Here is a 72,089-nt window from a genome sequence, read left to right on the forward strand (position 1 = left end):
TTAAAACATTGAAATTAAGAGAGTATGAATGCATTAGGAAGCTGGTAAATAAGGTACATAGCTATTACACACTACTTTGACAAGATTATCAAAAGAAAAACAACCAATAATTTTATCATTTAATGATATAAGAGTATAAAGTATACCAATATTAATAAAAAATAAAAATAAAAAATGGGAGTGGTAAAATTGAGATCTGAGAGATGGCTTGAGATACCTTTTTCACATTAGTTACCATAAGGCCACATGCACAAAACACGTTTTTCATGTGAGAGATGAGTAATTTTCTGTTGAAATGCACAATATTTTGTCATTGGATAGTCCCAGAATACCCATAAGGAAAAGGAATGTTGTTTCCTCCTTCTGAAAAGAAGCACTATGCAAAGAAAGCACAGGAAAACAGAAACATAAATTATGATAACTTAGTAAAGGAAAACGGGAATTATACAACAGCAGTTTTCAATCAGCATGAAACCAGAATTCTATTCCTGTTCACTCTATTCCTTTGGACTTAATTTTAAAAGTCTTGGTTGTGAAACACGTTTTAAGCACTATATTGAGATTTTTTTTTTTTTTCAGATGTGCAGTACTGAAGAATTCCCAGAATTCCCAGTATAACATTGGGAATAAAAGCAGAGAAAGATAAGTACAAGAATTTTCTAAGGAAATAATGACACACTATACAAAAATTTAGCTCTGCAGTAGCCTGAAGATCAGCTGTACAGTACAGTAGGTATTACTGTACATACAGCAGCATGAGACAGGCAGCCATTCATTAGATGTGTGGCATATTCAGTCTTCACTCCAAAAAGGGATGTTCTTTAGGTCCTACATGTGGTTATTGTTAACTTTAAAATGGATGAACTTTCATGTGAGATGGTATATCAGCATTAAAATGAGAAACCTCTCCCTGTTTTGTAGGATGGAGAAAATATTTCTTGCTGAGAAAAGTAGACTCTCTTGTTCAGGAGCAACAATCACTATTGAACAGGAGCTAAACATAGTGGAGGTTGTTATTTCCTGATGGCTGGGTGTCTCAAATGTATTCATAGAATGACTATTTTACTATTGCTTAAATTACCCAGGAGGTTGTGTGAGAAAGTATAATGTCAGATATTTAACAAAAGAATGTTAACGAATGCCAAGAAATTATTTGTGTTCATTGGTCTCACAAATCAAGTGCAAGACTTCTCACATTGTTTAAGTGCCACAGTACCCCCAAAACAAGTATCCTGCCTCAACTGGATAACTCAGGCTGAATATAGCAGGTGTCTAGGTTCCTTTTTCATTGAGCTAGACAATCAACAAAGTGTATGTGATGAGTGAGATACAACCTAAAGAGAAAAAAAAAGACATACCATACAAAAATAATTATTAATTTCTTCTTTTATCTGAAATTTTGCTGATTCTGGACTGTAAATTAAGGCATCACTATTCATTTAATTTTCAGAATCTGAGGGTTTTGCTGTTGTTTCTTTCCTGACTGTAATATCTAACTGAAGAGTGATCATTCTTTAGAGAATGATAGAGACAGGTTTCCCTCAAAATAAGAAACATAAATTCCCAGTTTTTGATTGAGTTTACAGTTCTTATACTTTCCAAAGGTGGTAAGCATATTAGCCAAGGCAGGGTTGCCTTTGTTGTACAAATAATATAGATAAAATAAGATCACACACTTTCACAAGACTTAAATAAATATAAGGTAGCGACTGTGTTTACACTGAAAATCTTACTACCTTTTTTCTACTGAAACAGCCATTGCAGACTCGAGAAAACAAGAAGCATGAGGCCAGTCAGAGAGCAAATATTGAAGCAGCCATTCAGGGAGAAGACTAGACAGGTCTGTTGTTACTATTTTTGGTCCAAGGACAGTCTAATAGGTAAGCATCGCATTGCAGAATTCATCTTTCAAAATTCTGTGTGTTTGCTTGTACAAGTATCTGCTAGTTTAGGGACATATGAGAAGCTGAAGATGACTATCATATAACTGTATAGGTGACCTGATTCTCAGATACATAAGACTTTGGGCAGTCACATACTGGTTTAGAGACTATTCAGAAGGTTGTGTTGTATGCATTAAGCAAATAATTGCCAGACAGTAGTAGATATTTTTTTAAATATATTTCAGCTATAAAGCTTAGCAGATATATTCATATCATCAAGTCCCCCAAATAAGAATAGAATAATGTCAGATGATAAAAGTCTACTTCTGAAAACTCCAAAGGAGACTTGCAATATTTTGCACCTACTCATATACCTACCTGAAGTCAGGTAACAAGTACAGTCACAGTGCAACATCAGAAGAGACCAAGAATTTCTCATACAAACTAAAGGAGGTCAATAGCTTCTCTTTCTGGAATACAGTCACTCTGCTTGAAGTGACCAAGAAGCAGTATGGGCTATTAAAGTAATTCTGTGTTAGTTTTTGCCTAGACTGGTTTCCTACGGAAAAACAATCCTGCTTTGTTAAAGGCTTTGTCTATCTATCACTTCTCCCTTAGTAACATTTGAGCCTAGTTCAAGAGAAATAAAGTATGCAGAGATAGTAACACCTTACTAGAAGCCAAAAAAGGATCTTACCTGGGAATTACATCCTTTGCTTGGTCCTCCAGGCACCAGGATGCTACATGCTCTGCTTGTTTCCCACAGTGGGCAGGAAGAAGCAACCAGACACTAATCAGCTAATGCATGTTTGCTTGCCACTCATAGTATGTATTTCCAAACAAACCATGGCTGACTTCACAGCTAGTAGGATTTCTAAATTGTTAAAGAAAAAGAAAAGAACTGGGAATATTGCATTGAGGGTGCTTTCAGTAGATATGCAATTTTAAGTTTTGTTATGTCAGCAATGGATTATATGATGACAGGGAGAAACCAAGTGTATGCTGCCTTACTGCAGACAAAAAGCCAGAGTGTCTGTTCTACTGGTTTAGAAGTACGTAACTATTTTCATTGTTGCGATAGATGCTCTATATGCACACCCTTGCCTAAAGCATGATCACAAAACATTCATCAGTAGCAGCTTTGTACAGTGACCTGCCTGGCAGTCTCAGCCTTGATTATGCAAGAGAGGGGTCCTTCTACCAATTACCCCTCTGCAAAGAATCCCCCAAAAGCCTGGTTCAGAGACAGTCCCAAAGGAAGGATGTGTCAGTGTAAAGCCACATCACACTTCAGAGAGTGTGTGTACTGTTGTGGCTCACAGGGCAGTCCTGTAGAGTTTCAAAATTATGCCAGACACCTCTTCAGCTCTAGGGCACCACAGAATCAGAAGGCCTTAAAGTTGCCTCTTTCTGCTATCTTCTGATTTGGCTGCAAAATTTTTGCTATGCATGGTACAAAATCTCAGCCTCTGTACTAAGTTTTATCTGTTTATTTGCAAGTTGGAGTCGGGACCCTGATCTAAATTATTCAAATACAATAGTGATACTAAAGGTTTTTAAAAATGTTGGGTGCTGACTTGTTTCTTTTAGAATTAGCACAAAAACATCCTACAGCTGCATGCAGACAGGGTTAGAGTACCTTGGAAGGAAATATAATGTCCAGTGGATCTCACCTTTGAACAAAAGGAAGGGAAATCATGCTGTTCAGAGCCCCTCCTTTCCCAATACCAGAAAGGACAGGAGAGACCAAGCCTAGCAAATAGACAGATGGGTATCAGGGTAACATAAGGCCTGGAATATGCAAGTATTGTTCAGGCTGTCCCAGAGGATTTACAATGACACATTTTTTGACATTGAGGAAGTTATAGTGAGCTCAGTGAGTTATTTTTAATCTTCATTGCATACATCCCTCTGTTCTGCCTATGTTGTATTCATATTGTAATTTGAACCAGATCATCCCTTTTGTTAAGAAAGAGGTGGAAAACCCCACAAAACAAAAAAACAAAACACCTTCCAAAAAAAGAAATCGCCCCCAAAATAAAACCAAAAACCAAACACCCCAAACCAACCCAACCCAAACCAGCCAATCAACCAACTGACCAAACGATGAGAGGATTTTGCTCACATTGAATATGTTGCCTTGCAATATAAGTTTATGTGTGGATATTGGTATGAGGAGAAGCAAACTAGTAAGGTCAAAATAATCACAACATGGCTGAGAGGCTGAATTTTTTTAAGTATCTTCCTACAGACTTCAATTAAGACTTAAGTCTTTTTCTGTAGAGGGACTTCTTCCAAGGGCATAGAATCATAGAATCATAGAACAGTTAGGGTTGGAAAGGACCTTAAGATCATCTTGTTCCAACCCCCCTGTCATGGGCAGGGACACCTCACACTAAACCATGCCACCCAAGGCTCTGTCCAACCTGGCCTTGAACACTGCCAGGGACAGAGCATTTATGACTTCTTTGAGCAACCTGTTCCAGTGCCTCACCACTCTCAGTGTAAAGAACTTCTCCCTTTTATCTAACTTTCCCCTGTTTAAGTTTAAACCCATTACTCTTTGTCCTATCTCTACAGTCCCTGATGAGCTGTCCCTCTCTAGCCTGCTTGCATGTAGTGATAGGAGAAGGGGGATGGTTTTAAACTGAAAGAAGGTAGATTTAGATTAGATGTTAGGAAGGAATTCTTCCCTGTGAGGATGGTGAGGCCCTGGCACAGGTTGCCCAGAGAAGCTGTGGCTGCCCCATCCCTGGCAGTGTTCAAGGCCAGGTTGGATGGGGCTTTGAGCAACCTGGTCAAGTGGAAGGTATTCCTGCCAATGGCAGAGGTGTTAGAACCAGATGACCTTTGAGCTCCCTTCTAACCCAGGCCAGTCTATAACTCTGTGATTCTAAGAAAATGCATCACTGGGTACTGAAGAAAAATGGAAGCTTATACAAACCATATGAACACCTGAGCAAGACAAATAACTTTTCTATGAGCTGAATTTTAATCAGAATAAATAAAGCTTTCATAAGTTATTCTCTGGTCTAATAATAATAAAAATAATAATAATAATAATAAAAAAAAACCACCAAAAAACACAAGCCAAAAGCCCTTACAGTTTGTTATAAGTTTTAAGATTTATAGAATAGTTTTTGGTGAAATCCGGACCAGAAAAATAGTTAAAAATTGCAGCCCAAATGTTATGCAGTATCCTTAGATTTCCAACCTGAAAGAAATGTTAGAAATATTAATGTAACACTTCAGGCTCTGCTTCCAAGTCCAAAATCTTTTCATTAATGAAATATTTATGAGATGCTTCAAATATTTTTTTCATTAAAATATTTCTTCATTTAACTCCAAGTGTATTTAAAACATATTTCTGGTCTGAGATAAAAGGGCCAATGCTCTTTTCTATTGTGCCATATTAATTTCCCAACTTTATCACTGTAAATTTGTGCCAATATCTTCAGAGACTCTAGTACTTTTTATACAAAATAGGTAAATAATATGTTTTTCTAAAACAACAGAAAAGATATTTTTTATTTACAATCTATCTTATTTATGTATATTCCTAAGATTTTGTGTGCATTAAGATAGCAACAATGTATTGAATAAAAAACATCTGTACAAAACCTAATTCAATTCTTATAGAAAGGTTTCTTAATTTGTGTCTTAAATTAGATATATAATCAATTAAATTCTGATTGCATTAACAAAGATGTAAATCCAAAGCAACTCCATTGAAGTCAGTGGAAATAAACTAAGGTAATGGTTATTAGGCAATCTGAGGTTCAAGCTATTAATACTGCTTAAACTTTTGTGCCCTTCACATACATCAAGGTAGCATGAGGCCTGTTCTGTTTCTTCTTCTTTCCTCCTCTCCTTTTTCTCACTGTGCAGAGGGCAGCAAAATCTCTGCTCCTTTCAGATGTCATTCCATATTAAGGGCCAGGTCATGCCATCAATTTTTAAACACAGCTACCCACTGAGATCAATGCAGAGTGCTACTTAAAACTTGACAGTAGGGTATGACCCTATAATATCAAGAAATATCTCTTTACTTGATTAAAAGTCTGATTCTAGTCACAACAGCATTCTAACTAGCATTAAACACTGCATTTGTAGCATTCCACTGCTGATGTGTTGTATTCTACTGTGTTTCCAAATGTGACCATTGCTTATACTGTTTCAGCTATCCAAACTTCATTCTAGTTCCCATTTTGCATAAATAAACAACTTCAGCAACACTGGATAACGAACTACTGAGTGTGTAGGGCCAGACCAATAAATGCATCATGCACACATGCATCCTTGTGCTGAAGAAAGTTTTATTTGTCTCTGTAGGGCCAACAAGATAGAGGGTAACTTACTTCCTGTCCTTTAATCAAATCTACAGGCTCTTATCATAAAAAGATTGATGTGCATCTTCAGCCCCGTGGTAAATATTGCAATTAGTGCCAATAGGAGCTTTCAGAATTTGGAGCATGAAGAAAATGCACAAAGTCTTTGCAGAACTGATCACACCATTTGTTTTCAAAGTTTCACCTTCTTCTTTGCAGCTGTCATACATCAGAGACACTGATAGTTTATTGGTGTTAATAATCTACTTCATATTCCAGCACAAGTGATATCAGGTAAGGTGAATGTTAGAGAGATAGCACACAAAACCTGTGTAAAATACTATAGCTAAAACTGGAGCTAGACTATTACAGGTAAGCTAGGCAAATCAGGCATGTCAGCAACTGTGTTCATTTTACAAATTCATTTTGGTTTTAGTAAGCTAGTCAAAAGCATTAATGTACCTAATACCCCTTCCATTCCTCTGCCTTGTCTTCCTGTATTTCTGCATACACATCATACTGTATACAGGTAAAAATGCTTTGATTCATTTCCCTGACACAGGCATGTCATTGCTTTTCCTTGAAAGAACAGATGAAAAACATTTGCTCAGATATTGCTTTAATTTGGAGAAAAAGAGCAAGGGAATATACCTCAGGCATGCACTGAAAGCTTCTAACTCCATAGTTAGAAGTATCCTTATAAGTGTGAAATTTTTAAAAAAGGCTTTTAAACCAGCTTTTCCAAGGGGTCTAAAGATTGCATTAAGTGCAAGATGTGATTTTCAAAAGGGCAGAAAGAGATGACATGTGACTTCTGAGTTGCTTTCAAAGTAAGGTTGAGTTATTAAATGCTTAAATCACCTCTAAAATGTGATTTGGGCTGTTAAATCAGGCAATAGCTTTTGAAAAATTTACTTGCCATTAATGGAAGTGTAAGGTTCTAATGAAAGAGGATATTTTTTGCCACCATTTCATGACTTCCAACATTTTTTGACAGAAGAACACTTGGTCAGGGAACTATAATTTTTAGGGAATTAATAATACTTTTTAAATATTTTTCTAGCAAAATTAAGCTTTGGGGCCTTCTTTCACCAAAGAATGAGTGAAATCCCCCAAATTTAGGAACTCCCTAGAATTAATAAGTGCAAATCCTATCCTGTGAAATATGGGATTAGGAATTTGGGGACTGAATTTTTGTTTAAAATGTGAAGGTTTTTAAAATATCTTCATTTTAATGCACAGGAAAGTTTAACAATCAGTATAAGTGGGATATGCATTCCATAAAAACTAAATCCCTCCTGTAGGTAACCCCCAAAACTGGTTTCCTATTGCTTTTAAAAATGGAAGTAATTCTTTTTTGGTAGAAAATAATTATTTCTGTATCAGATCTAAAATCTTTCTGTTCCAAGAAGCACAAAATTGTTGTAAAAACCCCTTCCTCTTGTGATGACAGGATAACAAGAAAATATAACCGTTCCAGTGACCTTAAGTATCTTCCATTAAGCCAAGTTAAAACTGCTTCTTTATCATATCCCCTTTGACCTATGACGGTGATTCTTCACAGTAAACTTACTTACAATATGAAAATGGGTGGAGTTTCTTCAGCATATACATGACAGTAAAGAATTATGCCATGGATGACGGTATTTCTGAAGCCAGGTTTTGTCTGAGGACAAAAATATTTATTGTCATAGACAAAGACCAGGTCTGCCCTGATTTTCCTGGTTACAAAAGAAATGTTTTTACAAAGTACCACAAATGTTGCTATCTTTAATGTGACATATATTGAGGCATATACACAGAAATAGTTGGATCATTCAGTCAGCCTCTGCTGCATATGATGTTCCATTTACAACCCAGAAAATGACAAACCTGCCAACAGAATGATATATATAACAGCATAGAAGAAGCTTGTGGACAACATTATACCAGCTGGCTTTCTGTACAACAGAGAGTGTATCACCTTTGCTTTCTACTTTGTGGCAGAACTCCAGTTTGTAAAATATAAAAGAGATTATATCTATCTTCCCTACTGCCTGCGACACTACTAAATACTTCCATCAGTTACTTTTAATGCATTGTAAGTTACTTAAATTACATATCAAGGTCAGAAATCCATGGTACCACCTAGTATGCAACGCAATTGCATAGTTTGGCTTTTTAAAGATACAAATGCTTCAGGACCCAGACAGCTGTAATTTACTGTGACATGGAATTAGATGAGGTGCAATCTAACACCATGCAATTACAAACTTGTGATCCAGCACTGTGGCTTCTGAGGCCACATAATATGCAGCAAGGGGACTGTCTGCAGAATTAAGCCTAAAGCAGATCATTTGCATAGTAAAGGCACTTCAAAGGAAGACCAGTACCTTAGAATCATAGAATATCTCAAGATGGAAAAGATCCATAATGATCATCGAGTCCAACTCCCTGCTCCTCACAGTACTAACACTAAAATGTATGACTAAGAACACCACACAGATGATCCTTGAACTCTGACATGCATGGTGCCATGACGACCAAGGACCACAGGCTTGTCATTCTTTCACTGTGTTGTTATTTGTGATATTGAACATCACCCATCTATTTGTAAATGTGTTCATCTATGGTGTTGTTAGCAAAAGTGTGTGATTTCAGCTGAATTCTGTGTTGACCATAATTCCATATTTAATTTTTCCTTTATTCCCCTAGCATCAGAACTGGTATACACTGGCAGTAACAGTCAAAAGTTTGTAAGTGTAAACATAGAAATGCTGAGACGAAAAGAAACAATGAGGACTTCCTTTCCCACTTTTAAAGGCAGATACTACAGAAAAGCCTGACACCTGGAGCATCAGTAGTTACAAGCAGTCCAAAGGTGGCTGAACCATTGTAGTACAATGTAGATACCAAGCCTTTGTTTTAGTAGAAAAGATTAAATGTATCCTGTTAGCAGGCTTTTTAACAGTAAGATTTATGCTGAATAAACACTGACAGCTACATTTTGTGTAAAATTGTAATCTTGTGAAATTACATCATCAGGGTAGATATTTGGATCACTGTGTGGCTGTTTGGTTTAGCTGGGATCTTCACTGACATTATTTCAGTTAGAGGGAATGTTTTAACATTGCTGATGATGGTAATAAGTGGGCCAGCAGACATGATTTAATGATTAATAGAATCCTAGTTTTCCGTAGAAGCAGGTAACTTTGATTACTCTCGTTTTTGCTTACAACAAGGATAGCATAGCACAGAAAAAAACAAACTTTCCCATGCTGAGAAGCGCAGGTATTTTGAAAGCTGATATTTCTTTCTTTTATAAAAAGCACAGCTTTGAATTCCTGCCTTATTAAAGTGCTGACAAAAGATTCCACTTTTATAGAAAGAAAAATAGGGTACTCATGTTCTTGGTTCTCTCTGAACTTCGTGAAGAAGAATCTTACAAAGATGCTACCAGAGCTCTTTTTTCTTATCATTGCTTTTTCCTAGGATGTGAATTAAATAATTATCTCAGCTTCTGGTCCATATAATAATGTCACCTCTGTTACTTTTATTCTCTCTGGCTGTAATGTGTTTGGCAAACATCTGAAATGTGCACAGCAGCTGGAGAAACTTGCAATGTTAAGAAATTATATCTGTACTTTTAAACTTGCTGCTGCTGTACTTAAAATTATTCAAATGATGGCACAGACAAAAGAAAACTGTTTTCAGAAAGATTGTCTTATGTGTGAATCAGACTTGATGGGAGCAAGTTTTCTGAAAATGCCTTTAGCTATCAACGCTATCACACAATCCGTCTTTAGAACTAATGAGAAACTAATGTTACCAAGATAAATAGCATTTTTGTCTGTCTGCATCTTAGTCTGCAGTTGAGTGAATGTACGTGGTGGTGTCCTGGGTTCAGCAGTAGCAGTCATGTTTTTTCCTTTGTGTTAACTGGTGCAGTGCTGTGTTTTGACTTCTAGTTTGAGAACAGTGTTGGTGAAGCCGATGTTTTCGGTTGTTGCTAAGTGATGTTTACCCTGACCAAGGACTCTGTGAGGCTCATGCTCTGCCAGGGAGGAGGGGAAGCTGTGAGGAAGCAGAGATGGGGCGCCTGACCCGGGCTAGCCGGGGAGGTATTCCATACCACAGCACGTCATGCCTGGGGTGGGGGGGTAACTGGGAGTTACCCGGAAGGACAGGGGCTTCCGGGTGGAACTCGTTTTCTTGGCCGGTGGTATCGTATTCTCTTCCCTTGTTATTTTCCCTTATCATTGTTTTAGCTGATAGTAGCGGTGGTGATTTGTTGCTGGACTGTTCTTGTCTCAACCCGTAGGAGTTGCACTCTCTCGATCCTCCTCCCCGTTCCTCCGGGAGCGGGGAAGGGGAGAGCCCCGGTGCGGGGGGGGGGGGGGAGACGGAGACGGACACGGACCTCGATTGTTGTCAGCTCGGCACCACTCACTGGGAGTGAATGAACAAGTTACCTGACTGGGTTTAAACCACGACAGTTCTTTTTGGCGCCCAACATGGGGCACGAGGGGTTGAGATAAGAACAGATCTGACTGGATTGATAGTCACTCGTCACAATGCTGATTCATTGGCTCTCAAGGTTTTTCCTCTTGATCTCACAGTTTCAGTATATCATATCTTACGTCCATCCGGTATTTGCTGTATTAGTGTTTTTCAAGTGTGGGGCTTGGGCTAAGGTTTTTGTCCCATTGTACTTTATGGTAATGAATTGTAATACAATAGAATCATTGATCATGAAACTGATCTGGCTTATGTTCCCAGTGTGGTCACCACCTTTATACTTTGGGAGGTATATGATGGAGGTGCTTAGCAATTACACATCTTTTTTCTCCTTCTCAGGTGCTCAACCTGTGACGGAGACATCCTTTTACCCTCCTAGTCGTCCCCCCAGACCATTTACATTTGAGAGTTTTGAATTTTTTGAATGGCCTTTTAATGCTGTTGAGACTTGTTTGCTGATGGTGATGGGAATCACCATGCTAACACGCATACAGAGTGTGTTTTGCCCACTACTGATTTCAAGAGTTAAGCAGATTCAGGTTTGGGTCTTGTCTGGGGTCAAACGACGATGTAGGAGGACCGAAAGATTTTCCCTGAGGCTGGACAGCCATGAGTGGCAGGGTGTGTGGGATAGTATGGGCAAGTATCTAGGTCAGTGGGCCCCTCCAGTACTTTGGAATTTCACTACCGAACAACTGCAAAATCCAGAAGAATTAGTAAAACACTTAAATGAGGTGTGTGGTCATTCTGGCCATACCAGAGATGGACAAATCACGGCAACGTGCTGGGGCTTGGCCTATGCTTACAGGGCCTTGTTCAACACTATCCAGCACCTTCAAAAGGAAAAGAGTGTCGGCGGATTTGAGGGCAAAGTGACAGTCGCTACTCAAACTTTGGCTGCAATGAACTGCGCAGCTACCCCAGTGGCAAGTACAGAAGCTGCTCGAACTTCAACTGCAACAGATAGCGAGGTTACCCCAGCTCCAAGCACAGTAGCTACACCACCCCCAGCAACAAGTACAGTCGCTACTCAAACCACAGTGATAATCACTGCAGCCAAATCAGAGGACCAATTCGTACCAATATCAGTTGCCCCTGTACGCAAGAGAACAAGCAAAAAGGAGGCAAAAAGGGTGAAGCGAGATGAAGAACCAATGAATTCACCACCCGGTCCAGAATCTGATCAGGAGTCATCATCACATGACGAAGATGAAGAAGAAGAGGTAACTTCTCGACCTCGGACCTCAACCGAGCTGCGGAATATGCGAAAAGATTTTACCCGTCAACCAGGGGAGCACATCATCACCTGGTTACTCCGATGCTGGGACAATGGGGCCGATAGTCTCGAACTAGAAGGTACAGAAGCCAAGCAGCTGGGATCACTTGCTAGAGAAGGGGGAATTGACAAAGCAATTGCAAGAGAGAAAAAGTCCCTCAGCCTTTGGAGGAGGCTCTTGGCAGCTGTGAAAGAAAGGTTTCCGTACAAGGACGATGTTACGAGTCGTTCGGCCAAGTGGACTACTATAGACAAAGGCATCCAGTCTCTGAGGGAATCGGCCATCGTAGAGATGATCTATCACATCAAGCCGAATAACGGGGATACACCTATAGATCCAGATGAAGTTGAATGTACACGACCCATGTGGCGAAAACTTACACGGAATGCACCGTCATCATATGCCCATTCATTGGCAACAGTGACCTGGAATGACATAGTACCACTAACAGTGGATGAAATGGTTCATAAACTCCGAGAGTTCGAAGACAACCTCACCCCTTCCATCATCTCAGCTGTGAAAAAACTGTCCCAGGACCTCGAAAAATTGAGGGACGATGTATCTGATTTATCCAGCTCCTCACATGTACCAACACACGTCTCAGCTATTAACAAAAGACGTCCTATTGTTCAAGAGAGGAGATACAGAAGGTATACGCCACGGGGTACCCTATGGTTTTACCTGCTGGATCACGGAGAAGACATGACAAAGTGGGATGGAAAACCTACTTCAGCTTTGGAGGAACGGGTGAGTGAACTGAAGAGGGGAGCAAGGGCCAAGACTGATCGTCCCATGAGAGCTACGGCTTCAGTCTCTGGTGAGCAGTTTCCCAAATGGAGTGGAAGAGCTGATTTTACTCCAGCTCCTGTGATAATGAAGAATAATCCCTTTCAACACGACTTAAGTGTCCAATGATGTGATGACCATTAGAGGGGCCCTGCCTCCAGCCAGGTGGAGGTAGGGGACAATCGGATTTACTGGACTGTGTGGATCAGATGGCCTGGCACATCAGTCCCACAGAAGTATAAGGCTCTAGTAGATACCGGTGCACAGTGTACCCTGATGCCATCAAGCTGTCAAGGGGTGGAACCCATCTATATTTCTGGAGTAACAGGACGATCCCAAAAGTTGACTGTGCTGGAGGCTGAAATCAGCCTGACTGGGAGGGAATGGCAAAAGCACCCTATTGTGACTGGTCCAGAGGCTCCATGCATTCTCGGCATAGGCTACCTCAAGAGAGGGTACTTCAAAGACCCAAAAGGGTACCGGTGGGCTTTTGGTATTGCTGCTTTGGAGACTGAGGAAATCGAGCAGCTGTCCACCTTGCCTGGTCTCTCAGAAGATCCCTCTGCTGTGGGGTTGCTGAAAGTTGAAGAACAACAAGTGCCAATTGCGACCGCAACAGTGCACCGGCGGCAATATCGCACCAACCGAGACTCCCTGATTCCCATCCATCAGTTGATCCGTAGACTGGAGAGTCAGGGGGTGATCAGCAGGACCCGCTCACCCTTCAATAGCCCCATATGGCCAGTGCGAAAGTCTAATGGAGAATGGAGACTAACAGTAGACTGTCATGGCCTGAATGAAGTCACACCCCCATTGAGTGCTGCCGTACCGGACATGCAAGAACTTCAGTATGAACTAGAGTCAAAGGCAGCCAAGTGGTATGCCACGATTGATATTGCCAATGCATTTTTCTCAATTCCTTTGGCAGCCGAGTGCAGGCCACAGTTTGCTTTTACTTGGAGGGGTGTCCAGTTCACTTGGAACCGACTGCCCCAGGGGTGGAAACACAGCCCTACCATTTGCCATGGACTGATCCAGACTGCACTGGAACAGGGGCAAGCTCCAGAACACCTGCAATACATTGATGACATTATTGTGTGGGGCGATACAGCGGAAGAAGTCTTTGAGAAAGGGAGGAAAATAATCCAAATCCTGCTGAAAGCCGGTTTTGCCATAAAACGGAGTAAGGTCAAGGGACCTGCACAGGAGATTCAATTTTTGGGAATAAAATGGCAAGATGGACGTAGACAGATCCCCACAGATGTGATCAACAAGATAACAGCAGTGTCTCCACCAACTAATAAGAAAGAAACTCAAGCTTTCTTGGGTGTAGTGGGGTTCTGGAGAATGCACATCCCAAATTACAGTTCGATTGTAAGCCCTCTCTATCATGTGACCCGGAAGAAGAATGATTTTAAATGGGGCCCTGAGCAGCAACAAGCCTTTGAGCAAATTAAACGCGAGATAGTTCATGCAGTAGCCCTTGGACCAGTCCGGACCGGACCAGATGTAAAAAATGTGCTGTACACTGCAGCTGGGGAGAACGGTCCTACCTGGAGCCTCTGGCAGAAAGCTCCAGGGGAGACTCGAGGTCGACCCCTCGGCTTTTGGAGTCGGGGATATAAAGGATCTGAGGCCAGCTATACCCCAACTGAGAAAGAGATACTGGCAGCCTATGAAGGGGTTCGAGCTGCTTCGGAAGTGATTGGCACTGAAGCACAGCTCCTCCTGGCACCCCAGCTGCCCGTGTTGGGCTGGATGTTCAAAGGCAGGGTCTCCTCTACACATCATGCAACTGATGCTACATGGAGTAAATGGGCTGCACTAATTACACAACGAACTCGAATAGGAAATCCCAGTCGTCCAGGCATTCTAGAAGTCATCATGGACTGGCCAGAGGGCAAAGATTTCGGACTGTCACCAGAGGAGGAGGTGATGCGCGCTGAAGAGGCCCCACCATATAATAAACTGTCAGAAAGTGAAAAGCAGTATGCCTTGTTTACTGATGGCTCTTGCCGTATTGTAGGAAAGCATCGGAGATGGAAGGCAGCTGTATGGAGTCCTGGACGACAAGTTGCAGAAACTGCTGAAGGAGAGGGTGAATCGAGTCAGTTTGCCGAGGTGAAAGCCATCCAGCTGGCCCTGGACATTGCTGAACGAGAAAAGTGGCCAGTACTTTATCTCTATACTGTCTCATGGATGGCGGCAAATGCCTTGTGGGGGTGGTTGAAGCAATGGAAGCAGAGCAACTGGCAACGCAGAGGTAAACCCATCTGGGCTGCTGCACTGTGGAAAGATATTGCTGCCCGGGTGCAGAACCTGGTGGTGAAGGTACGTCATGTAGATGCCCATGTACCCAAGAGTCGGGCCACTGAGGAACACCAGAACAACCAACAAGTGGATAAAGCGGCTAAGATTGAAGTGGCTCAGATGGACTTAGATTGGCAACATAAAGGTGAATTATTTTTGGCCCGGTGGGCCCATGACACTTCAGGCCATCAGGGCAGAGATGCAACATATGGATGGCCCTGTGATCGAGGGGTGGACTTAACAATGGACACTATTGCCCAGGTTATTCATGAGTGTGAAACATGTGCTGCAATTAAACAAGCCAAGCGGTTAAAGCCTCTTTGGTATGGAGGACGATGGTTGAAGTATAAATATGGGGAGGCCTGGCAGATTGACTATATCACACTGCCACCAACCCGCCAAGGCAAGCGCCATGTGCTTACCATGGTGGAATCAACCACCGGGTGGCTGGAAACATACGCTGTGCCCCATGCCACTGCCCGGAACACCATCCTGGGCCTTGAGAAACTGATTTTGTGGCGACACGGCACCCCAGAGAGAACTGAGTCAGACAATGGGACTCATTTCCGGAATAACCTTATAGATATTTGGGCCAAAGAGCATGGCATTGAGTGGGTATATCACATCCCCTACCATGCACCAGCCTCTGGGAAAATCAAATGGTACAATGGGCTGTTATAAACTACACTGAGAGCAATGGGTGGGGGAACTTTCAAGCATTGGGATACACACTTACCAAAGGCCACCTGGTTGGTCAACACCAGAGGATCTGCTAACAGGGCCGGCCCAGCCCAGTCAGAACTTTTACATATTGTAGAGGGGGACAAAGTTCCCGTGGTGCATATGAAGAATTTGCTGGGGAAGACAGTCTGGGTTATTCCTGCTTCAGGTAAAGGCAAACCCACTCGTGGGATTGCTTTTGCTCAGGGACCTGGATATACTTGGTGGGTAATGCGGGAAGATGGGGAAGTCCGATGTATACCTCAAGGGGATTTGATTTTAGGGGAAAACAGCCAGTGAACTCAATTGTATGCTGTTGCCTGCTGTGTAATGCTTTTATAGCCCATCAACTAGATGTCTCCAGGTCACCAGTGACTGGCCCTGACTTCCCTCCAGCCATCATCCCAACAGGGAATGAACTTTGAACATCATGGACCGAATGGACTCGGCAGCATTATAGGGATTGGTCCATGCACTAAGAAAATGATCTTTTCCTCTTGGTCTGTATGTATATGGATGTATATATGTGGGAGAGCGATGATGTATTGAAAATGTGGGATCTGAGCACGACGTGAATGGTATGGAATAAGGGGTGGATAATGTCCTGGGTTCAGCAGTAGCAGTCATGTTTTTCCTTTGTGTTAACTGGTGCAGTGCTGTGTTTTGACTTCTAGCTTGAGAACAGTGTTGGTGAAGCCGATCCTCCTCCGGGGAAGGGGAGAGCCCCGGTGCGGGGGGGGGGGGGAGACGGACACGGACCTCAATTGTTGTCAGCTCGGCACCACTCACTGGGAGTGAGTGAACAAGTTACCTGACTGGGTTTAAACCACGACAGGTGGCTATCATGAACACCATTGCAAGCAATGGGCAAAAGAAACTCAATTCAGTAGAAATAATTTTAATGTATAAAAATGTGGCATTAGTGTGTACCTTTGAGGAGCCAGAAGCTTCACAGGCTTCAGAAGAACACCTACACACACACACACACACATGCAAAACCTCTTTGAAATTACTGAGCCTACTCATATGAGTAATTACTCAAAGGTGAGTAAAGGACCATATCAGTGCCCTTTGGGACCAGCTTTCATAAAAAGCCTACTAAGCATTTCAGTACATTAACATGTACGAAAAGCCTTGAATATGAGCTTACTACGATTGCCTGGAGGTTTTTAGACATACACATGCTGCATAGCTAGACATTCCCCTCTCCTTCTTGCTGCTTCTTATCTTCTACTCCTTTTTCCTGCCATATGCCACTAACGTAATCAGAGGCCATTAGGGCAACTCACTCCCAGGCTCAGATATTGGAAAGTATAGTAAATGATCAAAGCTCAGGGTCAGTGTGAGCACCTGGTTTGCTTTGATCACCATCATTAGTTATGACAAGCAAGAATCCCTCTTGTCATCTCAGAAAAGTGTTCACGCTGGTGGTGTATTTATTTTGATCTCACACCGAGTATAAAAGTAGACTTGTGATTAAAACCTGCAGCATTCTGCTGAAAAGCCAAACTACCTCAAAGTGTTGGGGATGGAGTGCCTGTACCTTAAAAATGAAAAATACAGTACGATGCGTTTAGTCCACAATGTCCTTGTCAAAAAAAACTATCCAGAACTAATATGTGTAGCTGTCTGCAGGAAGGATAAAATATAAGAGCTTTAAAAAGAAACAGACAGCTCACAGTCTGTTTTTCAATCCTCTTGTTCTGTTAGCTCATAGCTCTTTTTTTGTGGTTAGAAACATCTTCTCATATTCTTTTATAGCTCCTTTTCGTAATTCTAAAAATAAAATAATCCTCCATTACAGACTGATTTTTCAAATAATTAATTTTTCCGGAGGTTTCACCTGTGATACACTGGCTCACTCCCTGCAGACTAAGTATTTAATTTTCTTCCAGACATATTTTGAATTCCTGGTTATCCTTTGTCCTTTCCAAGTAAGTGTCTACATTAGTTTAGATTCCAAGCTTTTTTGTTTCAATGTAGTCTCCTATCAATTATTTCCATACGTTAATTATTACCATATGAGAAAAGTAGAAATCATTGAGCAGTTTTATTTCTTCTGTCTTCTGTTTTTAATTTACTCTTTCTTCTTCTATCAGAAGGGATGGGGAATAAGTGCCTTATAGTTCTTGACATTTCACTTGCTCATTTGAATTTTCTTTCTTTGATTATAATTTATTTTCTTCTCTCTAATGTTTTATGTTCCAAATTCAATTGTATGTAATTGCATGAAAATAACAAATGGCATGGAAATCAGGAAAAGTAGATAATAATAAGAAAAATCGCAACAAGCGTAAGTGGTAAATTATCCATAAACAGTAAAAACCCCAGACTGTTCCAGTCTAGTGATTTTTTATCAGTTGTCTGATTTTCTGTGGAATACTTACATAATTTTAGGAACCTACTAAACAGAAGTTCTGAATCACACTTTACAAGAATCTTCCTCCCTATCCCTCTCTCCCTCCTCCCTTCTCTCTTTGCTTTTACACATGCACATACATATGTATGTATATGAATTTGTAGTAGCAGAAAAATACTAGACTCCAGCTTTAAACATTTTAAAAATTGCTGCTTTTGGTATTTAGGCATATTGTCTTTGTATTCCAGACTACAGTTTCAAACTGTTTAGATGGGGACTGTCCACTAATGTGTTATTTTCATTCAGAGTTTATCACACCTAAAAAAAAAAGATGTTTAATGGCACTTCCTGCTGACCACAGACTTAAATACCCACAGAACTGTTGACTAGCTATGAAAGTCAGTGTTTGAAATTTACACTCCTAAGCATTCTCTTGTTACCTCCACACAATATTAAACAAAACCGTCTTGGTGTGAGTTAGCATATCCTGCTCTGCTAGGATTGTTGAAAAAAATGATGCTTCCTCTTTGTATTCTTTTTCCATACAATAATTAAAAAAAGATTTGCATTTCTTCCAGTGATAACCAGTTACCCTTTTCTTTTTACAATCATCTCCCTTCTTGCTAATTCCCCTAAATCCTTCAAGAAACATGTTCAGTTTTGAAAGCAGTAGTTCGGCTTTTGTTTATCCACTGGCTCCTTAAAAAAAAAAAAAAGAGATGGAGAACTATCTGAGTCAGCAAAAAAAAAAAGCAAAAGAACCTTATTTTCCACCCAGGAGTAGCTTACATATAAACTTAGTTAGCTAACACACATTTGTTATAACAAAAGAGTGTCATGTTAAGTACATCAAAGATTGTATATTTTGGATTTGTAAGAGATAATTTGAACAATGCTATTTTTTTCTGATTTAGCTATTCATGTGTTGCAGTATGAATCATGGTGGAAAGTACCAGGCAGGAAATAGATTTGAATTGAGGACCATTTATAATAACTTAGAGATTAGTGGCCTTTATAGATTATTTTAACCAGTAAGAGGGCTAGAGATACTTATTTCTGAATAAATTCCAGCTTTCTTTTGTGTAATAAGTACTTTCATCTAGAATATATGACCCTCTTTAGTTGCTCAGAATTTTTTTCCTGACATAGTTTTTAAACTTTTCTGGGATGTTCTTTCATAGTTCTTATTTGTATAAGAAGTACGATGTAGACACTGAACAAACACATGGTAAGACCACCCTAGGTGAACACAGCTTAAAAGGAAAAGACATATTAAGTATCAATGGGGAAATAAACGTGACTTTCTCACAGCCACCCTGCAATGCAGAGGTAGAGCTGAAAACGGAATCTGCCTCAGCTGTCCCCTATTGAAACGCTCAAATGACTGAGCATTTACTGATTCCACCTGAGTGAGCTGTGCTGTAGGCATTGCCAAAGTTGGTCGTGTATTTGGGAACACTGTAGGTGGTCTGAATTTGTTAAAATTGTTTCCCAATGCCTGTCTAGATTTTTAATAAGCGTGCAGAGTATAAACTGGTGTTCCTTGTTCTTATAAAAGAACCATGCATTTGCCAAACTGCTCTGAAAAAAACCCTGCAGATAAAATGCCTGTTTTCTACAAACTGATCTGGTGCCACCTTAAGTTATACTTCTTTTTTTTCATTCTGTGCTGGTTGAGATCTCATTTAGTTGCAACAACATGAGCCTAATGCTGCGGACATATGGATGTTTAGAGCAGCATGTTATTGACAAATTCTCTAGACTGATGATTTATTATGTATATCAATGGACAACACTTGTTCTGTCTATGAAGCCTGTTTTCTCAAATCTGCTCATCTGGGAGAGACATGCTGTGCACAAATGGATACACGGTTTGTTTTATCCAACAGAGCCTTCTACATAGCCATGTATTTCATTCTGATTTATGTCTGGTTTAGCCCCTTTAGTCTGTTCTTTGACCTACAGGTATGCCATTCCAAACCAAATTGCACTTAAATACGTAAGCGGCCCTCAAGGAGAAGGGGAATACTACGGAGAAGAGCTTTCCCTTAAACAGTATGTTTGTTGAGAGACTGAAAATGTTGCTTGAAAATGATATGTTGAGCCCTGCTGGTGGCATTTTTAATGCAGATAAACAATGGTGACTTCAGAGGGGATGAATATGTAAATGCACATCAGGGGGCTCACCTGAACTTGTTTGCAAACTGGGTCACAAGAGTTTGCAAAACTGTACACTGCTGGCATGCTGAATAGTGTTTTTGAAGAAGACTGATATTTATAATCATCCCCAAAATTTCAGGTTCACCAGATGCTATATGTCTTCAGTTCCCAGAAAACAAAATGCACTGTTGTTGCCTGGAAAGAATTAGCTAATATTGTGATAGCTGCTGAAACAGATGTACTATGCAGGTGTTCTAGCTAAAAGTGAAGTACTTTATTCGCTTTTTATAACATATGTATTTTTGGAACTGGCAAAGTTATCTCTTTTCTTCCACAGCTATAGCTTTCTATTTTTCAATGGAAAATAGGGAGATTCTTGAAGGACACGAATAAGACGCAGATAGTCCTTAGGGATACTTCTTGTGTATTCATCTGAAATTATATGCTGGCAAGTACAAGACATACTGCATAAGGAGTGAAGTTACCCTTACTGCAATCATGATTTAATATCCTGAACATACTACCTTGACAGCTGCCATTATAAATAATTAAATAACATAATATAATTACATATTTCTCAGGTTGCACTGCACAACACAGCTTACAGCACAATCTTTTAGGTAAGCCAAGTCTATAGCATACTCTTGGCTGGATTTCCTATGTGTGGTCTTGCCCAATCTGATCTCCATGTGATTCTTCATGCGCAAAGCAGGGTTTGTTGAGATAAGAACTCTCACTTCAACTAGAATCTATTTACTTTGGAATTGGGACATGAGACAAATTCACTAGTGCATTGCAAAGATTCCAGCCTCCTATAGGATTCACCCTGGGATGAATCCTGCAACCAAGACAGTGAAAATGAATGTTGCTGTAAATAAAAAAGTTCCAAATATTTCTTCCCAGAAATATATGTGCAAGTACAGGAAATAGTGAGGTCACATCATACCTTGTAACTGCAAATCAGAAAAGTTATTAAAATCTTAACATTCAGGATTTCTTTACTCTGATTATAATTCTAGTAATGTAAAAAACTAGGGATTTTTTAAATATTTGTTTTTATAGGGTACCTTTAGTTGCATAGCTGTTACTTTCCGATTTTTGTAGAATTTTTTTCATTGTTAATATGTTTTCTGCTCTGTCTGTAACATTAGTAATCTATGGAATGAGAACAAGTGACTCATCAAAATACAAAATATTCAGTTCAAAGTGTTTTAGCAGCAAAAATGCCAGTATTTAAAAAAATTTCAGCTATCTCTATTCTTGTTTCTGCAATAATAAATTATGTGGAAAAAAATTCTACTGGCTGTTCAAATTTCCCACTTTGCAACTGAAACAGTTGTCCACTCAGTTGGATAAAGGAGGCTTGAATTTAGTTATAAATCCAGTCATCAATGTCCAGTCTGTGATTTATCACAGGCACTGGCAGGATTTCTGCTCCATAGCTTTGGAAAGTAAGATATCCAAGATTATCATCAGTTCTGCATATCTAAACTAGTCTTTACATTGGGATTCACCATGTTCTAAAACAGGAATTGAACTTCAGTGGATCCTTTCACCCTAAATTGTCTGTATGCAGAACTAATCACTTGGTCTATCTGATTGACTTTTAGATTGCTCAAAATAAATGAAATGTGCCCAGCTTTAAAAGCTGTCTCTAGGACTCTGTAAGAGAACAGGATGAAGATCTGATTACAGGACCAGGACCCAGGGATTATCATGACAATAACATTCTGCTATTTTTGTGACAACTATTCTATGAAAATTATGAAGTGGCAGAAATAGAGGTCATTCTGTCAGCTTCTAAAAATGTGAAAGCTGAAGTCCCTACTTGTCATTCTTTTTAGCTGTCGTTTTAGGACCAGATCACTTTACAGTGCATTTCTCTTTTTATGAGAAGGTGTCAGCTACAAAAGGTGGTCTTAGATAGATACCAGTGCTTGTACTTTAGAGGACATGGGAGACATGCATATAAATGAACACACATATATATGTGTATATATATATATATATGCTTATATATGAAATTAATATACAGATGGAAGATACGAGTTACAACATAGTATAAGGTTTTCACCTGTATTTCAATATATAGATTTCTGTAATGAGTTTATAACTTCTGATGAGTTCATGGTTTGAGTTAAACCCTTAATTTCCACAAAGGCAGGAGACAAGAAATACACAACAACTGAATACTGAATGAGTTGTTCACCAACAATTAAATGTCAATATCTTGCTCAAATCTAATATGCCTTCCACCTACAGAAACAAAGAACTATTTTACAAAATCATTTTTCAATTTTTAACTTGGTTATATCTGCACAACTCCAAGATAAAAGTTTTATCATACATTAGAAGTTTCGATTCAAACTGAGACACACTTTAAAACATTTAATGATAAATACAATATTGATTGCCTTTTTCTTTTTTTCAGAGAATAAGACTACTGTTTTTCATTAATTTTTTCACAATTTCATGGTAAATTAATTTTTATCTTAGTAAATTCAAATAATTCTGAGCAGTTTTATGAAAAAAAAGTTTTTATTCATTTTAACATTCTGACCCTATTTGATATTTCGTCCTTCCAGATTTCACCTGAAAATTTGGGATGACTGAAAATTAACCCTGTGAAAGTTGATCAGTGCTTTCTAGTTGGTTTTGTATTAATAGAATGTCCTACTCCCTAAGAAAATATTTATAAAGACACAGTGATTTGCATGCATTGATTTTTTTTTTTTTTGAGAGGCATGGCTAATGTGTATAATTTTTGCATTTAAAGGCATAACATTTTGAAAAGGACTAATTATATCCTGCATTATCTCTTGATGACAGAGTATCAACAATCTATTTTAAGTGACAAGCAGTTTGCAGAAGAAGATTTGCCACTTCTAAATGTCAGTTAAAAACAAAATCAATGTCTTTTAGGTTTTGGATTTCAGGAAGATATGAAGGATTGGTGCTAAAAAGCTGAAAGAATAACTATGTATTTGAAGCTATGTAAAAACAATGTTCAGGTACAGTGAGCTCTAGTAAAACCTCAGTAAATGTAACTTCAAAATATCACTGTAGCACACCCTTTTTGAGGCAGTGAACAGACCCTGCTGATCAATGGAGTATTGGATATCGAATTTTTAATGATCTGTTCTGATTATCCACTCAGCAGCTGTAATGTTGGTAGAGACCTTGATATCTCAGCACATTGCTGTTTTCCTATGTTAGAAATCTTCTGTCCCATAATAAGTTGTCTAACATTATATCAACTACTTTCACTTACCAACCAAATCAGTAGTCAAACCTTCCCAACAATAAATACATGTTTTATGTGCCTTAATGTTTGTGTATTTATCTCAGACTAAAAAACAAACACTGGAAATCATGTAGTTTTATTAGTAATAAAAGCATAAGAACTCCATGCTGATGTAGTGGACACCTTGCATCATTTATGATGGTTATAGATGCTAATATTTGGACAACTGAATTGCTCTCTTGTCTTAGAAAAACTTAACTTCCAGAAATAAATTTTAATATACCAAAGCTTTAACAAATTAATTCTGAATCTTTTTAATACTTGATGACTTATTTATCTCTGATTATAATGCATGCAGTAGGTATCTGATTCCTAATATTTCTAAAGCACTGTAAAACTATGACAGAAGGATCCATTTTTGCAATAGAGGCACATGTGTACTTTTAGGTTGAATAATTAATTCATAGAATCATAGAATGGTTTGTGTCGGAAGGGACCTTAAAGGTCATCCAGTTCCAACACGCTTGCCATAGGCAGGGGCACCTTCCACTAGCCCAGCCTGCTCAAAGCCAGGGGTGGGGTTTCCCTTCCTGTCTTCAATAATGCAGCAATTTTATCTAGACAAGCAAGGTCTTTAATCTGGCATATTTGGCAACTGTTATGATGCAGACCAACCCTAGACTCTCTTCAGTATAACAGAACAAGCATAGCAAAGAAAAAAAAAAAAAGAATCCTCACACACTCACTTTCAAGTATCCTTTAAGAATAAGGTATGCCAGAAAACACAGTGATCAATAATGCAATTAGAACCGGAGGAATAATGCTACCTATTTCAGAGGAATTAGTACTTTTGTTCCACATTTATGAGAAGTTAAAATATCCCCTGTTCTGAACCTTGAAATATGATGATAAATAATAGAGTATCCAGTGATAAAGTTGAACAACTTCACTCACTTCAGGTAAGGTAACTGGTTGCAGATATATAAATATATATAGGTTTTGGCTTCATAATCTTCTAGTACTGAAACAAGATTCAAACTAAAATTATAAGCAATAACTTTAACTAAGAGTGAATATGAATTTGCTATTTGATCTGTTAATTTAACTTGTATTTCCAATATAGACTCTTTTTGTCTGTACTATTCATTGTTGCTTAATTAAGATTTGTCTCTAAGATGCCAGGAATGATGAACTATTTCCTAAAGGTTACCGCCTTCGTTCACTGACTAGAGATAGAAGGGAGTCTACATGATGAACTTAAACTAGACATGTAATTTTTTATAAAACTAATTGTAGAGGCAAGACACCTCCAATAAATAATTAGATCATCAGGGTTTTTTTTCCCATTTGTACTTAAAACGTTATGAACAATTGTAAATATAATTAATTTTTCTCATAATAAAAGTTTATGTAGCTACATAGTATATATTTAGATGTGATATTACAGTATTCATTTTGCTCCTTAACACATACAGTAGGAAATGCTGTCGTCATTATTTTAGGATACAGAATTTTATACATAAATGGTAAGTACAGGTACTCAGCTGCTGTTTAGGGCAAGTTTTTGATCATATGAACATACCCATACAAAACTATGGGCCAAATCTTTATGCCTATGCTATTTAAGAGTCATAGATATTTAGCAATAATCATCTGCTGTAAATTTTCTTAGTTGTTAAGTGGATTCAGGCACCTACACTCCACTCCTGTAGCCAACTCCTTGATACTTTAGGTACTTACTATATTTTGAGAAAGTTAAACAGATCTTCCTTTGTGAATTAGACTGATAGAAGTTGCTTGAATTCAGAATACAAATTGCTGAATGGCATTAACCAAGTTCAAAATGAAGAAAAAATTTCAAAAATTACTAAGTAAGAGATTTCATTTGTAACAGGTTCAGAAAGGGCCAAAGTATTATTTACATGATGAGAAGAAAGCAATGTCACATCTAATACACAGCAACTATAATGCTTCTCAGTGTCTTACCAGAGCTGGAGGTCAGTCATTAGTGGTATATCACAGGGCTCAATACTAGGTCCAATTCCTTTTCACATCTTCATCAATGGTTTAGACAAGGGATAAAGTGTATCCTCTGAAAGTGTACCCTCAGGAAGTGTACCCTCAGAAGGTCTGTAGATGTCACAAATGGATAGTAGTTGCTGATAGACCAGAGGGCTGTGTTGCCATACAGTGAAAACTGGGCAGGCTGGAGAAATGGACTGAAAATTGTCTCGTGGAGCTCAACAAGTGAAAATGCTAACTCCTGCCCCTGGGGAGGGATAATCCAAGCCAGAAGCGGAAAACACCTTGGAAATCAGCTTAGCAGAGAAGGACCTTGGTGTTCTGGCAGGCACAAGCGGAAAATGTAGCCAGAAATGTAGCCTCACAGCAAAGAAGGCCTACAGCATCCCAGATGACATTAGGAAAAGCATTGCCAACAGGTTAAAAAGGTGATTTTTCCTCTCTGCTCATCCGTTGCGGGACACATCTGAAGGGCAGGGTCCAGCTTTGAGCTCCCCCCTTATAAGAGAGTCAGGGGCATAATGGAAACAGTCCAGCAAAGGGCCACAAAAAACATTTAAGGGGTTAGACAATCTTTCATATGAGGAAAAGCTATGAGAACAGGGATAGTTCAGCATGAAAGAGAAAAGTCTCAGGAGTATCTGGTCAATATGTATAAAGTCCTGATAGGAGTAAATGATGGCATCCACTGGCAGGACTAATGGTGATGCATTCAAATTAAAACCCAGCAAATTCCAAATGTACATAAGAAAACTTTTTTTTTACTGTGAAGGTGATCAAATGCAAGAAAAGGTTTCCCACAGAGGCTGTGAAGGCAACCTACTGCAGGCAGCCCTGCTTGAGCAGGGAGTTAGACTGAATGGCTTCAAGATGTACCTTCCCACCTTAGCCATTCAGAGAAATAGGGCTTTATAGCTTCTTGAAAAAAAATTCTGCTATGGCACAAACACACCATTAACCAGGACTGCTTTATAATCTGAAAGTCATTGACTTCCATATTTGGATCTTTAAAAATGTATTTTGATCATTCCTTTTAAAGTAATATAAATTACTATAGGATTTCTAAGTATGATTTTCAAACCTGAAATTTAAAAACATTCATAACAAATGATAAAATTAAAAAAACCTACATAAGGTATTTAAAAGACAAAATACAGATAATTCTTAACACTCAAAAAAACAACTTGCCTATAAAAATTCCTTTTTTTGATTTTTTTTTTTTTATCATCTCAATGCCAAAATTCAACTTTGTTTTACAATGGCAGATTTCCAAAGCATATTTTCCTGAGTTATTTTCCTGTCTTTGATTTCTAAAGTAGAATTATTTTCTGGGTGGTGTGGTGAAGGAAATAAAACTAAAAACTATATTTAAAAGCTTATTCCATGATATGTCAATTTTCCAGAAGAATTGATAAGATTGAAAGGTTTATAGAACATCTGAACATCTAAGTTGTATAGTTATGGAATTGAATTGTATTAATAAGATTCATAGCAGTCAGTTTTTCTCTATACTGTTCAAAATGTTCTTCCTCGTTTTTCTACCCTAGAAAAAAACAGAAATAGAAAAGAAAATTCTGATTCTTTTGAGATGAGAGAAAAAACATCCTAAGGGGGGAGGATTTCACCTAGAGGTTATCACTTTCAGTTTGATTAGCTCTTCAGCCACTCCATGAAATGTGCTTAGAAGTGAGAAGCTTTCAGAGTACTTTCACCTAGCATAGAACCACTGCAACTCAGGAAGTTATATGAGAAATATGCTTAGTATATTCCCTGAGAAATGATGAAAAATTTCTGTAGCATTTAAAAATAATAAAAAAAAACAACCTGTAAGGTCAGTAGGAGGTTAGGACACATGAGCTGTAAGCAAACACTGGTAAAAAAGGTTTTGTCTGACAACATAGAAAATATTCCACATTGAAACTGCAGTGTTTTCCTTATGGATGAAGCACTTTGACTTTTTTTAAAAAAACACTTATTTACATAAAAGTATTCCTGTTGCATTGTGTTAGGCTTGAAATGTGACATATGTGTGTGTACATATACACACCTGGTTATTTGGCTCTCATTTAATATATCAGAATTCTAATTGAAATTCAGTAAAAATTCTTTGTATCAATCTTCCTTACTGTTTTTACATGGTGCTGTGCCCTTGCTCAAAAAACTCACTTAAAAAGGCTTAATCTGATGTTTCACACTTACTATAGAAAAGTTAATTCATCCCTTCTCAAAGATCTCTCAGAAACTGCACAGTGTGAACAGAAGAGTATTTATAATGGTCTATCTTCTGGGATATTTGCTACAGGCATTTTCATATGAATATTATTTATATTTTAACTAAATATATCTTATAGAAAAATATATTTTATATACTTGTATATAGAATTTTCTATAATTATATTATATAAAATATATATTTTATAACAAAATAGGTATTTAGTTATAAATAGGTATTGGTTTTCCAATGTCTTCTTAGAGCATTAACTGAAGGAACTTTTCAAGTTCTGCATTCTGAATTGAAGACATTGATTTTTCCTTTATAATAATGAAGAAATGAAATTTTTCTTTTTCATGATCCAGGGAGACAACTTGAACAATTTTAAAGGCAATCTGGGGTTGTTCTTTAGCAATTTTGATATATTTTTGTTAAGCTGGTGAATTTTAGCAATGGGGAAAATTAATATGCAATAAAGAAAAATTATATTTTTGTCATGGTTATCTTTAAAGACAGCAACAAAGCAACTGTGTTTCTATCTAACAAGTTAAAATTATAAAAAGACAAAGGGTCTTGATTTATGTACTGAGAAGCTTAAAGAGTAGAAGTTTGATCATCGGGGTTGATGTATAATACTGTAGTGTTTTTTTAAAGCTTGGATGCTTTTCTGTTTATTCTGTTGTTTCATTTGTATATTTGGCAGTTTCACAGCAATGGTAAAGATTATTAATAATCAGGGAAAATGTCTGAAGGCATAAAACATATTCTTATCACTGCTCACAAGTCAGTACAGTTCTATTTCAGTTTCTTCCAGCTGTAAACTGAGGGTAATTATGAAGGCCCTTAATAAAAATATAGAAACTTCAGATGATGAACAGTCTACCATGTTGTTAAGAAAAGTGTTCCAAAGTTTATATCCTTTACTGTGAACAGCTGTCACCCTATTTACAGTCTAAATTTGTTTCTTCTTCCAGGATTAGGACTTGTCTTTGCCTTCAACGTATTTACTTTAATGAATTGTCTTCTAAGGATATTCTTGCTGGCCACAAAGTTACTTTTAAACCTTGTCTTTTATAAAATCACTGGCCTGAGATAAAGTGAAAATAAACCAAAAAATGACATCATATTTAATTGCAGTAACAGTTTCCTAAATCTAGATCTTGGTAAAAGGTAATAAAACACTTACTAAAATTAATAAAAATATTTTTAAAATGCTTAATACAGAGTCACTGAGTATCCATTATGCATAGGATACATTGATTTTCTGCTGCCACATTTTATAAAAAAAAAAAGCCCACCCAATTTTTTGCGTGTAATGTTTGTATCTTCTGCATCTCACCTCCACCCTCAAACTATTAAAAAATGTAGTATGAAGTGCTCGCTTTCTACTTTCCCAAGAAAACATAAAGCCATGAAATTAGAATGTAACTGGCCTAAGGTGAGGGTCTTGCAAACAGATCTGAATTATGTCATCAAGACTCCACAGGCAGAGAAGACTTAGCAAAATGACAGCAGGAAGATATTGTGGGCTTTAATAAGACAGACAGGTTTTCAGGAACTGTGTCCCAAAGCAGGAGGTGATAACATGCATATCAAAAGTGAAAATTATGATCTCAGAAGAGGTAGAAGGTGCTTACATAGAAGAAAACAAGAGATAGGTAGATCTAAAAATATCAGATAAATTTTATGTATTGTCACTGCTGTTTTTTAAAATATACACAAACACAAGTATAACACATTACATAACAGGGCAGATCAGAATACTTTGTAAAGCAACATAACTCTGCTTAATTACATTTTATTTTGGAGTTGTAATTGCAAGTAAAGGAATGTTGACCTCAAACTTGGCAGGTCACAGCTAATACTGTTGCACATTTTTTGACCATATTTGAAGCAAATTGGGTAAGGACTCTGGAGGTATTCATAAGTGTTCAAAAATTTTAAACGCATTTTGGCACTTTGCAAGGAAAAAGATAAAGAAATCATACTTAATTTATTTACTCTGTGCCTCTAGTTGAGAACTAGGGTAAAGGGGAAAAGTTTAGATCGTTCTTCTCTGCTTTTAAAGTGTAAGATTTAAAATGGAATGTCTTGTTACCTCTAAAATATATTATGTAGGGCATTCAAGGACTGATAAGTCTAAACAGTCTGAACAGTCTAAACTGTTAATAATTTTATATAACCACTTTACCACCAAACAATTACTCCTGCTTATAGAGGACTTGTTTTATAACTTTGGTTGGGTGAACAGAGAGGTGAAAGCAGAGTTAGAAACATAAGGAATGGATCCTATAGCTGGTATTTGTAAACAAATACCCTGTAAATTAAAATAATAATAATAAAAAAAAATGCAGGCATAAAAAAATCTAGTCCCAGCTTTTGTAGGATTATGCTGTAATTGGGACAGATATGAAAACCATTTTTAATTTTGCACTGTGAGTCTCAAACCAAAATACAGTCACTTGCTCCAATTTAACCCTTCTGTATTCATTAACGCTTTTTTTATCTATGCTGTAGCTGTGTTGAAAAGATTTGCTGAGGAAAAGGAGACTTTACAAGTTAATCAGATCAGCCATTTGGACATTTAAGCTATTAAAATGATAAAGAATGTTTCTATGAATTATCTAAATCTGTTGAATCTGTAAATAGCTGAAAACTGAGAAAATGTGTTTTCCACTGTGATTTCTGGTATACCTAATTGCACTTAGAAAAATAGTAAGACATGAGAGTAGAAACTTCCTGTTTTTAAAACTTTAGGGAGTGAAAACAAGGGAGATTGAAAGTTTATTTCCCTCAAATTCTTTATTAACTGCTCCTTGGGCCATGATCCTGCAAGCACTAGAATTTTCTGACAGCAAGCCCAGACTATACTTTCATAATTCCTCCTTTCATGGAAAACTAAAGCTAGGTTATGCTGGAGACAAACTTCTACTCTTAAGTAATAGGAGTACTCAGAAAATGCTGTTAATATTTAATTTCTTTCTGTTTCCCACATTAAGTCTCTTTTCTGCTATTTCCTTACATGAAGAGTGGAAAACAAATTTAACTACTCATATTAAAGTTCCTTTTTTACCTTGAGTTTCTCCCTTTAGTCCTGTTTTCTGTATTGATTGCTAAGGAAATAAGAACTTAACAGAAACCCTGCTTCAGATCATTCTCACCAGGTTTAAGAACCACATATAATGAAAACAAGGTAAATAGGAAAGTGATACAGACAAAAGATCCACTTCTAATTTCCAGTGAATGAAAAAGTATGGTTGTCTGAACTGCAGAAACTTCTATAGTTAATGAACACGTCTCACAATTTGTCAGAAATTTATAAGTAACAGCAAAATAATTTTCCAGTGTGATGTAACTAGATTGCACCTACTTTGTTTAACTGACTACTTGAAGAAAAAGTGCTATTGAATAAATGCTGAATATCAGGTTATTTTGATTTCTTGAAGAAAAGGAAGGAGACAGATTTGTTTTGTTCTCTAGTACATTAAAATCTCCTATTTTGCATTAGTATTATTCCATGAGGTTTCAGAGTCTTTTCTTCAGAGTATCTTTTTTAGGTAGAAATATACACATTACAAAAAGAGAAAGCAAATAAAAGTTAGAAATAGTAGTTGATAAAAAATTCTAAGAAAGGTGTAAGGACTAATATCACAAGGCAGAAGAAGTAGTAACTCTACACATGAAGCCACCGTCAAAAGACACTGCTGTTTTTGAATTTAGAAAGCTGATCTGAGATACACGGAACAAGTGTGAGTGAAGAAAAACTTCATTCTGTCCCTGTATTTGCAACATTTGGTCCTCATAACCAGGAATGCCTATTAAACAAAACAAAAACAAACAAACAAACTAAAAAATCAAATAAATACAACAAATATCACACAACTTCAGCTCAGCAGTGTGTGGCATTTGAAGAAACAGCAGGATTAACAATATTCTTTATCCTTCTAGCTCTTAAACCATAACAAATTTTATCAGAGGATTTAGAGATTCCCTTTGTGTAAAAATATCTTGAATAAGGAGAAGTTCTGCAGCCACTGGCAACTAATTAAGGGATGTAAAAGCTCTGGAAGGAAATGTAATCTATATCAAAAATAAAACAAATTGGTGCCCATCCTTTTGCCCTGAGGGCAAGGGCCAGCACATGGCGTGTGCCCTCAGCATAGCACACTCTCAAACAATTCTAATGCCTCTTAATTCTAGGTTTCTCATCTGAATACTCCACACATTGTCATAAATGGAGCTGTGAGTCAACATTAGCTTTCAAAAGTATTTTAAATTACATATGATCACTAAGCCATTGATTTTCTGATGATGGAATAGATTCATTGAGGTACATGTACTGTGTAGTAACTAATATTAATATTTTGAATCAAATAAATCAGTTCACAGATAGAATCTTTTGTTCTGAGTTTTTATCTGCAATTTCCCTAAAAACAACAGGAGTTCATTAAAGTGGATGATTAGTATCTTCTATTACATTGAGTATGTGCATATTACCTTACAGAGACCATGAACTACTTGTATATTAACACACAAACATACAATCATGAAAAATGCAGATTTAGAGTTGTCCTGGGTTCAGCAGTAGCAGTCATGTTTCTTCTTCGTGGTAGCTGGTGCAGTGCTGTGTTTCGACTTCCAGCCTGGGAACAGTGCTGGTGAAGCCGATGTTTTTGGTTGTTGCTAAGTGATGTTTACCCTGACCAAGGACTTTGTGAGGCTCATGCTCTGCCGGGGAGGAGGGGAAGCCGCGAGGAAGCAGAGACAGGGCGTCTGACTAGGCTAGCCAAGGAGGTATTCCATACCACAGCACGTCATGGCCGGGGCAGGGAGGGGGTAACTGGGAGTTACCCAGAAAGACATGGGCTTCCGGGTGGGACTCGTTTCTTGGCCGGTGGTATCGTATTCTCTTCCCTTGTTATTTTCTCTTATCATTGTTGTAGTTGGTGGTAGCGGTGGTGATTTGTGCTGTACATTGGTTGCTGGACTGTTCTTGTCTCAACCCGTAGGAGTTGCACTCTTTCGATACTCCTCCCTGTTCCTCCAGGAGTGGGGAAGGGGAGAGCCCTGGGGAAGGGAAGGGGGGGGGCCTCGATTGCTCTCAGCCCGGCACCAGTGAACAAGCTGCTAGTGTTTAAACCACGACAAGAGGATGCATCTGTTTTGCAGAATAGAAAAAGAGACTATTTTTCCTTCCACAAGTTCATCCTTGCAAAATGATGGTTTATTTCATTAGGTTATAGCTTCATGGGAATAAAGCTGGAAAAAGAATCCTACAAATGCTTTTTGCAACTTAATCTCTCAGGATTAGGTGTTCATAGAGTAGGATTTGAAGATTTGCTCTTGGTTAAGCTCACTACATTCTCATTTAAATCTTTTCTGTTGTCATCATTAATTTCAAAGGAAATCAAGAGGGACTAATCTCAAGGACTTTAAGAAAAACTCCAAATCTTGACATCAGTATTTGATTTTTATTCAAGTTCCTGCTTGCTTGACTTTTGCTGCCTTAATAAATATCCTGGCAAGTTCCTACCTATGGAGGCAGGAAGAGTGTTTCGTTTAGTTTTTGCTGAAGACCTTGAATTTAAAACCTGAAGGTAGCTTGAAAGCAGTTTCATCAACATTTGCAACTATCTCAGGTCAGAAAAGAGTTAGCTTCACCTAACACATTTATTTAGTACTAAGAAAAAACAACACCACCACTTCTCTTTTGGATATGACTATTAAAGCAATAAATCATGAAACAGAGCTATCTTAACCAAATAAAATTCTATTTGCAAAAAAAAAAACAAAACAACAGCAAGACCCCTTACAAAAAGCTTCTTTGAAGCTTAAGTCAAACTTGGAACTACTTGCCAAAACGAAACCCATCCTAACACTACCTGAAATAAATGGATCTTTCTTTAGCCTTCAACTCTTGTGGAAGTTTCTCTTGGTCCCTGTTTTGAAACCTCATGTTCTAAGTCTCCCTGGTATGCCAAAGCAGTGTGATCTGTATGCCACAGCTTGTTTCCCTAATTGCTCTGTCAATAGCCTCCTGACACTTTTACTCATGTTCTACCTTAGGACATGCAGCTGTCTCTTTCACTGGCCCCATACAACAGCCAGTGCACACTTTGCATGAGGGAGAAAACCTTTCTTCTAAACTTGTGTAGTAATTTCCTCTAACATTCTGAGCAGTCCTTTGATCCTATGACATACAATTACTTGCCTTTCCTACACAATGGTTTCTTACCTGTTGGAGCTCATCCAATGTGCTATGACTTTCGCAGATGTGAGGGTAAATCTTTCACACTGTTAACATTAACTCCTGCCGCAAGACTTTTCTATCTTAGTATCCTTTGGAATGCTAATTAGGATGTCACCATTTTGATTTCAGATATTAAACCAGAAACAATTAATAAGACTTTTCAGTCACATAAAAGTGTATCTTTTTTCTGTATCATTTGAGTTTATCAATAATCCAGGTCAATAGCAAATATTATTTCTTGACAGATTTTGTCCAATCTGACCCACAATATAATTCAGTGCTGCTAATTTTGAGGATTCTAAGCATTTTAATCCAGATGGAGGGCAAATGACTTGCTTAAGCTTCAACAAATACACAGAAAATACAGAATATATAAAATAAGACACAAAGCTTTTGCTTTGCACTGGCACTTTAGCAAAGTCTTTCAAGTTCATCACCTTAACATGATACTACAACCTATGCAGGGATTTAGGTATTCCCAGGGCAAGAGTATATCTAAGCTCTCAGTGAACCTATGGGGAAATTTGCCTTGCTCCACTGAAATATCTCCACTGCACAGTAAGCTTACTGCAACTTAGGGCTCAGATATGCATATTCCAGCCATGTGCCTCAAGTTAAACTTTGTAAAATGCAAACAAAACAATGTGTATATCTTTGGAAAAAGAAGATCCATTACTGGACACCAGTTATTAGCATTTGAAAGCCTTATAAAGGACTTCATTTTTAAACATGTCTCAGATTTTATTTTTCAAGATAAATTAAGTCATTAAAAAAAAAAAAAAAGCCTGAAAGGTAATGCAGTGGACTGAAAAGAAAACAACTATCATGTGACTTTTCACCACATGTAGCAGTTCTGGAGAAAAGAATAAGCAGTTGTTTAAAGAAATATTCTTTCTTACATCAGTCAGCGAGATTTACTCCACATTTAGCATAAGATTTTAGGTTTGTTATATCAGCAGAGAACAACTTTTTAATCAACTGAATATTCAGTTATGATCTCTTAAGCCTTAACTGCAGGTGAACTGCTGGAGATGAGGCAGGGACTGATGTTTAGCATGTGTGTCAAAATCTCAGAAATTCTGAAATTCTTTTTTCTGCCATTTATATGCTGTGTGAATGGTGATGCATTGCCTTAATTTTCTGTATCTCAATTCCCCACACATGCAGTGCATGACAAATGCTGGATGGACGTATTCAATATCATTATAATGTCCACCCATTTGCATCTGACAGGTTTTTAACATGCAGCATTATGAGAGCTAAATAGTGTACTCCTGACTAGAGCCAGGTGGGGATGAGTTGAGAAGAAAGAATTAGAACATTTTGTTCCAAAGTTTTTTCCTTCTGAATTTTATCTTTAACTCAATAGTAAAAGAAAAACTTGCAACTTTCATAACTACAAAGAAAGTTAGAATTTTTCCTTTTTGAAACTGGAATATGTCTGTTTCTGGTAAAAAAAAAAAAAAAAAGAAAAGGTTAACTTCTCTTATAAGCTCTGTAGAAAAGACAGTAGTAATTGTGTATGAATCTAATTTTCCTTGAAGTGCTACTTCAGCACCTCTCTCTGCCAGATGGATGCTCACCACCTTAAGTTTAGTTAATTAATATGTTTACATTATTCTTGATATTTAAGCATACCTGAACCTGTGTATTCCGGTATTACAGATAAAATAAAAAAAAGGAAGGGGGTTGGGTTTTGCACACTTGTGCAAAGTTTGCTGTTTCTGTTTCAAGCCTGAAGCTAGGCTGATGCAGTCCTTTGTTCTATACATCAGTTGCTCTAAAGAAAAGAGAGCTAGCTGTCCCTACAAATTTCTTCTCTCTAAACAGTGTGCAGATGGGAAAGAAAGTGAGTCATGTTAGTGCTCAATGCTACATGAGAGTAAATCCTAATTAAAACTACCCTGAACTTGTGAACATTTAAATCACTTAAATGTGTGTGGAGTTTCATTGATGTTGATGGTATTATTCCTCTGCTGAATTTAAGCATTGCTTAAAGGATTTCCTTGGTTGAGGCCTGTGAGCAGAAGCTGACCTTGTATGTTTTAAAGTGTACATAGACATATGCAAGAAGTGTGCAATATAAACCAGTGCACATAATACAGGCTTGCAATGGTACAGAAAAACACAGTTGCATCTACTCTGTCTTTTGAACGTATCTTTCAATTGTCTCCTTTGATGTTTTGAGAATTGTAACGTTTTCAGAGAAATTACTTCTCACTGTACTGCAAATTCCATAGTTGGAAGTTTAATATGCATCAATCTTTGGCAAAAACTGTCAAGACTAAGATATATTTAACTTAGACACTTTAAATTGTCCTCTTAATTGCTAGTGTTTCTGAAAGATTCGATCATGTTTCTTTGGTGCCATTTAATAAAATTAAACAAATCAATCAGTAGCTTTCTCCTTTTTTATATTAGCTTTTTGAATCAAAGACTGCTTGTGTCTGCTCTATTGTGGCCAGGGAAAATGGTTAGAGTGTATATATCTTTCAGAATATATAACCTAAGATCATAAACTGTCTATCTAGAAAGTGCAGAAATATTTTATTAACAACCTTTCTGGGCACAGTCTGGAAATTAAATGTTCCCCACATGAATGGGAATATAGCTGTTGTGAATCACTAAAACATAAACATACTGATGATGTTTTAGTTCATACGCACGTTTTATGGCCCTTGCTAAGGGCATAACTCTGAGCTTTGTGGTTGCCAAGCAAGAAACAGTGGCAAAGGGATTTGAAAAATGTAGCTTCAATTTTAAGATGAGAGAAAAGAAGTAAATATTTTCCACATCTCCTTCAATAGAAAAGACATTGGGCTACTTTTTTTTTTTTGTTAGAGAGTTTTTCTTTTCACTACAGATCTTTTCAGTGTTCTATTTTACAGCTAAACTCTCTGAGACCTGACGTGGGATTTAGTAAGCTTTAGATAACATAATCTCCATCTAATGGGAATTTCTGAAGTCAGTCACTAAGTGTATGAATTATTACAAGAGAAGAAAATCAAATTTAATATCAAAGAGCTAAGTTCAAGCAGAGGACAATATTCATTTTCCATCGACAGAATTGTTTAATAAGAATCTATCAGCAGTACAGGAAACACTAGGAACTCCAGCAATAAGTGAATCATGATGGCTTATTTCCTTTTAATTCTATGATCCCAGGTGGAACAAGGTGTGATTGGAGAATGGTTTAATTGTTCATAGACATCTGTCTTTGGATTCAATTGAAAAATAATATCCTGGGCATAAAATGACCTACAGAATTTTTGACATTTTTATATCTTTCACAACCAAGCCATTGTCAGAAAGTCAGGTAGTGGAGCCCCAAAAATACTTATGGATATATTTAAAGTAGAAAAGAATAAAACCCTGGTAATATATCAATATACACAGCTGGAAAGCAGATGTTCAATTGAGTGCACTCAGTTCTTAGAGAAAGCTATTAAAGCTGTTACTTATCCAAATGAGAAATTTCTATAATTTATTGTTCTCGCATTTTTTATTTCCCCCTTTTCCTTCATTTTAAGCAGACTATAGTACTTTTTTTTTTTTATACATATATTGTTGGGGTCAATTACCCAAAAGGTCTGACTTAGCACAGTATACTACATGACTGCTAAAGAATGCCCAAGGCTACTGTCAATCAAATTAGCCAGTGACTTATGAGTTGTTTACTGTACTGTGAAATGAAGTGATAAATGTGTGTCAACCAGCAAAATGTGACATTTAGGATTGGATATACCCACTGAAATAGGTTTTGCGTCAGCTTTATTCATTTCTTACCAGACTGCACATATTTTAAATAGAGTTCTGATTATCAAAGGAGACATACAATATTAAGCTTTATAAGGTATTGGTAATCATGCAGCTCAAGCCTTGAAAGGTCTTGGGTGGTCCAGTAACTGACGTGGCACGGCACTGAGCAGTCACATTTTTAATTGGCCTGAAAAAGAGGGACAAAAATAATACTTTTTTTTCTTGAGTGTTATCTTTAATATAATTTAAATAATCTTATTAAATAATATTAATATTATTATTAATACTATAACAATAAATAATATTAAATTAACAACATTAAGTAATATTAAAAATCATTTTGACAGAGAACCTCTGTTTCAAATCATTCATGAAATGGTGATCTAGCACTAGGAAAGGATTGGGGTTGTTTTTCCCCTTTTGGGTGTTGTTTTGTTTACTTGTTTTTGTTTGTTTTTTAATTAAGTTTGAAATGAACATCAGAGTGAGATATCATCACTTGATGTAATACATTAAGAATAAGCTTACATTGCATGATTTCCTAGACGATCACTTACTAAAGCACTCCTCTGAGGTCACGGCAAATTGAAACTCTAGCCTTTTGGAGCTGTGAAAGCTTAATTAGTAGTTTGTGAAAGAAAATCAGAACACTGGAAGTCCAAACCAAATAAAAGCATTTATAATTCCTCCAGAGGGAGATGACTTGCCATTCCCACAAAATGTTTCATTAAAAATTAGATTTAAATGCTACAAAATTCCTCTTCCCATGACACAGAAGAGAGATCACCTCCTGGCCTGCTCATAATAGCTAATCACTTCTGTAAAAAGTATGTTAGAAATGCAAAGAGAGATAAGCTATTGATAACTTTTGCCTTTTCTCAGTATTTAATTTCTTGCTATAGCTCCAGAGAAAGCTTTTCCTGAAGACAATAATACTTTGACAATACCTGGTTTCAGAGTTTTGTTGTCCATGATGAATGACCATGGTTTAATTCTGCCATATTATTTTCTCTTTAGAAATAGTTATGATACTCTTTTACACACATTTACTATTTGAAAAACAAAAATAAATACACCAAATACTTAAAACATTTAAATATTAAGACAGTATCAAATAAGGCGTTTTGATTTATAAACACAACTCCTAGGCAACTATCACACAGCACTAAGTATGCAAATAGAAGAATGGAAATCAATAGTACTCTTGGGCCGAAATCAGCTCTTACGTATATGGTTGCTCATTGGATACTTGGTCATCAAATTCAATAGGAGTATTAAATTAGCCCTTTTTAATTACACTGAGGGTATTGTAATTTTATATATGGAAGCAGTGCTGTACTATATACAACCTTTTTATTCATGAATAAGCTGAGCAGTATAGTCAAATCCTACCCATCTGTCTTTCAGGAAAAATATTTTTGTCCAACCTTTTGAAGGCTAATTGTTAGGTTGACACAGCAGATACGTTCAAATTAATATCTTCTTTAAAAGAATTAATTCCATTATTAAATGGCGGCAATGTGATATGGTAAGTTTTTTGGGTTTTGGTGTTTTTTTTTTTTTCTTATCTGAAAGAAAACAGATGTGCAAGAGGTAGATGAGATACCTGGGGAGTTGATTCAGGTTTCATTTTTTGTTTCTCATCCATATTTAATGCCAATTCTTTCCATAGTCCAATTTCATTGTTTTAAAATCAGCAAAGATGTTTTTAGAAGGACACTTATAGTGACTGCCACAACTGTGGCACTGATCCATTTTTTATGTTTTGTTTTTCCTTAGATCTTATTCAGTGCAGAACATCTTGATATAAGACCTCTTGTTCTAAACGCATGTGCACTAGCTGAGTTTGCAAATACCTTGCATTTGTGAAAGTAAAACCAAGTGAGCTTAGAGATGGTCAGGATTGAAATCATCAACACATAATTTTCCTCATTGCTTTGTACATGTTTTAATTTAATTTTTCAGTCCTACCCTTTTGCACGTAATATGACATCTGGTCCTCATAGGATGATGCCTGAGTAAGGAAATCTCTTGGGGACCCAGCTGAGTCTTTAAGAGCAGATTCCCCAGCTCTGAAGATTTTGGGGCCCTCATCATGGTGCAAGTGAAAGCAGGAAAGTCTTCTGTACACCTAACATATTCGCTAAGCTGACATGGAAATGTAAGAGCAACTATGTTGTCTTTTCCAAGGTTTTCCTTTCTTCGCACCTCAAGGGAAATCTTGAATGAGCAACAGCAGCCAGCTTCCAGCTTCTTTTCAGACCTGTCCAACATTTCAAAGAAGCCAAACACAGCAGGAGGAATCTGTTCCAATACATTTAGCTTTCTTGAGTAGAAACAATAAAAATAAATAATGGTCATCATGGAATATTATGTACCAAAATGATTTATTCACACTAAGAAGAAATTTTTTAGGATCTTTTACAACGCTTGCTTTAAAAAATATTGCTTAACTTTGTCCTTTTCAAAGATACACTGTGTATGAATCTGTATGTGTAAGGGACAGTATTTTCAATCTTTTCCAGGTGGATCTAGGCATGCATGCTTTCTCAGGCCTCTAATAGTCTGTAACCTTTCCTTTTCCCAATGCCAAAGCTTAGTTTTTCTAGGCCACTTAAACTGGAAAAATAAAATCCTCTACTGGGCTGCTTCTGCTGGGCCAAAGCATTATACTTACAATATAGTTCTGCATTTTTTCATTCCTGCACCTTGTAAAAGATGTGAAAAACATGTTTACATCACTGTCTTTACATCATTTCACAAATGCTGTTTTGACTTTTCTCATTTCCCCTTCAGGCTTGTAAGTCTGAAAATCTCCTTCAACTTATCCATCAGTACTTTTTTAACTGGTTTACTTTTGCTTTTAGGTACAGTGTGTGTCTTTCTGCCAAATGAGTATGCAGTGTGTTGTCAGGAGTTTGGCCAAAGAAGTTGCTCATTGACCCTGATTTAAAAGAAATGGCATCGCAGCATCTGAGAGGTGTGGTTGTCATGCCAGTAAAAGGAAGAAAACCTGAAGCATTGATTTCAGTTTTTCAGGATGTTTTCCTAGGAAGAAGGTTTGAGGGTTTCTTCTTATAGCAAACTCTGATATTTTCTGTGTATGAATTAAAAACAGATTAGGAAATTGCATAGCAAATAATCACAGAATCAGACAATGCAAGTATGTCTGTGCATTGCAAGTGTTTGGAGACAGGCACAATAGTGTACTTAGAGGATTTAATCCATTGGGAGATGTTTAACCCCATCACTCACATCTTGTTCAAGCAGAAAATCAGAGACCTGGCCAAGGAGTGCAATGGCCCAGAATGCAGAATTTATTTATAAATAAAGGAAAGCTGAGAAAGGAGGGGCTAGTAGCGCTCCTGGCTTTCCCTTGCTGGGAAAAAAGGTCAGCATGCAGCCAGCACAAACAGCTCCACCTGGCAAACAGAAGCATTCCTTGGTCACACTATTTAGAGAAAGTCACTGAAATCAACAGTTAAACTCTTGTTGCTCGCAGCATGGCAGAATTTTTCCTAGCGTGTTTGAAACTAGAAAACAGAAGTGACTCCCTGCAGCAACAGTATGTGAGCAGGTAGGGCTGACAACAAAAGCAGCAGAGTAACATTCCCATCACAAGATGGGACACAAGAAAGCATCCATTTTTCCTGTTTCATGACCACTCATATGGCTGAGCTGTGCTGCTGTGCTTCATATTTTGACATATTTTGACAGTTTAAAAAATATACATAAGTTAAACATCCTGACATGCTAAAGCCAGGCTTTATCAGCTTGGTTCGCTGCTTGATTTTCAGCATGTTCTTCACACCAAGTGCAGACAGCAAAGTGGAGATCCAGCACTCAGGGGAACATTTGCTGTGAAATTACCTTGCTGTTGTGTCTGCACTCTCAACAAACATTTCAGTTAGCAGTTTTCAAATGTAATCAGATATTATTCTTCCTTTGGGTTTTCAGTGTGAATTTTGTTACCTCTTAAAAAATCCACTTTCTGTCCAGTGTGCATGCAAACTTCAGGCACAGCCTTTTCTTTAGCCATGACTCCTGTGGAGTTCTTGCATTGTTAACTCATACCTTCTGTGACACAAAATAGTAAAAAATGTTTAATTGCTCTCTACACCTGGGGTCAGGAACATGTGTTATTTCCAAGTCACTTTTGTTTTATTCATTATTTGCTGGCAATATTTTCCCACTTGCATAACATTTTATACTGAAATCCTGATGCCAATGGCATACTTCCCCTCACTCCACTACAATGCATCTTAACATCTACCTGGTTAGGGTCTGCTGTAGATAGCAATGCTCTCATCTGACCACTTTCCTCCAGGTAAACTGGAGGGAGGAATCTTACTGCTCCAGTAAGTGATCATAGCAGATCCCTCTGGAATACTTCTACTAAATTAGTCTACCTTATTGCACTAGAACTCACTGCTCCTTCACAAACATGTGCTGCTGCTTGTTCTTTCCTACTCTGTTTATGTTTTGCCAATGTTATATTCATAATAAGTCACTTTCAAACATACAATCACAGTCATACATTTTCAGAATGTCAAACAGCAAGAAGCTAAATATTACCAAGAAAGCATTATTAGCCTACTCATTTTCACAGTAAGTATAAACACAAATGTAAGCCTGACCTTTTCATGGTAAGTTTCATAGCACTACAGAATAATATAATGGTTTGGATTGAAAGAGACCTTAAAGATAATCTAGTTCCAACCCTCCTGCTATGGGCAGGGCCACCTTCCACTAGACCAGGTTACTCAAAGCCCTGTCCAAGCTGGCCTTGAGCAGTGCCAGGGATGGGGCATCCACAGCTTCTCCAGGCAATCTGTGCCAGTGCCTCACCACCCTCACAGTAAAGACTTCTTTTTCTAATATTTAATCTAAATCTCCCCTCTGTCATTTTAAAGCCATGACCCTTTGTCCTACCACTACATGCCCTTGTAAAAAGTCCCTCTCCATATTTCTTGTAGGCTGTGTTTAGACACTGGAAGGCTGTTATAAAGTCTTCCTTGAGCTTTCTCTTCTCCACGATGAACACCCCCAGTTCTCTCAGCCTATCTTAATAGGAGGGGTGCTCCAGCCTGTTAATCATCTTTGTGGTCCTCCTCTGGACTCTCTCCAATAGGACAATGTTCTTATACTGGGGACCCCAGACCTGAACAGTACTGGAGATGCAGTCTCCCTTGACCTGCTGGCTGTGCTATTTTTGATGTAGCCCAGCATATAGTTGGCTTTCTGGGCTGCAAGCATACGTTTACAGGTCACTCCCAAGTCCTTCTTCTAGGGGCTGTTCTCAATACATTCTCTGACAAGCCTGTAGTTGTGCTTGGGATTGCCCCAGCCCAGGTGCAGGACCTTGCACTTGGCCTTGACCTTCATGAGGTTTGCACCAGCCCAGCTCTCTCCTAGTACTGTAATCAGTTAAGGTGAACAAAAATCTATGTAAGTGTTTGCATATAAAGGGGGGTAGTGAAAAAGGATAATGAGTTGTGTAGCTATCATGTAGCCTATGCATAGTAATGTTTGTGTAAATGACAGCCATATGGCACATTATTGTTCCTCCTTTGTGGCAGACAGGTTGCAGGGATATGAGGAGAAGGAGAGTAAGAGACAGCAAAAGCATACACAGAAATTTCCTGGTAAACTGCAATAAATTTAGCAAAAGCTAAAAATAAAGGCCATGACTGGAATGTTTAAACTGCTGTTTGCAGCCATAGTTACTATGTTTGCAGATGCAATTATAAAGAATACATGGAAGGAAAAAAAAAAGCCACTTAAATATTTACACTTTTCTAAGCACTGTGATGAGGATGTTCTCTCTGAATATGCTAAACAGCAAGCCAACAAAGTGATACAAATATGAAAAAAAATGGTGAACATTTAATGTATTCTCTGAAACTGTTGTAATGATGGAGATGTGGTAAAGTTTTTTCTATTTAAGCAAAATTGTTTGTAAACTACTGGAAATGTTAGTCAGGTATATACACTGAACCATGTGCTAATTAGTATATTCTCTTCTTTAGCTAATTTGTTTTGGTGTTGGTTTTTTTTTTCCTCTATTAGCACTTACAAAGAAGTTAGCGAAATGTTTCTGTCTGTTCTGCAAAGTGACTCCCCTGCTGTGGCTAATAGTTTGTGTTCAAATTCGTCTTCACCCAGAAGTCAGGCATCAAGTTTAAGGCAGTCATCAAGCTCTCATTTATATCCACAAATTTCTACCTGCTAGCAGTTTAGGGTACAATTTGTCTGTTCAAATATACATTTCTTAAGATGAAATGAGTTGCATACTACATTTATGCAAAAGTGCTGGTTAGATTTCTATTGACTACATAGAAAGATGATGTCACCTATCTCTAATTTAGATACCTCCACTGTAAATAGATCACATTAAGTGAGATTTATCTAATTACCAGATAGATAGTTAGATAAAATCAATTACATCTGGTGTATTATCCAGGTAGATGAATGAAACTGGTAAAAAGGCTTCAAATTTTCCTATATTAATCAATTATCTATGTTCAGATTTCTGAGCTCTTATTTCTGCTGCTCTTCTGGAAGGTGCACAAACAAAATACTACAGTCATCTAAAATCAAGACTATGTGCCTTGTATTCTTTCCAGAAACACTTACACAGAACAAGTGTTAACGCCATCTCTGGCTGCATGAGTCCACCTGCAGATTTATTATTTTTTTCTTCTTAGTGGAGCATTTAATGAAATGAGACTTCTGAAAAGACCTGTACATATTTGTGGGGTTTTGGTTGTTTTTTTTTTCTTGTGCTAAAACATAATCAGCAGTGAAAAGTTTCTTGCTGTGAAGTCTACACAGTAATATTTACTGCATGAAGAATGTATACAATGAGCAGTACACCCTCAAAATGTTTAAGATAAAACATAAATTGTTAGCTAATATGATAGGGAATTTTCTATTGACCCATATTACTTTCCTTTCAAAGATCATTACCCAGTACAGCAGTCTTTTTAACTAAAGCATTAGTAGTCATTTGTTTGCTAAATAAGTTTAGAGATCTACTTGGACATAATTTAAATACCATTTAAAACTCCATTAGGTATGTTTATTGCCAAAATTTAAATAGTATTCTCTTAGTTCATCTTCAGTGCTTTAAAAAAAACAGCAAATGCACAAATGTCTGGCAAAGCTAATTAACCCTCTATTTGTAAGTCTTCTAAGGTAAAAGTTTAACACCAGCATGAACCTTTGACCAGTGACATTACACACTAGCAAATCTCCACTGAAATGGGCACACAAAAAAAAAAGAATTAAGAGAAATAAGTAGAATGAGCAATTTTGTGTTCAGTTGATGTTTGCAGACCCAAAAAGCATCAAGAAATCACAGGAACTTTTAAGACATCTCTCACACCTAAGAAAGTGATGAAATTAATCAGGCAAAATGTCATCATCAACAGAAAAATAAAGATTTTATATCATACTTAGCCTTATCAAATAATAGGAGTTTCAGAACTTTTTATAGTAAAGAGTTGTTTCAGACAAATGTTTAAATCAATTGTTTTATAAAACAGTTCACAGCTTAGGATGACAGCACACACAAGAACTGTTCAAAACTTTGTCGGAAGCCAGAGAAATCTTGATTCATTTGAGGAATAGAAATGGGTTTGGGATTGGGGTTGATTGCTTGTTTGGTTTTTTTTGTTTGTTTGGTTGGTTGATTTGGTTTGGTTTGGGTTTGGTTTTGGTTTTTAAATTAAGAGAACACATCAGCACCAAAAATTGGAGTTTGGGAAACTGAAAACAAATAAACAGCCCCCTCAAAACCTAAACAACCAGTCTATCCTATTTCTCTACTTGCCTTAAAGTTGATAACACAAGTCAGAAATGATCCAAGCTTTGTGGTTTCAGTCCCTTTCAGACAAGGTTTATAATTCATGACAATTTACACGTTGAAGTACAAGAAAAGATACAAATAAGATGGGTTGCTAAATACATGAATAAACACCATATAAAAAGTAAAATAAGCAGCAGTGTGCAATCATTTTGGAGTGTCTTCCAATAAAATATCATTGCCCACAATAGCCTGCTAGAAAATTACCATATAAAGTGACTTTTCTAGGAAAAAGTCTTGAAGTGTTTTTCCTGCTTTTCAAACAGCTCATTATTTGTCAAATTTACTGCATTTCTGTATATTACAAGAATACAATTATTCTTTAATCTAAGCACTGATAAATGTATTATTCTATGTCCTATAGTTGCTGTCAAGATAAGCTGATTTACTGAACATTCAAGAACATTCAAGAACATAAGAACTGATTTACTGAACATTCAAGAATATTTTGTGTAATGTTTGCCATAGGAAAGAATTACTTTAAAAAGCATTTTTCCTTTGACAATTTTAAGAACCAGCTTCTGTTTCCAAAACACTATTTTTCTATCTGGAATAAAAGTAAAAGTATATTTCTAAGTGTTAAAAGTTTATTTCTGGAAAACATTAAGAAATAAGGAGCTCTGTCAATTAGATCACAAATTCTCCTAGCTCTCTATCTAAAAATGAGGAACAATGTAGTTTCTAGAAAAATCTGTATTCCCCATGAGGTTTGAATTTCTAGTTCACCCAGCTATAAAACCAGTCAAAAGTAGGAAAAGGTGGCTATTTTTCCTATAAAATAATTTGATTATTTCAAGCGCAGTCATGTTCTCTGAATAAAAATGTTTACAGAAAGATTCTGCTGCTCTAAGCAATTTTTACTGTCTTTCACTCTTTCCACATATATATATGTACACATATGTATGTAGCTAAGGTACTGTGAGGCAAAACCAAATTCTTGTTTTCAGGAAATATCAGTGTATCTTTTTCTTTGTTTGTCCCCCCATTATCAGTAGCTGTTATAAATTCTGTTTAAGGTCTATATTATATGTTATGAAGTGTATATTCTGCATACGTGGGTATGTGATTAGATTCTACATAGAGAACATACTCTGAAACTAGGGACAGTTGAAGAATGAGGTGAGAATCTGCTAACCAAAGCCAGTAAAATCAGATAATTTGCAGAATAGCTCCTGGTAATGTGTAAAGAAAGATAAGATTCCTCTCCATTCTACCCTATTTGCATACTTTGTCATTAACAGCAATTTCAATAGACTTGACCTTCCCTTTGCTTTTATAAGGAATTCCACAGATAATGTTACCAAAGAAAAATACACTTTTGTTCAAAAAGACAACAGATAGCATGCATATCTATGAATGTCTAGCACATATGGCTACTTGAAGAATTTTAAAAATAAATGTCTTGCCAGAAAGAGGATAGTGGTGGCTGAATTAACCACTGGGAAATGCTCCTGCTCCATGTAGCTTCTTTTGCCTGGACAGTTACAGCTGCAGCAGGAAGATCACCTTCTGTCTAGGTCAGCTCCAAAATCTCCTCACCTCAGCACAAAACATAAATCAGATATTGAACTGAGCAGACCTTTTGGACTCTATTCTGGTCATTTATAGTTACACAAGGCTGAATTATACCATGTGCCCTTTATGTTGCCCATGGGATGATTTCTCTGCCAAAAACTCTACTTTTCAGACCAATAAAACGTATGGCAGTATAGCAGGCTGGACTGAAAAGAAGGGTTTCATTATTATTTTATTTTATTAAACAATTTATCAAGGCATACCAAGATATTTATTCTTCTACCTAAGGATACACAGTCTACTTGACTTAAAATGTTTGTCTAGAGATGCTATATATAGATTAATATATACCAATGTGATTTCACATAATTTCCTAGAAATCAGAAGCTCAGAGTCAGCAGTCACAATATGAGAGAGAGCATACACATATTCTTGAAGAAATACAGTCAACATGTATATGCATACTGAAAAATAACTGAAAATGTTTCTGAAAATGACTCAACATAAATGAAAAAACTTTGATTTCTCAGATACAGACATTTGCAACTCCCTGTAAAACTGGTTAAAAATTCCTGACCTATGAGAAGAAAAGTAGAAGCAGGATATTGTTCTTAGTTGACTTCTTGCCACAAAATTTTAAAGATAACATTTGTGTAATATTGTGATGTGCTGAGGTATTATGTTAATATAGGCCAGATGTATTGAATTAATTGATAAATAGATAGGACATGTTTGACCAAGTAATATTAATACACTCTGAACGTAAAATAAGGAATAAATGTGAGACTAAAACCAGATCCAAGAGAATCTGATAAAAAGAGGGGGTTAGAACTGGATGATCTTAAGGTCCTTTACAACCCTAACCATTCTGTGATTCTATGAACTTTAAGGAGGTTTACTCTACCAGATACCTATTAAGCGAATTGTGTTAAATACGAAGTACCATATATGTATTATGTAAAAAGGTAGAAAAAATGCTTGGCATTTTTGACAATAGAAATAATATCGGGGCACTGGTATCAGGCATACTAGATTGTGGTATTCCTGTAATCCCCAAATGGTAAACATTAACTTCGACAGTAGCTCAAATGAGTCCATGATAAGTCTCTGTCACCTGGAGAAGGCTTAAAAAAAAAGCAAACTATAATTATCTAGAACTATGAGAATTTTATTATATTTATCTGGACCTGTTACCTCATATAACCAAAGCAACAAATCCCTTGCATACTGTTGATTAAGTTATCAGGAAAAAGTTATCAGGAGGGTTTTATTCAGTTTGCTGGTTTTGGGGGGCGATTGTTTTTTTTTTCCCCAGCAGGCTGAATATTATATCATTCAAAACATGCAGCTTTTCATTAATTAATGTACTCATGGTCCCTTTGCCTTTCTTCCTGCCTGTCTCCCTGCCTGTTTTCATCAGAGGGAACCTCCCATGTTTCAGTTTGTGCCCATTGCCTCTTGTCCTGTCACTGGGCACCTCTAAGAAGAGCCTGGCCCTGTCATCTTTGCACCCTCTCTTCAGGTATTTCTGTACATTGCTAAGATCCTCCTGAGCTTTCTCTTCTCCAGGCTAAACGGTCCCAGCTGTCTTATCCTTTCCTCACAGAAGAAATGCTCTAATCATAATAGCAGCCTTTAGCTGGACTCCCTCCAGTACTTCCATGTCTCTTTTATACTGGGGACCCCAGAACTGGAAACACTCTTCCAAGTGTGGCTATACGAGTGCTGAGTAGGTACTATTGTTAAGTGCTGTTGCAGATCACTGATTACACATACTCAAGGCTTTCTGTTTTTCTCTGCCCCCTCAACAAATTTGCTGGGAGAGAACTTGGGAGGGGAAGGAGCCAGAACAGCTGATCCAAATTGTCCAGTGCTCTACTCTGTATCTCATGGCATCATGCCCAGCAGTAAAAACTGAGGCAAGGAGTGGGGGATGTCTTCTAAATTAGCAATTACTAGAGACTAGCAATTGGTCTAGGGCATTGGTCTGCTTGTGGAAGATGGTGATTGTTGTTCCAACACTTCTGGGGTTTTTTAATCTGCTTCACTTATTAAAATGTCTTTATCTCAACAACCCACGCAGTTTCTTAGTTTTGCTCTTCTTTTTCTCTCACTTGTATCTTCAGGGGTGGGAAGCAAGCCAGCGGCTGTGTGGGTGATTACCTGCTGGCCAGGGTCAACCCACTTCAAATGCCTAAAACAGAATAAGAAGAAAAGTTTCATATTTTCAAAATAGATCATCTCAGTATCAGACATTGAGTAATCTGCTTTACCATGACTTCATTGTACAACCCATATGAAAGTGATAATTCTAACATGTGTGCAGACTTGCATCTGATCTATGCATCTGCAGAATACTTTAAGATCTATGAAACAGGTCACTTAAATACCTAAGGACGTATTCCTTGTGTGTTATACTCTTTCAGTGAGTTCTTCATCCTGCATTGGCAGGAGCCTTTAGTGCTACAGTGCCATGTCTAGAATGGCAATTAATATTAATTTTTTATTACTGTAATTAGTGCTTTCTTTTGGGGCAACAGCTTCAAAATGAATGGTTTGCCAGGCAAAGAGTTAAATTAATCTTGTATTCTGTCCTCCCTGTTTAAATTAGACCAAAATTAGTCAAGTAGGGCACTTCAGAAAGGGATACTAAAGGGCCTCTAATGTTTATTGCTCCCATTGAAATGAACTGAATTAAAGCATCCTAATGTTTATCGCTCCCTCAGAAATAAACACAATTAAAAGAGACAGCACACCTCATGGTATTATCATGCCTTGTCAATACGTTACCTAACACTAAAGGGACTGACTCAGTTTGAACAGAGGCACATATTTCCTACTGAAATTAATAAAAAAATTTTTTACTTTACTTTCTGAAACCCAATTTAACCATTTTTCATACATATGCATGCTTTTTAGTTTAAGAATCTAACACACACTCTGTTATATTATTGTTCCTAATGAGAACGAATTAAAACTCAGCAGAGACATGACTCAAAACCTTTTGCTTCCTCTCAGCTGTCAGTCTGACTTTCTGTAACACTGTGATCAACTGTGCCCTAAGTGGGAGTTGACACTGCCTCAACTTTCTGCAAATGCAGGTAAAATTTAATGTGAACTGCCTGAAATTCAGTGCTGATGTAACCTGGTGCTCCACAATTACACACAACCGGCATCTTCAGTTTTGTATAGCTGCAATTTCACTTCTTTAATAGCATGGACTTTGATAAGAATTGCACTATGTGCCTTTTTTTTTTTTTTATGGTTTTGGTGGGATTTTTTTCTTTTCTCTGCTCTCTTGGTATCACAGCTAACTTCTTGCACAATGCAAACTTCATTTCTGAAAGAAATCCTGTCATTGGTCTTTAACAGTAAGCTAATGGACTGTGAAATCTCAAATTTTCAAGACTGATTTTGTTACAAGAAGTGTTCCTTGTATTTTTATTTTTTTTTGTGGACATTAAAGATCTCTTCCTTTAGAAGACCGTAATACTCAGAAGAGGAATTCTATCACAAATCATATCTAACAATGAGATTTTTTTCCTTTTCTTTTGATAACAACATTTTGGGAGAACTGCTGCCTCAGGTAGAATTTACTATTCCTCTGTGAATCAATAAAACTTTCTGCAATAGGCTAGAGAATGTGCCTGCTGTGAACTTACAAATATTAGATGAAAGAATTCATATGTTACACATCATCTATAAGCTGACAGTATAACCTACTGTTATCTGCTTCATGATTTCTTCCATTATTTGACATATTTGCTCTTTTTGCTATTCTTGTCTGGGCTTTTAAGCATCTTCTGTATGTATGATACGTGTGTGTATGTGTATATATATATATACACACACATACCCATACATTCACATATATGCACTCATATGCATACATATTCATACACATACATACATATAAATGCACATAATACCTATGTAAGCATATATATAATGAAAAACTGTAAGAAAGACTGCGAATGAGGAAGACCATTCTCCTAATTTTAAAGACATACAGACTATAGTTATTTATAACACTGTGATACTGAACACAGAAAACTTCAGTAGCATTTCACTTTGTAGCTCTTCAGTATGATTCCTGTAGGAAACATTAAGACAATATTCTACAAAAAATGCACAGAAATTGCTGTTCAGCTGATTAATATCTACATGTGCAATTGTCAGTCTTGGGAAATGGATTGCTTGCATTTTTTTTTAACTTGTCAAAGTAACATCATTCTCTTTCCAGTGTTCCTTTTTCCTGATGTAATATTGAGACAGTCTATTTAAATTAGAGTAATTTTTAAACTGAATACTATGTATGCCACCACAGCTTTCCAAAATACTTTTCACTCAGACTAAATTTCTTTTTTTCTTTTACATAATATCTCTGTACAAAATATATCTGAAAGATATCAAATAAAACATGACAACATTTGAAAATAAAGCTCAAACTTTCATAATTTAAATAATAAAAATCATGTTTATCATCCGCCCCACTGCAGCTGGCTGCACCATAACCAGGAAGTCACTATCAGGGATAGAATGAAAGTGTTCTTTAAAGAAAGTATCCCTATTAAAGGTTATTGGACTATTAAATCCCACCTGTACATTCGCCAGGCAGTGGTACTGGGCAGCAAGTGCAAAACGCAAGGCTTTTGCTGTTTCTTACCCAGCTTACTCTTTTTTTCATTCAGAGCATGTCCCTACTCATGCCCCCATACTCTAAGTGGCCTGCAGTGTTTAACTCGGAGTACTATTTCCCTCAAATTCTCAAGCAGGTATTTAGTCCAGTTCAAAGTTTGACCGAATGTGTCCAGATTCAAGATGATTGAAGCCATGCAGTCAGCTACAGTGCCACTGCCAGTGGTTATGCTTTAGGGGACATAGATATGCTATGTTAACACCTATCAGAGAGGATAAGCTCAGAATGAATAAGACCAAATAAATTCAGGATCTTCTGCCCTTGCTTTCTCATTTTGAATCTTTAAGTTACATCCAGGCCTTCTGGTCTTCAGGCTCTGCTCTTGCAGCCTCAAGGTCAGAAAAAAAATGTGAAGGGGTTCTGACCTGAGCAGCTGCTGCAAGGGGAAAGTTTTATATCAAATGCCAAATAATTATGAAGCTGCGAGTTTTACTGTTAGAACTGCCAGCTTATCTTTCAAACATAAGTAGTTTTCACTTTCTTACTGCATGTAAGTTTCAAGCAACTGTTTCTAGCTTTCCTCATCTGACACAGTTTCTTGTAAAGGGGTGATACATGAATGGAAATTACTTAGAAAAACAACTAAAGGACAAATATTCATCATCCTTTGGAAAAAAAAACTTCAGTTCTATTTCAATTTTAAATACATCCATCACTTTTTGAAGTGCAAATTAGACATACATATTGTTTCATTTTGCAAAACTGTTTACTAGTAATAGCACTGGATGTGTATTAGTATCCTTATTAAGCACTCACATTACAAGTAATATTAAGTTATCATAAAACTTAGAAGACCTGCCATTCTTTTATATACTTGAATTCCTGAGGTCATATTATTCATCTGATACATTTTGTAAACATTACAGCTTTGCCAAGTTGCACATCAGAGATGAGAAAGACCCTGTAGGGTTGCTTAGGACTCATGAGCTTACTGTCATTCACCTTTATTAGGTGTGGAATAATGAAAAAAAAAAGACTCCCAAAACTGTCAATATTTATACATTTATATTTAGATATTCTGACATTTCCTGTATGAGTGAGATCAATTCAAGAGAGACAAATGAAAGTGTTGACATTTTCTGCTGAAAAGTTTTCTGCTGGCATTAATTAAGATTCCTTAAAGTCATGAATTTTGATAGCATTAAATACTTAATTTGCTATTTTCATTCAAGAGGTATTAGAGAAGGCAAGTATAAAGACTGCCTTTCCCTTAATTTTTGACATCCATCACGAGGAGTAGGATGTCCTAAGAAAAAAACCTGTCTCCTACTGTATCATCTTTTTTTTTTCAGCAAATGTTCTCATAGTCCTTCAGATGTAGTAAGTTTCTAATTATGAATCCCCCTTCAGGTCTTTAAATATTCTTCCCTAAATATTCAGGATTACAACTGTCTTCTGGAAATCCTGTTCATAGTTTTTACCCAAACTAATTTCAGGAATCTAATAGGTGATTCAGAATCAAGACTAGCTCAGATACACTGCATCCTCTCTAGGCACATCTTTTTCTCTTTAATGATTAAAGGTTTATAATTATATATAAAACAAGCATATATAACAAGCTGACTTAGCCATCTGTGCAGAACATGCACATGCTCCCCAGTATGATGCAGATTATATTACTGTGCAGGTGTCAAAGAGATGTCAACTCAGATGTTAGACAATGCTATTCTTATCTGACAGAGCCCAAGTTAAGTGGCTATATCATAAGTATTCAATAAATATGTGCTTGTGGACAGTTACTAAGGATGACCAATCTTTGTTATCAACAGTATTCACTGATATTTTGCATAATTTATTCTTAAAGATGTAATGTGAATATATTAGAGAGTACATAGAAAGCTAAAGATTTCTGAGGACTGAAACTCCAGTAAGGAATTCTGAGTGTTTCATATTTAACAGCATTTTAGGAGCTTACGCTGATGCCAAAATCGTCTAATTAGTATGTTGTTAATTGGATATAGGAAAAAAAACACCTAAAGGCAGTGATAAAAGGAGCTAGGATAACACAGAAATAAATATGCACTTTAGGTTAACTAGAGATGTGAGTTAAGAAAATGCAATCTGTGATAGCAAAAGGAGTGTGAAAAACATCACACAGGAGAAGATGATATAGAGGAATTTAAAACTGGTCTATAAAAGTGATCGAAGAACACAAGATGTATCAATACAACAGAGAACTAGTATCTGACTAGTCTGGAAATGGGTCTAAATAAAGGCAGGGAGAGTTGAGGTGCTATCTTGCATAGCCAGGAGAAAACACAGGGATAACAGATATAAACTGAAACATCTAGACTTTTTGAAGATTCACTGATGAAGATCAAAAAAGCTAGTGAACACCTGAAGTGTTTGCCAATAAGTCCCTGACAGTAAGGAGATAACACTTTTTGAAAAGAATGTTAGGTCAAACAAAACTGGCACTTGGAGGCACTTGGAAAGATTTGTACAACCAGGCAAGGAGAAAAATGTGGAACGAAAAGAGGGTGCAGACTGTAGGAAATAATGCATGAAGGAGGGAGGAACTATGACTATGAAAGCTGATGTGGCATACATGTGTAAAAAGTGTGTTTTCCCACTTTTGAGCTGGGGGTAAGGCATGTTCACAATTAATATGAACTGAGAACCTGGTCACTGAGAAAAACGTGCAATGGCAGGTTGTGTAGAATGTTTGTGCTATTAAATAAATAAAGAATTCCATAGGTATGAATGGAGAAACAGAGTGAAAAGTGAAAGAGTGGGAATTGAAGAAACAGGACAATTACCAGGGAAGGGTGCAGGTAGTGAGGTGGAGATGCAAAAAACATTAGTTTTATGGGACGCATTGCAAGAATACAAAGGTCCTAGGATAATGTTGAGTTTAGATATAAATGGTGAGAAAGGCAGACAAAGAGAAAAAAGGGAATTTATCTGCTGAACAGAGGGAAAAAGGAAGCGGAAAAGACAAATTAAAATGTGAAAATTTATGTGGGTTTTCTGAATTCGTGGACAAAGGAGAGACAGACGGAAGCCAATCAGTTTAATAAGGATTGAGTTATATGTCTAATCTAAATGAGCCATGAATTCATTCATTTAATGGAGAAATGTGTCCACAAAATCCTTACTGAAGCAGGTCATGAGTAATCTGTGTATTATCTACACATTTCCATTAGTAGAGATTGATCTTCTGCAGTGTGCTGATGGTGTAGGTCATGGATGTCTTGACCAAAGAACCATTTCCAGAAAAGTCACAGGGGTGAGAGGCTGTATAAATGAAATATAGCAGGAAAACAGAAATCGCAGTGCTTCTTGCCTTTCCTGGTTTGGTGATAATTGTAAGAATCAGTAAAAAATTTAAAAGACAACTAAGGATCTTCAGAGAAACATCCAGTTGTATTTATTTGGAGCCCTGTGTTTTCTCTCTCCCTAAAATTAGTCAGCTGGACTGCATAAATAATAGAGAAACACTGAAGGAGTGATTTTATTAATCTAGTCCTCAATGGATCAGAAAAAAAAAAATCAGATTAAGAGGATTTATTTAGTCAGTTCAGAAGAAGTCACAATTCCTTCTTTGAAAAAGCATCTACACGGCATAAAGTGTCAGGTAGCTTATGCATTAAAAAAATGGGATTGCTGACTTTACCATATATTCCACTCTGCTACAAAGTTCTATGTCTTTCACACCCATTAAGAAATACTGTATTCAATTGTGAGCATTTTGATGGCTTGTGACAATTGTATTTATTTTCTCTTAAGAACCTTTGTTTCTTAAAAATCTTACGGTAATTCAGGAGACATATAAATAACTAATAAATTGTAAGCTATTTTTACTCAAGTTGCATACTTGCAACTGTAGCTTTCCACCAAGGAAATAATGGGATTTTTTTTTGAAGTCTTCTTGGGAAAGCAAATTTAAATTGGGCTACTCCTACACAACTTTATCACAATACATCCTTAAACACAGATCAGGAATCAATCAGGAATCCACCCGTCTAGTCTGTGTCTCTTCCTGTGGAGCCTCGTTTACAGAAAATAGAATTAGGGTGGGGTGATCAGTGCATATATTTTCTCATTCTAAGGACATATGCGGGTGCAGAGGCCCAGGGACTGGAATTTAATGTACTTCTGTGAATATACATGCTATCTGTTCAGCCACATTCTCCTCCCACATCTGAAGCACCATCAGAGGAAATAATCTATTGCAAAGGAATTTGTGACCAGATCTTAACAGCAGAAGACCTACTGCTTTTGCCTCAAGCCTGCTCCCAAACTTAAGACGTTCTATATTTAGGAAATCTCCAACAAAGCTGGGCTCCACTAACACACTGGGTGTCTTTGTAAACGCTCTTTTAATCCTTCATGGAAGGCAAAGTCCATGACTCAGTTCAACTCAAGCAATAACATTTTATTGGTGTGGCAAAATCTGCCAAAGTATAAATGAAGAGCCAAGATCCTCAGGTGTTCTACACAAGGTAAAAAAGACCTATCCCTAGTGTTGCTACTCCTTTCTATAAATCCTAGAGGGGCAGAAGTTATTTATCCTAGTTTAGTGGCAACTATTTGGAAATTACTTCCTCAGGAGAATATAGCATCACATTCTTCTAAGCTACCGAATCCCACATATAGTTCAGTGGTTCCTTCTATGCATTTACCCAAGAAACCTTAATTTTAGTATATACTTTACTAAAGAAACGTACAAGGATCTTAATTACATAAAGCTTTTCCTCATGCTATGATACCTATCCGTTAATCCAACTGACAAGTAAGGACAATTAAGAAATTAAAAAATGTTGTTTGCCTTGGTTTTTCTATTAGGTTAGGGCAATGAAGCTAGAACTTGGCCCATGTATTCTAAAAAACAAACTAAATGCCTTACCTAGCATTGTGAATCTCAGACTGTCAAAAAAGTTATACTAACTAATTATGAGATATGTAAATATACCTCAGTTATTTTTGCTTGCCATTTGCTTTAATCTGTGTCAGATTGTTCATATATTTTGGCATAACTAAAAAGCAGAAGAAAAGTAGAAAAGGTTAGTCATATACAGTAATAGCAGTAATTAGTGCTATTAGAAATGTCCTCATCATACCTACCAAAGTTATTCATCTAAAGATGAAATGCATATATGAATGTAGGAAATTTTCTCTAAAATGGAAAAATTAAACAATTCTAGGTCTCTCTATCTTTGCTTGTAGGTCACATTTTTGAGACTGTTGGTCATTCTTAGTCTCTGGTTCTTTTTCTAATGAATCTTCTGTGAACTTGTGAGGTTTCAATTCCAACAAGTTCAGAACCAGATGCTGCATGTATCTCATGGATTACACTTTTGTTAAAGTGTCAGAATTTACGTTCACATTTTTCACTTCTGGTTTATGTCTGGCTGTCTGCCCTCTCTTCCGGTTCTTTCCCACCCAAGATCATTTAGTTCATTACTCTTGCCTAAGGTGGAAGAACTTGTACCTACCTTCAGTGGAGTAAAACAGGTGTGTCACAGCCACTTTGAGTCTGAAATCTGTTCTCCAATCTGTTTACAGCCAGACAGATCATGGTGCTCTCTGTAGATGTCATTAGCAAGCTCTTGATTCCATTTTCGAGGCTGTTAGTAGTAATACTGCATTATTCAGGACCTACTGGACCTAAACAGATGCATTTGTTGCACCCTTCTGCTTTAGGAGTGAGTCACTGATAATCACACTCTTAGTACAGGTTTCTACTCTGTTTCTGTTATCTAATCCATATTTTTACAGTCAGCTTGTAAAATGTCTTCCAAAGCAGTGTCAAAAGCCTTTCTGAAGTCAAAATATGTATTACTGATTTCCTTCCATTTATAAGACCTGTTACTATTTCCTGCAAGTAAAGCAGAGAGGATTGACATGATTTATTCTTGAAAAATTGATTTTAAATATTGCTTGCTAGGTTTTCATCTAGGCTTTTCTTATTATTTTTCCTTGTTCTGTGAAGAATCAAAATTAACCTGCCTAGGTCTTTAGTATCTTGGCCTTTCCTTTTCCCCATTTTTAAGGTAAAACTATAACTCTTCTTTCCTTCCAGAACTTCATCCATTCCCCAGGAACTCTCAGAGTGATTCACTGATATTAAAAAATACAAAAAATTTCATTTGATTTAAGAACTACTCTTTTTTTCTCTCTCTCTTTTTTGTGCTGACACCTGACAATCAAGTTCTGGCTTTAGCACTCTAAAAAAAAATTAGGGTATACATCTACACCATTCCTCACTACGTTGGAGTTAATCCCAGTTCCACTGGACAGGAAGGGTGTCAAAGCTAGGATGCATATTTTTAAAATTACTCATATATACACAACAGAGAAACACCTTAATGCTCCAGAAATATTAAAAAAAAAAAAAAGTCAAAATCCTAAAAGTGGTTAAATTGCGCTTTATTACTGGCACTGGTGACACTTCTACCAATACTATAAAAACCTTTTTGTTCTGTATTTTTAGCTTACAGGTTTGCTAAAAGTCAGCTGTTTAAGAGGAAATTTGGACATATTTTTAAAATTGTTTTTTCATTTTGCCCAAACAAGTCTTACTAGTTCTTATTCCGGCCTATGGAATTATAGTTTAGTGAGCCATGTAATACATTCTAGCAAATTTTTCTGATGACAGCACATTCAAACCTGAAATTTAGCCAGGGGTATTTTTAGGGTCATGGATATGACTTTTGCCCTCTATCTGAGAATATCTCCTATTTACAAATTAATATCCTAGAATTCCCATATGCTCAGTAAAGATTTAATTTAATTTTGGTTTTCTACTGACCTTTTTCAAAGATTTCCTATTCATTGGAACATGCGTACCACTTTAAGGACCAATTTGTGAATCCCTTTAGGTGACTATCCGTGTTCTATTGCACGTCCTATAAGTGCTGGCCTGGCTTGACAATTTTTTAATATCAAAGAGATATTAGGGAAGCTGCTTCTTATCCTAAGCTTCAAAGAGAAAGCAAGCCTTTTCTTGCAGTTTTGTTGAAAATTTGAGTTGGGGCTGAGTACTGAAGCAATTTTTGTTTAGCAATCCATTTTAAGTCCTATGCCTTTTCTATAGATATGTGTCTACACACTGGTTCCTTGCTCTCTCTTCTGTTTAGTTATAACTAAAGAAAGAATTTTGCACATGTTCCTTTTGCATAACATTACATTTTCAAAAGTGATTCATCTACTATATTTTACGTATCTTCTTTAGACGATGAAAAGTTGTGAAAAAAACCACACCCAGTACAAATGATCTTTGTCATTGTGTCTCTTCAGTGACCATAAAAGAAGTCCAGGAGATTATATTAAAAACCTATAGTCCAGACATATGTAACTAGGTGTCTCACTCCCTGAGGAGCTAGTTAGGGAAAAAATAAATTAAAAATATGAAAGTAACATTTTAATCTTATAGACAAAGGCATACAGAATTAAGATAGTCAAAATATTTATTTGGCTTATTTAGCATAAATTGACATTTTCCTTGGCAGTGGTGGGCCTCAGTCACATGGAAAAGCTCTCTGTAGATGTCAGAGAGAAAATGATTATCAAACAGCTTTAACAGTGAGACCATTATTTTTCTGAATGTGCCACAGGTTAGAGTTTGTCCTTTTTTTTTTTTGTTGCATTTCTAATAATGCCATCATATTTATCATTAAAATTTTGAAGGTATGGTAATGTTAGGCAATCTTTAAAGAAGCACTAATGGTTGTGCACATTATGAATTCTTTGCTAGAACTCTAGAATGCTTTAGATCTAACTATCACATTCCATGTAGCCAAATGCATTGCTGATAAAACATAGTCAGGACCCAAATGAATAAATGAATAATTGCTTTTGCAGAATAAAAGTAGTTTCTGACTCTGCAGACATTGACTTTGATAAATACAGCTGCCACCTAGGATAAAGTTGATATTGCTTTTCAATGTGTGGCCTTCTTAAATAGAGATCTCACTACAAGTCTTATTATGGCACATAAATTCATTCAGGATGCACCAGTTTTCTTTAGAGGTGTAGGCTGGGAGCTCTTTTTTTTTTTTTTTACAACAACCTCCTGATTTCAAATGGCTATTTGACATACATTGTTCATTAACATTTCCTATCTTCATTGATAAGGAAGATAAATAGCTCCTTGGGTTAGTAATTGCCTATGGAGTTCAATTCCTTCAGATTAAAGAGTCCAATACACTACTGACTGAATGGATAAAAAGCTCTTTTAAGGATTTTGGATTAGAAGGGATCCCCAAATGATGTGAACCTAAGGTTAATTCTACCAAGGGGCTTCATGCTAGTCTTTGCAGTGTAAATCTCTAGGTTTCTGGCACTTAAGGTGGCATCCAGGCTCTGTACTAGATGCTTTTGCTACCTGGGTTATACCTGAAGAAAGTTTAGTGCGTTATACTAGGAATCATAAGAGACGGCAAACTAAGGTGCTCACTACTTGCTCTTGAAAGGTAGTTAGCTCAAAAGGCTGAAAAGGAGTGCCTGGTTGCATTACACAGAGCAAAGGAGAACCTTCCTTTTCTGACCCTCTTGGCCATAGTCCAAAACCTTCCCCCTTGGAGTTTCTTCCTCATTTCTTTTAAACCTGGAGAATTAGGGTGTGACTGCTTCTTTTGTTCAACAGACAATTGACTGAATAGCACCTACAGCCTGAACCTGGGAGACCTGAGTTTGCTGCCTCCCTCTGTCCACAATTTTTCAAATCTGCTTCCCCCATCTTCCTGAAAAGTGTTCTAAGTGCCAGTACATAACTCTCAGATAGCTTATGAAAGCATTACATTCTGTATACCATGTGTCCTCTTGGTAAAGAGCAGAACGCACTGCAGAAGGAAAGTAGCTACCTAGGGCACAGGAGTGGCTAGTGCACAGCCACTGAGACAGCTGGATCCTAGACGAACTCTGGATACCTATCAGAATAAGTGACACAGCCACCAAATTTTGCAAAACTAGTAAATATTTGGGTCTTATGGCAGAAGGTTGCAAGATCAGCTACCTAACAGCTCTCTCATCAACAAAAGAGAGTGCTGTCTCATTTAGCAAAGAGATAGCCAACTATTGTCTGCTGTGCTGCTTATATGTCTGTTTTACTCTTTTTCAGTCCCTTCAACATCTTACTATTTCATTAAGCCAGTTGATTCATCATTTGAGAGTGGAGAAGTACAGCTCACTGAGCACCCAGAGAGTTAATTTAATTTTCTCAGGTTTTTAGATGGGGGCTCAATTTGATGTGACCCCTTGAAATTGAAGCCAGGCCTTGCTGTTGCTAATCAAATTCTGGCAGACTGTTACATCAGCAAGAAGAGTTTTAAATTGTAGCAGCATTAGTTTGTAGAAAAGTTTATTTTCGTAGAGCTGATGCGATAATGAACCTTCTATTTATCCATTTCAGCAGACAGAAAATTTGATCTTGGATATAAACAGCTTTGTAGCGAGGAACAAAAAAAAAAAAAAAAGAGTCTACTTCTTTATTTATTTATAACAAAGTAATTTCAGTACAAGAAAGACAAAAGATGGAACATCTGACTTTCAGATGTTAGGGTTTTGCCTGCACTTTCAAATTTTTATTTGGTTTAATTTGTTTATTTAGTGCTAGTTTGTACTTGAAAAATTGCACATTTATTTTCTCTTACTTAGGTGCTCTTATCTGTTTCTGTGTGGAAGAGCCTTTATCTTCATTTTTCATTTTTTAAAGATTATGAGTTATCCCTCATGACTTTTTCTCAGCATTCTACTGCATTCATCAGGGTGTGCATAATTTTGACTGCAATAAATGTAATGTAAATAATTTATAGGAAGGTGGGGTTCAGATCTGTTTAGTTGGGCAGAACTTGTGCTGCACAATTAAAGGAGCTGAATACTTCAACCAGGGAACAAGTCTTACTTTCAAATATATATATTTAACCCATGGAACTGATATTTCAACAAGTCACAAGCACTATACATACTATGTTATATATGATAGCTCAACAGATATGATTTTCTTTAAAATATTTGGTATCGATTTTAATGATATAAAGTATGTACCTTTGTGAACTGAGTTGATATTCATTAGCATTCAAGTAAAAGTCTAGGAAAGTAAAAATTTTGCACTGCCTTCCCAAATTATTTTCTGCTCTTCCACATTTTCTCAACTGGCAAAATGTACTTTAAGGGTTTCATTTTTCTCTGCTATGAATCTGCTGCCCAAGGCAAGAATGAACACATACGTGGTCAAATCCAGTACAGCAAGTCATATTTTCTTTGATAATGGCAACTCTGATCTGCCCAAGAAACCTATTCTGGGAAATGTTCCCTGTGATTCTCACTGAAGCTTAAATTGATTAAACCAAAAACAGAAACAGAAAAATGTTTGCATTGATTTACTATTTACAGTCCCGAGAATTACAGTATCAGGCATTGTTCAAAGGTGATTCAGTCAGCTGATCGGAGCTAGCCTAGCTAGAGCCACAGCCGGCACGCTTCAGCGACCGCGAGGGTCAAGGGAGATTAGGAAAATCAGAGGGGACAGCGCAGAGACATCGCGTCTCCCAACATCTCCCGATCCCCGAAGCCCCAGCAGCCCTTGCGAGAGAGCGGCTGATGTGGCGGGGGGCGTTCCCACAGTGACGGTGACCACTCCCCTGCCCCTTGCCTTGAAAGGGCCTCTGAGAGGGCAACGACGAGCAAGGAGGTCGTGTTGCTGACCCTGTTGCTGGTGTCCCAGGCTGCTGACCAATATGGTCGCCTCCAGAAAGAGAGCTTGCAGTAAGAAGACTGCAGCAACTCAGACAGAGACCCCGTCCCAAACCGTGGCTGTTCAGGTCTCTGGATGCAGGGAGTGCCAGAGCCTGCTGCTGCCGGGGGAGGGAGGACAGCATTCCACCTGCGTGAGGTGTGAGCAGGTAGAAGATCTGCTTAGCCTGGTGGCAAAACTTAAGGAGGAGGTTGAGACGCTGAGGACCATCAGGGAGTGTGAAAGGGAGATCGACTGGTGGAGTAACTCCCTGGCGTGCCAGTCGGAACGGTTCCAGGGAGATACCCCCCGAAAGGGGAAGGACCCTCTGCCTTCTCACACAGAGGGCGATAGCCCAAGACACCCCCTGCCCTGTAGCTGTTGCACAGAGGTAGGGGACCAAAAAGACGACGAGGGTTGGAAGCGAGTTCCAGTTCGGCGTCGTGGGAAACCCTCCCCCCTTCCTGCCCTGCTTCCCTGTCATTGTAGTAGGCGATTCCCTTCTGAGAGGAGCAGAGAGCCCGATATGCAGAGTTGACCCTCATCATAGGGAAGTGTGTAGCCTGCCTGGAGTCTGGATCAGGGATATCACGAGGGCGCTCCCCAACCTGGTGCACCCGACGGACTACTACCCACTGCTGGTCTTCCAGACAGGTGAGGGGGAAGCTGCTTCCCGCAGTCTGAGGGGGATAAAGAAAGACTACAGGGCCTTGGGGCGGATGGTGAAAGAGTCTGGGGCTCAAGTGATCTTCTCCTCACTCCTTCCATCTTCCACTGATGATGTGGGAAGGAATGGGAAGATTCAGTCCATAAACGATTGGCTCTGAGACTGGTGCTACAGGCAGGGCTTTGGATTCTTTGATAACAGCTGGTTTTATAGGGCACCAGTCTGGACAATGACAAGTGGGAAAGGTTTATCTCACAGAGGCAAAAGGATGCTGGGGCACGAATTAGCAGGGCTCATTTGGAGAGCTTTAAACTAGATCCGAAGGAGGATGGGGTTGTAGCTGGGCTTGCCCCAGTGGGGCAGCACTCCAGAACTGATGAAGACTGGGAGGCCTCCTATAATCCTAGGGTGAAATTGGTGTGCTCAGCTCACTCCCTGGAATGTCTGTACACCAATGTGCGCAGCATGGGAAATAAGCAGGAGGAGTTAGAAACCTGTGTTAAGTCAGGAGACTATGATCTGGTGGCAATTGCAGAGACATGGTGGGACAGCTCACATGACTGGAATATAGTCATGGAGGGCTATGTCCTTTTCAGGAAAGACAGGCCAGCCAGGAGGGGTGGTGGGGTTGCTCTTTATGTGCGGGAGCAGCTACAATACACTGAGTTCTGTCCGGGGACAGATGACGAGCGAGTTGAGAGTCTGTGGGTGAGAATTAAGGGGCAGGCTGGCAGGGGCGATACTGTTGTGAGTGTCTGTTACAGACCACCAGATCAGGGTGAGGAAGTTGACGAGGCCTTCTACAGGCAGCTGAGAGCGGCCTCACAGTCACAGGCTGTGGTCGTCGTGGGGGATTTTAACTTCCCTGATGTTTGCTGAAAGGACCACTCGGCAACCCAGCCACAGTCCAGGAGGTTCCTCCAGTGTATGGATGATAACTTCCTCCTGCAAATGGTGGATGAGCCAACCAGGAGAGGAGGGCTGCTGGATCTCATCCTCACTAACAAGGAGGGTCTGGTCGAAGCAGTAAGGGTTGAGGGCTGCCTTGGTTGCAGCGACCACGAGATGGTGGAGTTCAGGATCTTGTGTGGTAGGACCAGTAGAATAGCAAGTAGAATTGCAACCCTGGACTTTAGCAGGGCAAACTTTGGCCTTTTCAAGCAATTGCTAGGGGAAATCCCATGGGCAGGGCTGCTTGAAGGTAAAAGGGCCCAAGATAGTTGGTTGGCATTCAAGGATTGCTTTTTCCGAGCTCAAGATTGGAGCATCCCGACGCGTAGGAAGTCAAGGAAGAGGGCCAGGAGACCTGCGTGGCTAAATAGGGAATTCCTGGGTATGCTCAAGTGGAAGAGGAGAGTTTACAGGTCATGGCAGGAGGGGCTGGCCACTTGGGAGGAATGCAAGGCTGCTGCTAGAGGATGTAGGGAGGCAGCTAGGATGACTAAGGCCTCCTTAGAATTAAACCTGGCGAGAAGGGTCAAGGACAGCAAAAAGAGCTTTTTCAAATACATGGCAGATAAAACTAACACCAGAGGCAATGTAGGCCCACTGATGAAGGGGATGGGTGCCCTGGTGATAGAAGATACAGAGATGGCAGAGTTACTGAATGCCTTCTTTGTCTCTGTCTACTTTGCTGCAGGCAGTCCTGAAGAGCCCTGTACCCCTGAGACCTTAGATGAAGTCAGGTCAACGGAGCGGTTTGCCTTAGTCGATGAGGAATGGGTTAGAGACCAGTTGAGCAATCTGGACATCCATAAATCCATGGGTCCAGATGGGATGCACCAGCGGGTGCTGAGGGAACCGGCGGAAGTCATTGCTAGACCACTCTCCATCATCTTTACCAAGTCTTGGGAAATGGGAGAGGTGCCTGAGGACTGGAGGAAAGCAAATGTCACTCCAGTCTTCAAAAAGGGCAAGAAGGAGGACCCGGGTAACTATAGACCGGTCAGCTTCACCTCCATCCCTGGGAAAGTGATGGAACACCTTATCCTTGGTGCCATCTTAAGGCATATCAAGGAGAAGAAGGTTATGAGGGGCAGTCAACATGGCTTCACCAAGGGGAAATCATGCTTGACCAATCTCTTAGCCTTTTATGGGGAAATAGCACTGTGGATGAATGATGGCAGAGCAGTGGATGTGGTCTACCTTGCTTTCAGCAAAGCATTTGACACAGTCTCCCACAGCATCCTCACAGCTAAATTGAGGAAGTGTGGTCTGGATGATCAGGTAGTGAGGTGGACTGTGAACTGGCTGAAGGAGAGAAGCCAGAGAGTTGTAGTCTATGGGGCGGAGTCTAGTTGGAGGCCTGTAACTAGTGGAGTGCCTCAAGGGTCAGTGCTGGGACCAGTATTATTTAATATATTCATCAATGATTCAGATGAGGGAATTGAGTGTACTATCAGCAAGTTTGCTGATGACACTAAGCTGGGAGGAGTGGCTGACACGCCAGAAGGCAGTGCTGCCATCCAGCGAGACCTGGACAGGCTGTAGAGTTGGGCAGGGAATAACTTGATGAAATATAACAAGGGAAAGTGTAGAGTCCTGCATCTGGGCAGGAACAACCCCAGGTTCCAGTATAGGTTGGGGAACGACCTGTTAGAGAGCAGTGTAGGGCAGAGGGACCTGGGGGTCCTAGTGGATGACAGGATGACCATGAGCCAACACTGTGCCCTTGTGGCCAAGAAGGCCAATGGCATCCTGGGGTGTATTAGAAGGGGGGTGGTTAGTAGGTCGAGAGAGGTCCTCCTTCCCCTCTACTCTGCCGTGGTGAGACCGCATCTGGAATATAGTGTCCAGTTCTGGGCCCCTCAGTTCAAGAAGGACAGGGAGCTGCTGAAGAGAGTCCAGCGCAGGGCAACGAAGATGATTAAGGGAGTGGAGCATCTCCCTTATGAGGAAAGACTGAGGGAGCTGGGTCTCTAGAGAAGAGGAGACTGAGGGGTGACCTTATAAGTGTCTATAAATATATAAAGGGGGAGTGTCACGAGGATGGAGCCAGGCTCTACTCAGTGGCAAACAATGATAGGACAAGGGGTAATGGGTACAAACTGGAACACAAGAGGTTCCACTTAAACTTGAGAAGAAACTTCTTCTTAGTGAGGGTGACAGAACCCTAGAACAGGCTGCCCAGGGAGGATGTGGAGTCTCCTTCCCTGGAGACATTCAAAACCCACCTGGACACATTCCTGTGTAACATTATCTAGGTGTTCCTGCTCCGGCAGGGGGATTGGACTAGATGATCTTTTGAGGTCCCTTCCAATCTCTAGCATACTCTGTGTGTGTACTGTGTGTGACTAGATACAGCATAAACTCGGTGAAGAAGGTATACTACAATGAGGATTTAATATAGACTTCAGACAGGCTCAAGACAGCAGCTCTCTGAACAGAACTCAAGAACATGTTTTGTAAAAAAAATTCAACGTTTCTTTAGACAATGGCTCCATATTGATGATGATCAATGGCAACATTAATGACACAACTTAATATCATCAGGGTTTTTCTACCTCAGAGCTCAATTTCTGTTTCCAAGACTTCTAGTGTGAAATCTTGCTGTTTCTGCTATTTAATTTTGTGTGGTTTTTTTTTTTTCCAAGACTTCTAATGTGAAATCTTGCTGTTTCTGTTATTTTATTTTGTGTGTTTTTTTAAATATGTTTCACTGAAAATATAAAACAAGGATAATTTTATGTTAAAGTATATTAAAGAATGTATTCTAGCACCACATACACAAAGAAAAAGGATAGGACAATGTCAACTACTTTGGAGGTTCTCTTTTGTTTTAAGCTCTCTGTCACTACTCTTAAATTATTAGTCATACTACTACTCTATGAACAGTGTGGTGTATTCATATATTTGTTCCACTTAAAACAATTTCTGATACTGTATTAACTTAAAATTAAATGCAAGTAATACTAATATCTTTACCTACTAATGAAATATAGTTACCTCAATAAATTAACATCTGTTACCGAAAACTTGGGGTTATTAACACTTTAGTAATAAAAAGAGAGAGTACATTAGCATCCAAGCATGTTTGGAAGGGGACATTCGTTATTACTATACTTAAAAACAAAATTAGTGAGACACAGAAAGAATTAATGAGCTCCAAATGGGTCTGTGCATAAGGCATAAGGTAACACGGAAAGGGCAAAGAACGATGTGGCACACAAACTTCCAGGTTCTGTAGCAGCTGTTTCCCTTTGAACCTGCTTTTACTATGAAGAAATCTGTGGCATTTGGCTCACTATTTCAATGTTCTTATTTTGCAAATCATGTATCAAATAAAGGTCTAGGGTTTTTTTAATTCATAAGGAATTTTTTTTTTTCAAGGCAAAAATACAGACTATAGAATAAGATTCTGTGTTAAAAAAAAAAGAGTATGTTTTGGTGTAATGTTTTATAAAATGTCAATGAGGGGAAAAAGTCTGAAAACATTTACCTTTACTTTTCATACAGTATTATCTTTTCTGATGACCAAAAGTCATCTTCATTATATCCATTAACACCAAAGACATTCTGCACATCTTTCAAAGCTATATACCTTAAGTCTGTGGCAGAGCAAGCACAGAATTTTTACTTCTGGAAAAAAAAAAAATCATGAATAACTATGTTTTCATTGTTTGCACTATCAAACAGAAAAAAAGAAGAAATTCTGAAATTTAGGAAATGAGGTGAGCTGCCCAGTGATCTCTTGTGGATTGTCCCCTGTATTTGCTTAATATATTATGGTTTGATACCAATTTACACACTGCAACTCCATCTATTCTATGACTTTCTGATTAAGAAGAAAAACTAAAATGAGGTCTAGACAGCATATGCAACTCCAGGTTGAGCCAAATGTAGCTACAGGACTGTTTCCACCACCAGTGTCCCCAGATGAGGCTACTGCTTTCCTTGCCCCAGTTCTCAAAAGCCTCTATGGAGTCAAAGTGTGATCTGATCTCTGGGATGAATCAGACTGTGGGTCTTGGTACACTTCAGGTGGATTACTGGGTACATGTGACTGATTTTCTCACTGGTGCAAGATCTCTTCCCTTGTGCCTTAACAGACTTAGGTTAACATCTGGGTTTCCCACAGTGGAACTTAATGGGCACATTCAAAAAAACAGATGCCAGCCCACTGGGAGGTGACCAACAGTGGACATTGTCAAGCATACACGTGCACATGCACACATACATGACTACATGACTGTGACTGATTTTTCTCAGCTGAAACTGAGAGCTTGTTGTGCAAGCATTTCTCTCCCACACCATGTTCCTGGTGGTGTCTGTGTTCGATTTCCTGCCAGCAAAGCAGAAGGTGAGAGACTTTCATGTTGCCAGGCTCCAGTCCTCACTGTAGTCTGGTGGTGTCCTGCTATTTGCAGACTCCTATGCTTTCCCTCACTTCCAGTTCAGTGGTTAGCAACCTAGTTTATAACGTCTCTAGTCTGAGAACAGAACATTTCACTTCAGACTGGTGTGGATCATGGAAGGAGCCTCCCACTAAACCTCATCAAAACTTTCTTTCTCTAGTGACAAGAGGGCTCACAGCAGCTAGGGTTCCAGCTGAACACATTTCAGTTATTAGCCTTAGGTCCTATAAATCCAGGCCTGCCACAAACTTTTAACTTAACTTGTGCTGAGAATTCATAGTATTTTTCAGAAGAACAGAAAAAGAGACATTTTTGCTACAGACAATTGAATGTCTACCCTTTTGCTACCACGGTTGTAGAACGTCATGTCTATTATGTAAATAAGTTCTGACAAGAGGGTATCTCTTACCATTATGTGCTCCAGTAAGAAAAATTGTCTCCAATATTATTCACAACTACTCCACGTTCATTACATGCATAGAACATTACACATTTATTCGCCTTTTTTTTTTTGTATAACAGCTAGAAATTATGCTCACCTGGAAAATATATTAAAGCCATTCTATGACATCATAGTGATATATGTAGTTTGTACAACCTTATTTTTCAACCAATGAAAATTAAGAGTAGAACATTCAGCCTGCTTAAAATACATAAAAATTGTGAACACTTTGTTTCTAGGCTTATGGTGCAATTTAATGTCCTTGCAACATACATTCAACAAAGTTATGTATCTCAGATAAAATTATTTAGATTACAATGTTGAAAAAGGACTCTTAGGGCTATAAAAGAATGGAATAATAACTTAACTTGCATTGGAAGCATCACTGCTCATGTTCAGAATTCCAGTATTTCTGTACAAAATACAGTTCACCATCTTCAGCTAACAGAGCATTCCAGTGTGGTAGAGGGGTGGATACACTAAAGGATGGCAAGCATAAGTGATCAGTAACTTGATGCTGATTCTTTTCCAATCCCAAATCTGTTATGAAGTTTACCGTTTCAAGCATCTCTCTGATGATTTTAAAAATAACTTTATAATAGTGGACTGATCCTTGCACTAAAATTATATTCCACAACTTGTTGTGAAAAAGGACTTAAATAATTATTTAATTGCATCTGAAGAATTTTTTTTTTTTTAACTTCTAAGATAATTTCTCAGAAGATACTACAAGTAAACTATTTGTCTTTCACACATTCTGAAGTGAGGTAGTTTAGCTGATATAAAAGAAGTTTAGGAAGGAACAAGAAACTCCATTTGCATTGCCAGTAAAGACACAAAATGTTTTCTGGCTCCTTTAGGAGACTGACAAGACTATTTCAGAAAAACACAAGATTGGTCAACCCAACCAGCCACTTCTTCACAGTATCTGGATTATTTCTGCACTACTCAATAGCAAATGTTTAGAAAAGAATATACAAACTTTCCAGGGATTATATTGAACTTTCTCCAGAATATTCTGTCAGCCTCCTCAGGAATTTCCTCAGCAAGAGGGGAGATGTTCCTCATGTCATAAGAACCTAATTTAATTTTCTGAGAATATTGGTTTTGAACGTATTAAAGGTTTTAGCATCCACATACCCTGTGTTAAGAAATTTTAAAGTTGAACTGCATGGTGTGTGAAGAATAAGTTATCACATTTTCTTTATTATACACCTGGTAACCCTACTTTATTTGAAAAGTCATTTACCACTGCAAACTTCTCTAGTACATCATTCTTTGATAAGTAGTTCTAGTTTCCTAGTATAGGTAGTCTTCATCTATTTGATCCTTCCTTATAAAGAAACCACTTTGTGCGTTTGATTTGTTTGGTCACCTTCCATTGATTTCTTTTCTACCATATTCCTCAGTAATGGGGGTTTAGAACTGTAGAGTGGTCAGGATATGGGAGAGCTATGGTTTTATGCAATTAGTGATATTTTATGCTTTATTCCTTATTCCTTTTCCAGTAGTTCCTAACATTTTATTAGTTTTCTTACTGCTGCTGAACACTGAGCTAGAATTCTTATAGAACAGTCTAGTTCTTAAGTTCATAGAGTATGCAGAATTTAAAGGCTTTTTATTCCCATGCTTGTCAGCTTAGACCTGTCTACACTGAATTTTATTTGCTGTTTTCTGCTTACCTGCTTACCCTCTACTTCCGCTATGCTAATGCCAAAGATGCTGCGTTGTTGAGCCTACTTAATTGCCTTAGCTGTGCAAGAAAGGCATGCCGTTTCTAAGGAGAATGGTAACCTAAAATGAAGACTGATATAAAATGGAAAGTTGACATCTCAGAAATGTCTGATTTTATTAAATAAGTATAGACATTATATTCATATATCTGACCTGTTGATTATTTTACTACTCATTTGCTACTCATTTTTATTTCTTTTAAATAGCCACAGATAGCACAAGTACAAAACAAAGACATAAAAATGATGTTTCATATATCTAACAAATATAAGGCTGGGAAAAAGGTGCTTGCTCTTCATACTACTACCAGTCTTGGACATTTATCCTATAGTTTCACAGATTTACTAAAAAGTTACATCTGACTTAAATTTTCCTGTGTGTGACATCTCATTTCTATGGCTCAGAGCTTATGTGTAGATATTATAAAATGTCAAATGCAAATGCAAAATGCATCCACTCTGTACAAAATAGTCTCTTACTGATATTGAACTATTCTCTTTAAATGTTAACGAAATTGTTGTAATTACTGAAATACCAAAACAGCCTAAGAGCTGGAGATCACAGCTGTAGCCCATTACTCATAAATTTCTGGCACAGGCACTATCTTGGCAGAAAGAGTTGTACAAGAACTTGTTCATCATGCTTCCTTTTAAAGTAATGGATGAAGACCCAAAGAGCACAGAGCGAAAACTGAGGAACTTTCTTGCTCTGTTAGAGAAGTATAAACACTATCCTCAACCAGAATCCCTACCTCCCCTCTTCCCCACACACCCTCGTTTTATTTTTTTCTGAGACATGGAATCCAGATTATATCATAACAACTACTGAATATACAATAAGAGAAAACAAGCCTCTCTAAAACTTCTTTTTAAAATGCCTTCTTATTACATTTTAATCTGAAATTTATAATAATGCCTGCTTTTCCTCCTCCTCCTCCCCCCCCCCTTTTTTTTTTTGTTTTTACAGGAAAACTGACTATGTTTAAAAGCAAGACAGGCAGGATGGGAGGAAAACGAGTTAAATAATAGAGGGGGAGGAGGGTACTGTTGCATTTTTTGTGTGATATTTTTTCAGCCAGCTTGTGGCGCAGATGCAGTCAAAAGGAAAATAGGGTACTTGAATGGGGTAAGTAACCTCAAGACAAAAAATGTCTAAGGGCTGTGCAAGCATAACTAGGCAGTAAAGAAGCAGTGATATCTATACTAAAGAACGCTGGTGACACCTTGATTCTTTGATCTGTGAACTGTGTGACAGGCTTGCAAACGGATAGTTTATTATCTGGGTGGTGAATAGCAAAGTCCTACAGCGTTTCACAGGGTTAATATG

This window comes from Pezoporus flaviventris, unplaced genomic scaffold (assembly GCF_033815535.1).
Source record: "Pezoporus flaviventris isolate CSIRO_AGI_PZ_B2104156 unplaced genomic scaffold, CSIRO_AGI_Pfla_v1 ptg000031l, whole genome shotgun sequence".
Classification (NCBI taxonomy): Eukaryota; Metazoa; Chordata; class Aves; order Psittaciformes; family Psittacidae; genus Pezoporus; species Pezoporus flaviventris.